This window comes from Nomascus leucogenys, chromosome 12 (genome assembly GCF_006542625.1).
Source record: "Nomascus leucogenys isolate Asia chromosome 12, Asia_NLE_v1, whole genome shotgun sequence".
Lineage (NCBI taxonomy): Eukaryota > Metazoa > Chordata > Mammalia > Primates > Hylobatidae > Nomascus > Nomascus leucogenys.
Genome location: NC_044392.1, coordinates 42,120,583 through 42,192,671, shown reverse-complemented (window position 1 = coordinate 42,192,671; position 72,089 = coordinate 42,120,583). Strand labels below are relative to the sequence as shown.

Sequence of the window (72,089 nt, the reverse complement as noted above, 5' to 3'; positions counted from 1 at the left end):
CATGAAGTGAGCACACATTGTTGGGAAAATGGTGCCAAAAACTTGCTTTTTGAATTGCCACAAACCTTCAATTTGTAAAAAGCACAATACCTGCAAAGTGAATCACAATAAAATAAGGAATGCCTATAATAAACAGAATGCTTTTCTAAAGGTAATAAACCCAAGATAACAATTTGATGAGCATACTATCTATATTTTATACTAGCACTTAACAACTAATTCTTATCAATATAAAAAATGAAAAGGAACTCCCAGTAAAATAAAACAGCTACCTGATACAATGGAAGCCAATTCATCTTAAATGCAAAGCTGAATGAGAAAATGTGTGTTTAATCAGCAATTTCTATGAATTTTGATCTTACTGATAAGAAGCCTTTCATGACTTGGTTGCTAGTCTACACCAACCTCATTTTGGATAATCTCTGATCCTTACTAAATATTTTCCCCTCCCACTCCTGAAGTTAATAAACTCATTTGAAACAAAAACTTGTAGTAGGAGTTTTGTATATTTGAGACACATAGTTATCTTCAAAGTCTGGTATGCTTCTCTGTCAATGGAAGTTGGCAACAGGTTTCTCTGCTTAGGACTTAACTGAGATGAAAAATCAGGAAGACCCTGAAGAATCAGCATTCTGTCTGGATAAGGGAAAAATCATATTCAGGGTAATCAAAGAGAATTTTTTAGGGGAAAAAAAGGCAATACTTTGGAATGCAAAAAAAAGAGTTTATTATATACAGTCAGTAAGCCATGGCTATGATCAAAAACACTTACTGATGACAGAAATAATAGACCACCCACTGAAAGCAAAATAAAACAAAAATGGATGTCCTGTAAGAAAGATAAATGGAAGGGCTCAGTCCTAAAAGGCTGGCCAGCATTTGAGAGATAGTGGTTTGAACATTTTGCGTGTAAAGAATTTAAAACATAAACTTCTCAGAGTCACTTTGTATTAATGGAAGAGCTGTCAACTTGAACCAAAGTCTCGCAGCTTTTAGCATGGTACTCCTTCTACTGATCATTCTGTTTTTCCATGCTGTGGCTACTTTACATCTTTCCAAAGAGGAAGACCATTTCCTCTCCCCAATGCTCATTGATATCCCCTCTAGTACCCCAGGGAAGGTAATCTCAACATTTACTAAACTACATGCTGGTACATAGTCATCACAGATGTCAGTTGAAATCAACCTGTCCTTTGACATACACATATTATTCCTTAAAATTGGTTCAAATCTACTAATCTATGTCTGATGGGAAGTAAAAAATCCTCTTATAATTTTCAAAAATTCACTAGAAGTTTTATTTGTGTGCTTGCTTCTAGTTCTGATTTCTTGATTTCACTTCACCTCCCTTCACCTTACTTCCTGCGGCTACTGTCTTTTTTTAATGCCACTCCAACACAGAAGAGGAACTCTGCCTATTTTCCTCATTTGCCACAAAGCAGCTGTCCAGCAGATACTTGTTTTTGTTTTGTTTTGTTTTGAGATGGAGTCTCGCTCTGTCTCCCAGGCTGGAGTGCAGTGGCACGATCTTAGCTCACTGCAAGCTCCACCTCCCGGGTTCACGCCATTCTCCTGCCTCAGCCTCCCGAGTAGCTGGGACTACAGGCACCACCATGCCCAGCTAATTTTTTGTATTTTTAGTAGAGACAGGGTTTCACTGTGTTAGCCAGGATGGTCTCCATCTTCTGACCTCGTGATCCGCCCGCCTCGGCCTCCCAAAGTGCTGGGATTACAGGCCTGAGCCACCGTGCCCGGCCAGATACTTGTTTTTAATAGCAGAATTTGTAGGAGGAAAGGATAAAGAAAGGTTACATTACAGCACCACACTGCAAGCTGTTTCTATATTAATATCTGATAATTCTTAAAATTCTTTAACCATCACCACTCATTACAATCTCTCATTGTACCACACTTCTCCATAGGTTGTCATCTATGTCATGTTACTCAACCTCTTCCTGCACCTCTTCGTCTCTTATTTTCTCTACTTCCAGAGGGCCACCAAAATCCAGGTTAATTTTTATGCAGAGAAACTTAAAATCTCTTTGCATATATATTACTCTATAAACAAGGACCTGGAGTGTGCAGGAGGGAGAGGAAGGGGGAGCTCAACATTATAACACAGTGGCCTAAATAGGCATTTTGTTATGGAAAAGATAATTTGCTCCAAAGAGGAGGGACAAGTGGTTGAAGAAAGAAATTCCTTTAAGTGGCATTGTTTTTGTAATATTATTATTTTTTAATATATCACATCATAAAATTCTGAGACAAGAGCCTAAGATAAAATCCTAAAACCGGGATTTTTTTCCATCAGGTAAAATAGGCAGACCAGAATTTGACTTCTGTTCTCTGTACAGGTACCTACAAAGGGTGGATTCAAATTTTGAATACATGAATACTTAGTTAGAATGAGAAAAGATGATTTTGTATAAGCGGTCTCTGCCAACGAGAGAGAAGTCTGATTAGCTTCTCATTACATCCGCCTCTGAGCCTAACCAGAACCTTAAGTCTGTAAGTTCATGTAAGGCTCAGCCAGATGCATACATTTAACTACAATAAAAATAAGTCATCTTCTCAACTGATCTAACCCAGGGCACCCAGGTGCCCTGTTGTACTTACAGAAAGCTATTCTGTATACAACTTTGACATTGATTAATTTTTAAAAAGTAAATTAAAAATTGGCTCAGTTGGAATAAAACTTAACATTAGTACGACCCCCCTCCCCATGTTGGCCTTGCTTTTAAAGGCCTTGTTTAGTGAACAATCTTCTTAATTAACTGATTTTCAACAAAGGTCCCAAAACAATGGAGAAAGGACAGTGCTTTCAATAAATGGTACAGGAAATACCGGAGATACATGAAAAATAATGAAGTTCAACATCATATACAAAATTAGAATAGATGGAAGACACAAGTGTAAGAGCTAAAACTATACAATTCTCAGTAAAAGATGAAGTAAATCTTCGTAACATTGGATTAGGCAATGATTTCATAGACATGCACTGAAAGTACAGGCAACGGAAAAGAAAACAGATAAATTGGAATTCATCAAGATTAAATACTTTTGTACATCAAAGGACACTAACAAGAGAGTGCAAAGACAACCTACAGAATATTTGCATATCATATATCTCAATATCTGATAAGAGATTAATATCCAGAATACATAAAGAACTCCTACAACTAACTTTTTTAAAAAGCAAAAAAAATTCCAGCAGTTAAAATGTGAGCAAATAACTCAAATATGTATTTCTCCAATGAAAAGATACAAATAGCCAGTACAAGCACATGACATGATGTGCAGCATCACCAGCCATCAGGGAAATACAAATCAAAATCACAATGAGATACCACTTCTTTGGCATTAGGATCATTATTATATTAATAGCAACAGAAACAATAGAAAATAGTAAGTGTTGGGGAGGAAGTGGAGAAATTAGAACCCTTGTGTGTAACTGATGGGAATGTAAAATGATACAGCAACTGTGAAAAACAGTCTGGTGGTTCTTCAAACAGTTAAAAATAGAATTACCATATAATTCAGCAATGCTACTCCTGGGTATATACACAAAAGAATTGAGAACAGAGAATCAAACAGACACTTGTACACCAATGTTCATAGCATACTCACAGAAGCCAAAAGGTAGAAACAACCCAAATGTCCATCAAAAGATGAACGAATAAATAAAATGTTCTACATACACACAATGGAATATTATTCTACCTTAAAAAGAAATGAAATTCTGGTACATGCTGCAACATGGATGAACTCTAAAAACATTATGCTACGTGAAGTAAGCCAGACACAAAAAGACAAATATCTTATGATTCATTTAAACGAAATGTTCAGAGTAGGCAAAGCCATAGAGACAGAAAGTAGGTTAGTGCTTGCCCGGGACTGGCAGTCAAGAAGAAATGGAGAGTTATTATTTAGTAGGTACACATTTTCTGTTTGAGATTATGAAAATGTTATGGAAATAGTGATGGTTACACACTATGAATGTACTTAACGTCACTGATGTACACTTAGAAATTGTTAAAATGATACATTTTATGTTATGTATATTTTATCACAATAAAAATTAAGTATCTGGGAAGTTTCTTTTTATTATTCCTGCCACTTTTCTGTAAATCCAAAATTATGTCAAAAGAAAAGGTCGTAAGAATAAAAGAAAGCCTACTAGTTTAGGATGATGTCATCGCAATAGGTGGTGCATATCTCCTTTGACAAGAGCATATAATTCTACAGGGCTAATCCCAAATCTCTCCATTAAAGGACTATCTCTACCAAACTTGCCCCTAAATGAATGCTGCTTCCACTTCAGGGTGATCTTTGTTTTCTGTTCGGTTGAGTATCCCTTTCTCTCCTGGGGCTTCTCTGCTACCTAGGAGTTCTACAGTGCCTCCAGCTGGTGCACATGGATTGAAACAAAAGAGTCTTAGGATGGCTTAACAATGCCCTCTCCATAGCCAATAGACAGACTGTAGGCTTCAGTTTTATATGGATATAGAAAGACCTTATTGTCTTGGTCCGAGTGCTGTAGAACAAGGGGCTTTAACCACAGGTGAGGTTGTTATGTAAGATTTCTCTAGAACCAGGAGAAATACTATAAAATTCATATTGATCATATGTTAACATCTGACTATCTCCACATAGGGCTTATTACATATAGGGCTTGCAAATATGGGTTATTTACATATGATATTGCAATGAAAGATCTTATATGGTGAATTCTTTTTCCTAACTTACTTTTTTGGTTCTGTCAACTCTATTCCAGGGACATAAAAAAGGTTAGTTTATTGAGTGTAATGAGCAAAGGTTGTGAAGCCCTATCTGTTCTTTTTTTCCTTTCATACCTAGTCCCTGGGCATTTTACCCTTATACTCAAAAAATTCTTCCTGTGGAGTTGGATGTGGCTAATGATAAATGCATTGATTATTTCTGTTGGTCTATGATTTGGTTTTCCTGAGTCTCTATCATTCCTCTTCGGGTAAGAAATAGAAAACTTGAATTAACAGGCGTAAATATTACTTTTTTTGTGTCATATCCTCCCCAATCCCTGGTTATCTGTTCATAAGAAAGGGGTCAAATCCCTGTTTGTTCAATGTACTTGAAGCTGTCATCTCAGATGCTGAGGCTCGATCTCATGGACTTACCCCCTTTTAAGGCAGAGGTGGTTGTGTAATCATTTTGCGCTCATCCACTTAATTTTGTTTAGTAGGAATAGAAGGAATACAACTTTCTTCCAGCCAATTGTGACTGGAAGTACACATTCATCTGTAATTTGCTAAACCAACGTGTTCCCTTTCAAATGAAGCATATTTAGGAGTTTTTTTCTCCTTTTCCTAAAATGAGATAATCATAGCTAGAGTTGTTTTTGAGAGAACAGAAAGTTATATTCATTGTCCCACTTTACAAATGAGAAAATTAACACAGGGAGATGAAATGACTGACTCAAGGTCACATAGTGAGTCAGTGGCAGGGCGGGAAATAAAATGCAAGTAATATAGAATGGGCATGCTATTATCCTTTCTGCTTTGAAAAATTTTTCCTCCCCTCACCCCCCTCATTTTTTATTGTACAGATTTAGGGTATACAAGAAGATATTTTGATATACATATAGATGGTGAAATGATTACTACATGTACACAACTAAACATACCCATCACCTTCCATAGTACCTCTTTCCCGCATGCATGCGCGCATGAATGCGTGTGTGTGTATGTGTGTGTAACAGCACCTAAAATCTACTCTTAGCAAATTTTAAATATAAAGTTTAATATTATTAACTATAGTCTTCCTGCTGTACATTAAATCTCTAGACTTATTTATTTTACATAACTGAACATTTGTACTCTTTGACTTACATCTCCTCATTTTCTCCCCCTCCCTTTCCCTAGTAACTAACCACTGCTCTATTCTCTGTTTCTTTGTATTTGACTTAAAAATATTCCATATGTGAGACTGCACAGTATTTTTCTTTCTGCATCTGGCTAATTTCACTTAGCATAATGTCCTCTAGCTTGATTCATGTTGTCACAAATGGCAGTATTTTTTTTAAGGCTGAGTAATATTCTATTTTGTGTGTGTGTGTGTGTCACAATATCTTTATTCATCCGTCGACAGACGCTTAGACTATTTTCATATCTTGGTTATTGTGAATTATGTTGTAATAAACATGAAAGTGCAGATATCTCTTTGAGGTATTGATTTCATTTCCCCTAATACCCAGAAAGGGACTGCTGCATTATATGGTAGTTCAATTTTTATTTTTTTGAGGAACCACCATACTTTTTTGCATACTGTATGTCCAAATTATAGTTACACAAATAGTGTACAAGAGTCTTCCTTTCTCCAAATCCTCACCTCCATATCTTTCATTTTTTGGTAGTAACCATCATAACAGATATGAAGTGACATCTCATTGTGGTTTTGATTCCCATTTCCTCAATGATTAATAATATCAAGCACCTCTTCATATACTTGCAGGCCATTTTTATGTCTTCTTTGGAGAAGTATCTATTCAGGTTCTTTGCCCATTTTAAAATTTGATTTTTTTTTTTGGCTAGTGAGTAGTGTGAGTTCCTTATATGTTTTGAATGTTAGCCCTTATCAGATATATGGTTCACAAATATTTTCCCCCAATCCATAGGCTGCCTTTTGATTTTTTTGATTGTTTCCTTTGCTGTGCATAAGCTTTTTTAGTTCGTTGTAGTCCCACCTGTTTATTTTTGCTTTTGTTGCCTGTGCTTTTACTGTGATATTCAAAAATATCATTGCCAAAGTCAGTATCAAGGATCTTTCTCCCTATGTTTTCTTCTAGGAGTCTTTTTTTTTTAATACTTTAACTTTTAGGGTACATGTGCACAACGTGCAGGTTTGTTACATATGTATACATGTGCCATGTTGGTGTGCTGCACCCATTAACTCGTCATTTAACATTAGGTATATCTCCTAATGCTATCCCTCCCACCTACCCCCACCCCACAACAGGCCCTAGTGTGTGATGTTCCCCTTCCTGTATGCATGTGTTCTCATTGTTCAATTCCCACCTATGAGTGAGAGTATGCGGTGTTTGGTTTTTTGTCCTTGCAATAGTTTGCTGAGAATGATGGTTTCCAGCTTCATCCATGTCCCTACAAAGGACATGAACTCATCATTTTTTATGGATGCATAGTATTCCATGGTGTATATGTGCCACATTTTCTTAATCCAGTCCATCATTGTTGGACATTTGGGTTGGTTCCAAGTCTTTGCTATTGTGAATAGTGCCACAATAAACATACGTGTGCATGTGTCTTTATAGCAGCATGATTTATAATCCTTTGGGTATATACCCAGTAATGGGATGGCTAGGTCACATGGTATTTCTAGTTCTAGATCCCTGAGGAATCGCCACACTGACTTCCACAGTGGTTGAACTAGTTTACAGTCCCACCAGCAGTGTAAAAGTGTTCCTATTTCTCCACATCCTCTCCAGCACCTGTTGTTTCCTGACTTTTTAATGATTGCCATTCTAACTGGTGTGAGATGGTATCTCATTGTGGTTTTGATTTGCATTTCTCTGATGGCCAGTGATGATGAGCATTTTTTCATGTGTCTTTTAGGAGTTTTATGGTGTCAGGTCTTACATTTAGGGCTCTAGTCCATTTTGTGTTGATTTTTGCATATGATGTAAGAAAAGGGCCCAGTTTCATTCTTCTGCATATGGAGATCCCATTTTCCTAAGACCATTTATAGCAAGATTCTGATGAATATTTTCCACATAAAGATGAAATCAGCTCTTCTTTCCTTATCTCCCGAAAGCAGATCATCATAAGTGGTATTTTCAGAACATTCTAATTATTTTTTATGTTACTAATTGTTTCTCTGGAAGAGTTTGTGCACTGGTCAGAGTTCCCATTTGAAGGAAAGCCAGAAATGGTAGCTGTTTTGGGAAACATACCATGTGGGAAAAGAGTAGCTCATTTCTGAGCAGATAGTACAGAAATATTAAAGCTTTTAAAACTACTAATATTTTATAAGTTTTAAATATCTAATGTCATAATTAATCTCATTCAACATTTATAAAACTTTATGAGGTAAATTTCTTTTTTTTCTTATAAAAATCCCATTTTACAAATGAAGAAACTGAGGCTCATGGAAGTATATCACTTCCTGAAGTTCACACAGTTAGAAGGTGCCTAGCCAAGACTCTTAGCTCTGCAGCATCATCTCTCCTTCTGGCAAATAGGCCTCAGACCTTTTCTTATTCGCATAAAGTAGGGGTGATGGTGTTCCCTTTGTGCAGGTTAACCAGCTGTCCTTTCTCTGGCCCTAGGAATTTCTGGTATTTGAAAAATCATTTCTCCTATTTTCTACCACCCCTCACTCTTCCCACCCCAACTCTCTCTCCCCATAAAGAACCTTTTAGTCTACCTCTACCACTGTTTTTCTAGGTTGGGGGATTCCACCTAACTGAACTCAGCAACTACTTGACTGTGCCATTCCTCCCAAGTAAACATGGAGAGCTGGGAGGACTCATGGGGACTGCAAAACTTCTAGAAAGGGAGAGACACCTACCACCTGGCTTCCTACACTCTTCTTTGAAGGACAAAGTCTTTGTTCCAGCTGATAGGATTCAAGTTTATATATAAATGAATAGAATTGCTTTTTCCTCCTTGAGCACTTGTTTCAGGTGTTATGACTGCACCACTTCCTGTAACTTCTCATTTCCTGTTTTCCTCTGAGAAAGCCTAACATGTTAGACAAGGAAACAGGCTCTATGTCTTCATGAGGGTACAGCCTCTCTAATACTTACTGTGTTTCTAGATCTTGGGAAAAAGTGAATATGAAGGACTACTATCTTCTCAGAAAACTGACATAATTCCCTACATTAAGGTCACTGTGGGCTTCGAAATGGAAGAGATAGATAAGGGGCTCCGTTTCTTGACCTTGGTCCTTTAATATGGAACCTACTAAAGACATCCAAGTGCATACCAGTTGAGCAAGTCTGTTAGTGGAGATCAGAAGCGCCAGCTCATGACTAACCCACCTGGAGAGTTTACCACAGCAAGGCGGTTTTGACTATTATACCACTTTACATCGTTTTTATTCTTATTCATACATTTGTTTCATATATGTCCATAATAGGTCACTGGTTAAGGCTATAGATCATAAAGAATATTCATGTTGAAATATAAGTTAATGAACAGGGGCACATGTTCTCAGAACCTCCTGGGGACTGTGTTATGGGCAAAAAAAAATTATATTTTAAAGAAAAAAGTTAATGAGGAACACAAAAATGATCACTTACAAAATCCTCGTGATGATTAAAATTAAAATTAAAAATAACAATTATAAAAATTTTAAATTTTCAAAAAGTAAAGTTATAAAACTATATATTAGATACTATGTATTCACCTTGTCATATTTGTCATAATTGTTTCCTACCTCTTTTTTTACAAGTAGTAATATTTATAGATGTAGTCAGAAGTTCACCTCCATCCTTTCCCCTTCCTTACTTCCTCTTTTCTCAGAGGTAACTACTATATTGAGTGTATATAGATTATTCCTTTGCATGTTTATACCTTAGTACATATGTCTATATCTATAAATATTCGATCCTATTTTAAGTTTATGTATGTATTCTATTTCTAAAATTTTTCCATATTGATTGTCAAAAATATCTTAATCTAAAAAATATTTTATAGTACATCAAGATGTTAACACTTAACTAAACCCTTGTAAATTAGGCACTTGAAAACTCAGCATGAATATTATTAAATAAAATTTTGTAGGCTCTAAATGCCAGAAACAAAAATCAAAATCCTCAAAGAAATTTTTGTACATTTCTGAGATAATACAAAGTAGTTAAATTTCAATCTTCATTTTAATGCATATACTTTTATCCCCAAACGTCACATGTACCTTATTTGAGTCCCTGATTTCCTAGCTTATGGCCCAATTCTAGAAGAAAAGCACCACCTTAACTCCCAACAACCAGGAACTCCTGTATTGAGAACTGGGCAACTTCATCATCAAGAGCTCAAGAGCTAGATCTCTATTCTGTCATGAGCCAAGATGTCTCCATCTCACAACTATGTTGAACTCCACAACCATCTAAATCAGTTAATGTCCTTAGTCTACTGATGATACCCAAGCCGCTAAACACATGTTGGAAATTGATTCCTCCAGTGGGTCCACAAGTATGCTTATCTTATAGTCCTAACATAGACTGCCATGATTTCCTTACACACATAATGTAATGAAATATCCTTCAGGAGAACATAGGGCCTTTCTTTGAAGGGGAAGGGCAGTGGAGTAGGAAATAGAACAATTAAAAGAGAAAGGAAAGATCCAATAATGAAAACAATAGATCAAAAAGTAAACAAATTAGTTTTTTAACCATATCCTGGTTCAGTTAATATTTACCACCTGTAACTTTGTGTTTTGTTGCTAGGACAAAGGCCTTTCCTGAAACAACACAATATAAGAAGCCAAACAGTGAGCGTCTCTCCACTGTGATAACTGCTGCTATCCCCCTCAGTACTCCTGAAAACCCATGGAGAATGTGATGGAGAGGCATCTTCTGGGTATCCTGCTCCTCACTACTCTCTCGAGAGGTGTGACAATGAGGTAGGAACTGAGCTAATGAGCTAATTGGGAAGTTTCCTCCATGTCCAAAGAGAACTAGAGTATAAGACCTATTGCTGGTTTTGTTGCTGCTGCTGCTACAGTTTCAGGAAGGTATGAATGAAGTTTGGCATATGAGTAACCTATTGTTCCAAAACAATCTGCCACAAAATTTAACAGCTTGAAACAACAAATATTTATTAACTCTGGTTTTCTGTAGGTCAAGAAATATAGAGTAGCAGAGCTAATGATTCTGAGTGAAGATCTTTCATGAAGTTGAAGTAAATAAACTAGAGCTGTAGTCTCATCTGAATGCTCGACTGGAGAAGAATCTGCTTCCAAGCTCACTTATGTGGTTGCTGTCAGGATTCAGCTCTTTACACCATGTTGGATTGAAGGCCTAATTTTATCACTTACTATTGGCCATAAGTCTCCCTTAGTTCCTGGCCGCATGGGTCTTTCCATAGAGCAGCCTGCAACATGGCAGCTGGCTTCTGCAATGGTGAGTGATTTGACATAGGGAGAGAAAGTGTCCAGCACAGAAGTCTCAGCCTTTTCATAGTCTAATCTTACAAATCACATACTTCACTCCTGCTGTATTCTATTCATTAGAAGTGAATCAGTCCAGCATCAGGCCAGTGCCCCTCTGGGATGAAGCTTTCAGAGAAGCAGCAGGCAGCAATCTTTGCTGTTCTGCAGAGTCTACTGGTGACACCCCAGCAAACAGGGTCTGGAGTGGACCTCCAGCAAATTGCAGCAGACAGACCTACAGAAGAGGGGCCTGATGATTAGAAGAAAAACTAACAAACAAAGCAACAGCATCAACATCAACATCAAGGACCCCCACACAAAAACCCCATCCAAAAATCATCACCCTCAAAGATCAAAGGTAGATAAATCCATGAAGATGAGGAAAAAACAAGGCAAAAACACTGAAAATTCCCAAAACCAGAATGCCTCTACTCCTCCAAATGATCACAAATCCTCTCCAGGAAAGGCACAAAACTGGACGGAGAATGAGATTGACGAATTGACAGAAGTAGGCTTCAGAAGGTGGGTAATAACAAACTCCTCTGAGCTAAAGGAGCATGTTCTAACCCAATGCAAGAAAGCCAAGAACCTTGATAAAAGATTACAGGAACTGTTATCTAGAATAACCAGTTTAGAGAGGAAAATAAATGACCTGATTGAGCTGAAAAACACAGCACGAGATCTTTGTAAAGCATACACAAGTATCAGTAGCTGAATTGATCAAGTAGAAAAAAGGATATCAGAGACTGAAGATCAACTTACTGAAATAAGGTGTGAAGCCAAGATTACAGAAAAAAAGAATGAAAAGGAATGAACAAGCCTCCAAAAAATATGGAACTATGTGAAAAGACCAAACCTATAATTGATTGGTATACCTGAAAGTAACGGGGATAATGTAACTGAGTCAGAAAACACACTTCAGGATATTATCCAGGAGAACTTCCCCAATCTAGCAAGATGGGCCAACATTCAAATTCAGGAAATACAGAGAACACTACCAAGATACTCCTCAAGAAGAGCAACCCCAAGACACATAATTGTCAGATTCTCCAAGGTTGAAACAAAGGAAAAAATATTAAGGGCAGCCAGAGAGAAAGGTAAGGTGACCTACAAAGGGAAGCCCATCAGACTAACAGCAGATCTCTCTACAGAAACCCTGCAAGCCAGAAGAGAGTGGGGACCAATATTCAACATTCTTAAAGAAAAGAATTTCCAACCCAGAATTTTATATCCAGCCAAAAGCTTCATAAATGAAGGAGAAATAAAATCCTTTCAAGACAAGCAAATGCTGAGGGATTTTGTCACCACCAGGCCTGCATTACAAGAGCTCCTGAAGGAAGCACTAAATATAGAAAGGAAAAACTGTACCAGCCACTGCAAAAACACCAAAATATAAGGACCAATGATACTGTGAAGAAACTACATCAACTGATGTTCAAGATAACCAGCTATCATGATGATGACAGGATCAAATTCACACATAACAATATTAACCTTAAATGTAAATGGGCTAAATACACCAATTAAAAGGCACAGATTGGCAAATTGGATAAAAAGTCAAGACCCATTGGTCAGGAGACTGATCTCACATTCAAAGACAAACATAGGCTCAAAATAAAGGGATGGAGGAATATTTACCAAGCAAATGGAAAGGAAAAAAAAAGCAGAGGTTGCAATGCTAGTTTCTGATAAAACAGACTTTAAACCAACAAAGATCAAAAGAGACAATGAAGGGCATTGCATAATGGTAAAGGGATCAATGCAACAAGAAGAGCTGACTATCCTAAATATATATGCACCCAATATAGGAGCACCCAGATTCACAAAGCAAGTTCTTAGAGACCTACAAAGAGATTTAGACTCTCACACAATAATAGTGGGAGACTTTAACACCCCACTGTCAACATTAGATCAAGGAGACAGAAAATTAACAAGGATATTCAGGACTTGAACTCAGCTCTGGACCAAGTGGACCTAATAGATATCTGCAGAACTCTCCACCCCAAATCAACAGAATACACATTCTTCTCAGCATCACATTGCACTTATTCTAAATTTGACCACAGAATTGGAAGTAACACACGCCTCAGCAAATACAAAAGAACAGAAATCATAACAAACAGTCTCTCAGACCACAGTGCAATCAAATTAGAACTCAGGATTAAAAAACGCTCTCACAATGGTGCAACTACATGGAAAATGAACTACCTGCTCCTGAGTGACTATTGGGTACATAATGAAATTAAGACACAAATAAAGAAGTTCTTTGAAATCAATGAGAACAAAGAGACAATGTGTTAGAATCTCTGGGACACAGCTAAAACAGTGGGAAATTTATAGCACTAAATGCCCACAACAAAAAGCTGGAAAGATCTAAAATCGACGCCCTAACATCACAGTGAAAAGAACTAGAGAAACAAGAGATAACAAATTCAAAAGCTAGCATAAGGCAAGAAATAACTAAGATCAGAGCAGAAGTGAAGGAGATAGAGACACGAAAAGCCCTTCAAAAAATCAATGAATCCAGTAGCTGGTTCTTTGAAAAAATGAACAAAATAGATAGACTACTAGCTAGACTAAAAATGAAGAGAGAAGAATCAAATAGACAAAATAAAAATGATAAATGGGATATCACCACTGATTCCACAGACAAAATACCATCAGAGAATACTATAAACACCTCTAAGCAAATAAACTGGAAAACCTAGAAGAAATGCATAAATTCCTGGACACATACACCCTCCCAAGACTAAACCAGGAAGAAGTCGAATCCCTGAATAGACCAATAACAAGTTCTGAAATTGAGGTAGTAATTAATAGTCTACCAACCAAAAAATGCCCAGGACCAGATGGATTCACAGCCAAATCCTACCAAAGGTACAAATAGGAGCTGGTACAATTTCTTCTGAAACTATTCCAAACCACAGAAGAAGAGGGATTCTTCCCTAACTCATTTTATGAGGCCAGTGTCATCCTGATACCAAAACCTGGCAGAGACACAACAACAAAAAAAGGAAATTTCAGGCCAATATCCCTGAAGAACATCGATGTGAAAATCTTCAATAAAATACTGGCAAACCAAATCCAACAGCACATCAAACAGTTTATCCACCACGAACAATTTGGCTTCATCCCTGGGATGCAAGCCTGGTTTAACATATGAATATCAATAAACGTAATCCATCACATAAATAGAACCAATGACAAAACCACATGATTATCTCAATAGATGCAGAAAAGGCCTTCGATAAAATTCAAAGTCCTTTATGCTAAAAACTCTCGATAAACTAGGTATTAATGGAGCATATCTTAAAATAATAAGAGCAATTTATGACAAACCCATAGCCAAAATCATATTGAATGGGCAAAAGCTGGAAGCATTCCCTTTGAAAATTGGTACAAGTCAAGGATGCCCTCTCTCACCACTCCTATTCAACATACTATTGGAAATTCTAGCCAGGGAAGTCAGGCAAGAGAAAGAAAGCAAGCATATTCAAATAGGAAGACAGAAAGTCAAACTGTCTGTGTTTGCAGATGACATGATTGTATATTTAGAAAGTCCCATCATCTCAGTCTAAAAGCTCCATAAGCTGATAAGCTACTTCAGGAAAGTCTCAGGATACAAAATCAATGTGCAAAAATCACAAGCATTCCTATACACCAACAATGGACAAGCAGAGAGCCAAATCATGAGTGAACTCCCATTCATAATTGCTACAAAAAGAATAAAATATCTAGGAATACAACTTACAAGGGACACAAAGGACCTCTTCAAGGAGAAGTAGAAACCACTGCTAAAGGAAATAAGAGAAGCCACTAACAAATGGAAAAGCATTCCTTGCTCATGGATAGGAAGAATCAATATCATGAGAATGGCCATACTGCCCAAAGTAATTTATATATTATATGCTATTCCCGTCAATCTACCAGTGGACTTTCTTCACAGAATTAGAAAAAACTACTTTAAATTTCATATGGAACCAAAAAAGAGCTTGTATAGCCAAGACAATCCTAAGCAAAAAGAACAAAGCTGGAGGCATCACGCTACCTGTCTCTAAACCATACTACAAGGCTACAGTAACCAAAACAGCATAGTGCTGGTACCAAAACAGACACATGGACCCAGGGAACAGAACAGAGACCTCAGAAATAACACTACACATTTACAACCATCTGATCTTCAACAAACCTAAAAAATAAAAGCAGTAAGGAAGGGATTCTGTATTTAATAAATGGTGCTGGGAAAATTGGCTAGCCATATGCAGAAAATTGAAACTGCACCCCTTCCTTACACTTATACAAAAATTAACTCAAGATGGATTAAAGACTTAAATGTAAAACCCGAAACCATGAAAATCTTAGAAGAAAACCTAGGCAATACCATTCAGGACATAGGCATGGGCAGAGACTTCATGACTAAAACACCAAGAGCAATTGCAACAAAAGCCAGAATTGACAAGTGGTACCTAATCAAACTAAAGAGCTTCTGCATAGCAAAAGGAACTATCACCAGAGTGAACAGACAACCTACAGAAGGGCGGAAAATTTTTACAAGCTACCCATCTGACAAAGGTCTAATATCCAGAATCTACAAAGAACTTAAACAAATTTACAAGAAAAAAACCAACAACCCCATCAAAAAGTGGGCAAAGGATAAGAACAGACACTTCTCAAAAGAAGGCATTAATGTGGTCAACAAACATACGAAAAAAAGCTCATCGCCACTTATCATCAGAGAAATGCAAATCAAAACCACAATGAGATACCATCTCTTGCCAGTTAGAATGGCAATTATTAAAAAGTCAGGAAACAAGAGATGCTGGGGAGGCTGTGGAGAAATAGGAACACTTTTATACCGTTGGTGGGAGTGTAAATTAGTTTAACCACTGTGGAAGACAGTGTAGTGATTCCTCAAGGATCTAGAACCAGAAATACCATTTGACCCAGCAATCCCATTACTGGGTATATACCCAAAGGATTATAAATCATTCTCCTATAAAGACACAAGCACACGTATGTTTATTGTGGCACTGTTCACAATAGCAAAGACTTGGGACCATCCCAGATGCCCATCAATGATAGACTGGATAAAGAAAATGTGGCACATATACACCATGGAATACTATGCAAGCATAAAAAAGAGTGAGTTAATGTCCTTTGCAGGGACATGGATGAAGCTGGAAGCCATCATTCTCAGCAAACTAACACAGGAACAGAAGGCCAAACACTGCATATTCTCACTCATAAGTGGGAGTTGGACAATGAGAACACATGGACACAGAGAGGGGAACATCACACACTGGGGCCTATTGGGGTGTGGGGTGCAAGGGGACGGAGAGCATTAGGACAAATATCTAATGCATACAGGGCTTCAAACCTAAATGATGGGTTGATAGGTGCAGCCAAGCACCATGGCACATGTATACCTATGTAACAAACCTGCATGCTCTGCACATGTATTCCAGAACTTAAAGTAAAATTAAAAAAAAAAAGAATTGAGTCAGACCACACCCAAGGGGAAGAAAATTATTTTCTGACTTATTTTTAGAACCACCACGGATGCTGATGAATAAGGATATGCCTCACATAAGGAACTCTTAGGGCTGGAGAAGGGAGAACTGGCTTTGCTTGTATGGAAATGTTATTACCTCTCAACTGAGAAAGAAGAAGAGGTATGCGGTATTGGCTGGAAAAGAGAACTTGTTACAGCGGTTGGGGCATTATCTTTGTGATCTTTCTCAAGTGCTCAGTCTGGATAACATGAGAGAAAATATGAAATCTAAAAAGTAGGTTGCAGTTTAAATCAGATAACCAGTTTCTACCAAACTGAATTGAATAATCTTTGTGAAATTGCTGAACTTTGATCCTCAGAGTCTTCATCTATACAGTGGGAATGAAAACAACATCCATTTAGCAAAGAGTTGTCATGAAGATTGGGTGAGATCAATTAAAGGCAATATGTACTTTGTGATGTGTACATGTTATAAAATTATTTTTTATTAGCCATAAAAAGCCTTAATGATTCAGTACCATTTTTTTCCCATTACTGCCACTAAGGACAACCTCATCTCCTCAAGTTTGAGACATCATTTCTTCATAGCATTACTATCAGTAATGAGTTTTTCAAAATCTCACTCTCTGGCTAAGCATGCTATTTTGCTCTAGGTTTGTATACTGACAAGATTACAAATCACAAGCAGGTAGATAATTAGATCACAGGGTACAAATGCATGGTTTACCTTTCCATCTTCCTAGTTCCTGTTGTACTGACTTAAGTTCTCCCTCTCTTTCTCTCTATCTTTATTAAAGTGTGTCATCTCTTCCTAGCTTCCTCTCCTTAAGTGCTATGTTAACTATTTTTCATCCAGGGTGAGCATTCTAAAAAAGGCCTGTATCTAAGGAAATAGAAATTCATGCTGTTTTTCCATTTCCTGCAATGAAGCAAAACTAACTCAGTTCAAGACTCCATGGTGCTTCTAGGTTCTGTCTCCCTTAATTCAGTTAGTCATTTTTCTCTAGTTTATTTTCTAGACCGTAGTATTTGTTCAATTTGCTTTCCTAAGCAAGAAAAAAAGGTTGATTTTATAATGATCAAGCCCTACTCTTCTCTTATGGATCTTAAGAGGAAATAAGTCAATGATAAGTAATTCCATGATCCTAGTGTTGCAGCTGCAGGTAAACAAACAGTGGAAAACTGGTCCTGCCTCAATTGTCATACAAGAGCAAACAGGGATTGGAGAAGAAGGCCAGAATACTATAATGGTCTGGGCCATGTGGTTTTCACACTATTCTATTCCTTAGACTTGGCACTGACTACAAGTGTTGGTTCATCATTGCCAAGCCAGGAATCAAGATGAGCCATTAAAAGTCTATCTAACTTCAGCCACAACTGTGCCATAGGAGAATCTCAGAATCTGATCAGTGGTGGGAGAATGGAATACTATCCATTATACTCAATGAGTTAGCTGTGTTTCATTTTCTGTGACTGGTGTTTGCTATTTTATCCGGATAAAATCTTCAAGGAAGATGGAGCTGGGAGTTGATACAGAACATCTTTAACTTACCCTTCTAACAGGACAAGTGGACCAAAACACGGCTTTTTAACACTGGTATTTTGCTTACACGGTCATTGACATAATGCACTCACAGGCACTTTGCAAACTCTAGCATGCTAACTTCACTCTGTTAGGAGACAGCCTAGGGTCCACAGTGAGAGCAAATCCGAGTTCACTAAATTTTTTTACATTATCTTTTCTCCACAGAAATGTGAGGGAAGGCATTTATTTTCCCTCAAGAATCAGCTACAGTCTATGTGTCCCTGATCCCCAAGGTGAAGAAGCCCCTGAAGAACTTCACGCTTTGCCTGAAAACCTTCACAGACTTCACCTGCCCTTATAGCCTCTTCTACAGCACTTGGTCCCAGGACAATGAGCTGCTTCTCCTTGTCAACAAAATGGGAATGTATCTGCTGCACACTGGAAATGCTGTGGCCCCACCCCCTACCCTCGATCTCCTTATGCTTCAACCCATGTCAATGTGAGCTGGGAGTCTGCCTCTGGAATTGCTGCACTCTGGGCAAATGGGAAGCTGGTGGGGAGGAAGGGTGTGTGGAAGGGGTACTCTGTGGAGGAAGAGGCTAAGATCATCCTGGGACAAGAGCAGGATTCCTTTGGGGGACATTTTGATGAAAATCAATCCTTTGTTGGGGAGATATGAGATGTGTTTTTGTGGGATCATGTGCTCCTTCCAAAGGAGATGTGTGACTCCTGTTACAGTGGCAGCCTCCTGAATCGGCATACCCTGACTTATGAAGATAATGGCTATGTGGTAACTAAGCCCAAGGTGTGGGCTTAAGTCTCATTCTCTTCGGTCATGATTTGTGTTTTGTGATAATCACATACTCTTTGAAATTAATGCATTGATTTTGTTTTCTTTTTCTGGCTCTGTTATGATAGTGTAAACTATATTTTAAAAAGACAAGGGATAAGTAGGATTTCAATATACATTGTTTATTGTTGCAAAAATTATTCTGGGTGAATTGCACCATAATTTTCTGCAGTGCCAAACTACAGGAACTCAGGGGAACGCACTACTTTTAGTACTGGTCACCAATCTTACAGAGCCCTATACCACTGTGGGAGGTCCTAAGGGGCTTCTGTGAACTCACATTCAGCAATCTATAAAACTGATGTGACTACTGGGAGAGGCTTTCAGAAGTGGGCTAATATAGTGAGCAGGAACCCCAAAGAGGGAGTCTCAAAAGGGGTTTTCACAGGAGAAGGGTTGTGAGAGTATTTCCTTGGTACTCACTGCAGAAAGGACTCAGAGGTGTCCACAGAGAACACCTAGATAAAGGCAAAGATAAGCTGCCCTGGAGGTTTCTTATTATACCCACTCAGCTTGCTCTCCTGCAGGTAGTGCTCTGAAGGAGCAAATCTTTTACTGTTTCAGGCAATGTTTCACAAACATGAAGGTTTCCTTTCTTGGGCCTTCCACCTTTAGGGATTCCCAGATCCTTTATTTTACAGGCACTTTCAGTGCATTTTCAAAGGGGACACTTGGACAGTTTTGGTAGGTGACAGATACAGATTGATGTTTTCTCACCAGCCCTTTATGGACCGGAAGGCATATGGCAAGTTCTGTCTTTCTTTCTCCAGGCCAAATAATTCTAAAATCTTAATCCTTTCTCATAAATCAAAATAACTTTCTCCTTTAGAAGGCAGTAAACTCCCAGACTCTTGTTTAGAACTGTATTTAAACTTAGAATTTAAACGAGGTACCCAACTATACACAGAAAATAAATTCATCCATGTAGAAATGAAAAGGGTAAAGGCAAGGCATGGATTGCCTTGTAGCATGGATTTGCATGAAAAGGGTAAAGGCAAGGCATGGACTTCCGTGTAGAAATGAAAAGGGTGAAGGCAAGGCATGGATCAGATTATGTTCTACACAGAGAAGAATGAAAATCATGGGCTAATTTCCAGATCTAAGTCAGCAAGCATTAGTTGGAAGGTGATAAAAATAAACTCAATTACAAAAATCCTCAGATATCAGATATCCCTATACTTGTGAATTCAGTATAGCATGTGTTACTCCCACAGAAAGCATATATAGGCGCAGTGAAATTCAGAGGCTGGATGTGACCATGTTGCTTACTAACACTGAACATACTGGTAACAGAGTCTCACCGAGGAAATAGTTCTAATGTGAGCCTCAACAAAATTGGAAAATAATTTCATGGGTCTCCAAGGCAGATGAGAATGTTTAAAGCTTATAATATTTTTTCCAGAATGTCAAGATCTGCTACTCTTGTCAATGCTTAAAGTAGAAAGTGATGATAAGTGGGAAGGTGGTTTTGACTGTATTTTGAAGACATCCTGTACACCAACCATGTCCTCTTTAAAGTTTTAGAGCTCAATATCTATATGACATTTAGATTGACCTGTCAACCTAGTACTTCAAATAGGTGTCATGTAACCCACTTTTCTGCTTTCAACAAACTGATAACAATCAGCTACTCCTTGCTTATGATTCCCTACAGCTTTGCACCTGTGAGCAGCAACTGACCACTCCCCTGGTGGTAACCTGTGAGGTTGGTAGAAGGTATAGGAGAATGATGGTAAAAACAAAGTCAAGTCATGGAGACCCTTGGTTCCTTAATGTCACATTACCACCAAATTTTGCAACTCTCTTTGGTTAGAGGATGAATGATAGGATTCAATTTTCTCGAGCTTAAAAAAATACCCAGACTATGATTGACTATATGTCAAACTGACAAAGATTCTAGGCAAAAGGTTTTTTGCCAATAGCACGGCGAAGGGCATTCTTGACCTCCTTGTTCCTCAAAGTGTACACAACAGGATTAAGTAGAGGAGTAAAGATGGTGTATGTCACTGAAATTAGCTGGTCCTGATCCCTGGTGTTCTCTGACTTGGGCTTGAGGTAGGCAATGGAGGCACAGCCATAGTGGATGATAACCACAGTGAGGTGGGAGGCACAAGTTGCAAAAGCCTTTTTCTGGCCCTCAGGAGAGGTGACCTTGAGGATGGTAGAGATGATGAGGATGTAGGAGATGAAGACCAAACCCAGGGGCACCACAATAACCAGAGAACTAACAACAAAATTAATTAGGTCATGTAGAGTGGTATCAACACAGGAAAGTTTCATAACTGGGCGGATATCACAGAAATAATGGGCCACCTCTTTATCACAAAAAGGCAGCCTGAACACAGATGAAATCTGAACTATGGCCACAAGCAGCCCAACACTGCAGGCCCCACATACCAGCTGGCCACACACTTTCTTGTTCATGATGATCATGTACCTCAAAGGGTTACAGATGGCCACATAGCGATCATACCCCATTGCTGTGAGCAGAAAGCAGTTGTTGATGGCCAAGGTAAGAAAAAAAAACATCTGGGTGGCACAGCCAGCCAAAGAGATAGGTTGGCTTAGACTTAAGAGACTGGAGAGCATCCGTGGTACAATGACTAATGTGTAGACAGTCTCTGAAGTGGAAAGCATACTAAGAAAGAAGTACATGGGGGTGTGAAGGTGACGATCAATGCTGATAATTGTCACAATTATGACATTGCCAGCCAGGGTTAAAAGATACAAGGTAAGAAATACCACAAAGAGGGTGAGCTTGTGTTCATGAAAGCTGGAGAAACCCTGGAAAACAAACTCCCTTACCACTGTGTGGTTCTCTCTCTTCATTGGATAAATAAACAGATTGAAAATACAGAGACTTAGGTCAATTAGTCAGAAGACATCAGTGCCCAATGCTTTGAGCAGGTGAATCCTCTAAGACGATAATAAGGATTCTGTTCATAGATGGATGCCAAGTTATTGGGGACAACTGTTCACCTATAGATATAGATAGAAAAACACAATAAGAAAACAATTTGATGCATGGCAATGTGTGTGTGTGTGTGTGTGTGTGTGTGTGTGTGTGTGTGTATGTATACATGACTAAATAGGGATGAAAAAATGGAAGAAAATGGAAGAAAATACACCTGGGATAAGTTTGAAAAAGATTTCTTGGTGACCTAGCACATAAGTGTTAGAGAAAAACTAGGCTAAAGAAATAGGAAATGCATAGTTAAATTTGAAAGGAATTTTCTTTTCGATTACAGTTTCAGATTTTGGTTACCTAAAACAAATTTTTCAACCTCTACCACTTTGTTTAAACCACAATTTCAATTGTCTCTTTAAAGATCTTTCTGGGTTGCCAAACAAGACAATGCTCTCTGCTCCAATATAATGTAAGTGTTTACTTTCTCCCTGTTGCTCTTGTCTGCATGTTTCACGAACTCTTTTCACAAGTCATCAAACAGCTTCAAACCTGTCCCCCCAGATTTTTTAAAACAAGAGATGTTCCTTTCTTTTTTCAATGCTTGACTTGATTCTCCTCCTCCTCAGAAAGTCTTCTCAGGACTAAATACAACCTGTCAATCCAATTCCCCGTAGTGTTGGTAAGTGTTTCCCAGTAGCTTGGTTCCGGGGACTGTGTTTATTTCTATGCATTTTCTAGCTTGTACTTAGAGGAGAATTTTCACAGGTACTCTGCCTCACTAGTAGAGTAAACTGTCTTTTACAATTTCTTCAGAATTTTAAACTTTAGGGAAACCAGTTTACACATTTTCCCTCTGTCCTCTATCTGAGGAGTTATTGGGCATCAAAAATCTCTCATTTTCAAAAAGAGTATAACAATAATAAATAGTTCCTATGGCACTTTTTAGTTTATAGAGTTTTTACATGTATTATGTAGCATCATCTCAATCCTGGGTTTTAGGTAATTATTATCCCTCTCTTGGTAAGACACCCAGGGTTAGATGATTGCACAAATTAACTCGATCTTTTAATTCTAAGACTAGTGTGATTTGCCCTATACCACAAGTGCCTAAGAAGCAACATAATCACAAAATAAATGAGAAAGAAGATACTTTTTGTTGCTTTTATCAAAAAGAATTAATGCATTTCCCATTGCTCTGAGAATGAGATTACATTAGGAAAAAAATGAAAAACTGGAGAATATTAGAATGCTTTCTCTAGATAAATAAATATTATTACATTAGTGACAATCCATGTCCATTCTTCTTGGCTTGATATTTTCACTTCCAATTATTTATTTTAAGGAAATAATCAGAGATACATATTAGGATGTATATCTAAAGACATTCTTATATTATTTATTGGTGAAGTCTAGAAACAATGTAAATAAATAAAGGAATAATTGAATTAATTATAAAATACCCATCTGATGGGAATTATGCAGCCATTAAGAATCTACAAAGTGCTGACATAAAAAAATGCACTATATAAGTAGATTGATTGACTGATTGAGAAATAAATTATAGACCACAAGTTTGTAAAAATAAAAAGAACCAGAAAAGAGAGGAAAGAACAAGGAAGGAAAAACATTCGATGACACACATGCCATTAAAAAAGTAAATATAACAAAATGCTAAAAATATGTTTTTCGAGTAGTGCATGGAGAATCTATCATCTATCTATCTATCTATCTATCTAATATCTTCTCTATTACAAATACTATTATAAATATTTTTAATACATATGCACTAATATATTATGAATCTAATATTTAATACAATATTTAAACATTAAATATTAATGCAAAAATTAATAATAAACCATATTGTAAGAAAGTATTAATGCTGACTATTAATTACTACAGTGGGATGCAAGTACTTGAGTGAAGGCGAATTTTGGAGTTTTCTTACTAAAGATTTTGAAGAACCAAAAAATATTAAATAGTTTCAAAATACTAGAAAAATATGAAGCAAAATATGTGTTAATTTTCCTTGAAGATGTAGGAATGGGCCAGTTCTTAACCATTCCTATGTAACTGATATTCATGGTGTATTACTGAGCAAGATAAACCTCAAATGTCTATGTAACTAGAAAGTCAGTCCTACCTACACTAAGGAGAATGAAAAAAATAAATAGGTGACAGAAAAGAAAAGATTGCACTAAGCTTGTGCATTCCTGCAATTGCAACCCCTTTCTCATCATCCCCTTAGGTAAACAATGACTCACCAAGATAGCAAAGGTCCTCATGAGTGATAACGCTAGATTAGTAGGATCATGATAGCCGAAACAAAATGCCAACTTCCTTCTGTGGAATCCTTGTCACTGAGCAAAACAGCATTTTGCAACACTTTCTGTTCCCTTGTATTTTGGATTGTTAGCTAAAAATATCTCTCTACCCCCAAAAAATTTTTTTAAATGTTCTTCTAGAGAAATCATTTTCTGCCTAGACCTGACAATGAATTCTGGGCCAGAGGTTAAAATTATTCATTTCATTGTTCAAGTCTTTCCAATTGGAAGCAAGCTAGAAAAGCCCAGGTGCTTCATAGTTTTCAGTCCTTTAAATATAACTGAATCATAGGACCTTAGCGTTAGGTGGTAATTTTAAAAGCACAGCATTTCTCATGAACAGTCCCTCAAATTCTGCTTCAATGCTTCCAATGATTGGAAATTCATTACCTTGTAAATAAGCATTTCCTCTTTTTTTTTTTTTTTTTTAAAGATACAAACTCTTCTTGAAAAATAAAACCAGGCTTTTTAAATTACAAAAGTGCTCATAGGGGAAAAACCGTGGGTACAGAAGGATATAAATGGAAAACTTCATTTTCTCCTCTACATTTTCTTGGCCAGAGGTAAAGATGATTCATGGGTTTTTGTTGTTAGTATTGCTGTTTATTTCTGTCCAGAAATATTTCGTGTACAATCATGCATATTTTCACATCATTTCAATTTTACACAAATGGAATTAGGCAGTACATACCAATTCACAACTAGGTTTTCACATATATTATATCCTGATTACTTTCCATAATAGTATTGTGATCTATCTCACTCTTTCTATTTCCAATGGTGCATATTATTTCATTATATAGATTAATATAGCTATACTATCATCAATTCTATTTTGATTGACTTTAATTCTTAGAAAATATTAATTCCTATCAACTTGATATTTATCTCCTTGCAACTTACCACCTCCCACATCATTCCACTTTCTATTTTCTCTTCAATATGATTGTATTTCAAATATTTGAAGATCATTATGTCTCTGCTAAATTTCATGTCCTTCAATCCATTATCACAGCAAGACAAGCATGAAGAAACATAGTTTTAATGGACATGAGATTCAATATAACCAATCAAATACTGAAAACCATACAGGGAAAATAGTAAGATTTTGAAAAATGCACATGGTATTTCATTTTCATTTACTTCTGCCAAAAGCACTCGCTGCTTCTGACCTTGGCAATAGGAAGGAGAAGGAAGCACTTTCCAGATAGAGATCTTTAAAAGGCATGAAAGGACTGAGTCTACTCACAGAAAGCAGGTGAAAAAACCTTGTGTTCAAGAGGCATTTACAAGGGAAAGCGAAAACACACAAAATAAGAAAAATCCAGTTCTCTCTAATATTAAAGAGAGACTCAAATTGTTTCTATGTTTCTGAGGCTCAGGGCATTGGCTCATTTGGCCTGAGAAGTGGCCCAGGGAAAAAAATACAGTCTCTTAAACTGCAGATTTCAAGAGCGGTGTATATTTATTTTCCCCAAGGAGAAGAGAATCCCTCTGCCCCAAGTCTCCTGAGATCATCCTTTTGAGAATTCCTCCATGCTACTAAGAGGTAAGGAAGGTAGAACCTGAAGGCTGGTCTCAAGGGTTTCATTAGAAATGTGGGTCGCTGATGAAGGAGATGTTTTCATTTGCCTACTGACTGTTGGGGATTGTTGGAGTGTAGAAACTAATACTGCATTGAGTTTTAATAAAGTAAACCACGTGAATACTGGGTAAGTGTACAAAGGCAGGACCTTAAATTTCAGTTTCTCAGTATTGGAGAGCAGCTAGCTTCCTGAAACTTATTTATATAAATAATATCAGGGTAATCAAAAGGTTATAGAGGCTGGGACATCTGTCGTCCCACTTCAGCCTACAGCAAATTTCCTTGAGTCTCACTGACATACATCTCAGCCCTACTTTTCCATTTAGGGATATCCATCACCCACACCACACTGGGAAAGGGGAGAAGACCCTGTCAGAGCCCTTCCTTGTACTCCCTTTGGTTCATTCTCTGATCCTGCTGGAGGGGGAATGAAACAGCCATGAACTTCCAGTAAGTTTTATTTCTGTCTCAGCACATCCTTCTCCATTCATATAGTCTCTGCACCCATGGGAGATGTTTGAGTAACATTTCAGCCACTCTGTAAAAGGGGACAAGGCCACAAGGGCCTTCAACCCAAACTAAGAATTTTTAAATTCTGAATTGGCCCTGTTTTCTCTCTGATTACAAACATAATGCTTGTTCATTATAGAAAAAACAGAAAAGGAAAAATAATGTAACGTAAATCACTTGCGATTTCCAATTTAGAAATCAACATCATTAACATTTTGATGAATAGGTTTCTAATCTTTTATGCATTCATATGTGTGCACCTGTGTATACACACACGTATTTATGTTTATGGTAAAAATAGGATGATTATTACTTTTGTAGCCTTTCTTCTTTTTAATAATGTGAAATCATGCTATACAAACTTCCTTATATCCAGTTTATTTTTTCTCTTAGCAATGCATTTTGAAACTTTCCCATATCAATAAACATTTTCCTACATTATAATTTTTAAACAGTTGCCTTGCCTTTTATTACAGGAATGCTGTTTATAATAATATGGTTTGTTTGAATCAAGATTCAAGTGAGCACTGCTTATTGCATTTGATTGTAACTCGTTAAAGTTTTTTTGAGTCTAGACTAGGGTTTCTCAACAGTGGCGCTATTGACACTTTGAACCTGCTAATTTTTGTCGTGTGTGTACGTGTGTGGGTGTGGGGTGAGTTAGGAGGGGAGATGGTCTTCTGTGTTGCAAGATGTTTAGCAGGATCACTGGCCTCTACCCACCCAGAGGACAGATGCCAGTAGCATCCTTCTCTCTTTTCCCACTGTATTGGAGAAAATAAAAAATGTCTCTAAACATTACCAAATATTGCCTGGAGGGCAAGGGTATTTCAACATCTCATTGCCCCCATATTTTAAAAAGTCGCATTTACATATTAAAAAGCCAGGTCAAAATCTTACTTTCCAGATGGCATTTACTCATAGTATCATTAAATTTGTTATAACTTCTGTACTTTTTATAAATTGGAAATTAGTTTTAAAGGCTTAATTAGATTCAGGTTCAACTTATTAAATTATATTAGATATATTAAACTGGATATACTATAACCTGTAACATAGTATATTAAACTATGGACTATATTAAACTATATGTAAAAACACACATAAAATCTGGCATATATATCAGTTTAATATATATATAAATTATAAATTTGATAATCAAGTAAAGTTGTCTGATTTAACAAAAATACAGGACATCCAGCTAAATTTTAATTTTAAATAAATAGCGTAATTTTTAGGAGAAATATATTACAAATATTGCATGGAATATACAAAATAAACAAATTATTTATTGTTTTTTGAAATTCAAATTTAGTGCAGCATTCTGCATTTTATCTGGGAACTCTAATCAGGAGACACATACTGTTTTGTTGTCTTACTCTAAGCAAAGCTGATTTCAAAATACTACGTTGTACCTCATAAATACAAACAATTATTATTTGTCAATTAAAAAATAAAATTTAGTCCAGGCAGGGTGGCTCATGCCTGTAATCCCAGCACTTTGGGAGGCCAAGGCAGCCGGATCACTTGAGATCGGGAGTGCAAGACCAGCCTGGCCAAACCAACATGGTGAAACACAATCGATACCAAAAATACAAAAAATAGCAGGACGTGGTGGTGTGCCCCTGTAATTCCAGCTACTCAGGAGGCTGAGGCAGGAGAATTGCTTGAACCCGGGAGGCAGAGGTTGCAGTGACCTGAGATCATGCCACTGCACTCCAGCATGGGCGACAGAGTGAGACCCTGCCACCAAAATAAATAAATAAATAAAATTTAAATGCATGCACAAAAGCTAATTGATCAATATTTCAGGTGGCAACAGCTTGCTCCTCCATTCAAATGGATCCCATCAACCTTTATCATTTAATTTATTGATAACTTTTGTCTAAATCATTTTTTTTCTTTTTGAGACGCAGTCTCTCTCTGTCGTCCAGGCTGGAGTGCAGTGGCGCAGTCTCGGCTCACTGCAAGCTCCGCTTCCCGGGTTCATGCCATTCTCCTGCCTCAGCCTCCCAAGTATCTGGGACTACAGGCGCCCGCCACCACTCCCGGCTAATTTTTTGTATTTTTAGTAGAGACGGGGTTTCACCATGTTAACCAGGATGGTCTCGAAATCCTGACCTCGTGATCCCCCCGCCTTGGCCTCCCAAAGTGCTGGGATTACAGGCGTGAGCCATCGTGCCCGGCCTAAATCATTTTTTAAAATTATGAGTTGCAAAACAGTGCTTTCTTAATCCTGCCATTTCTTTTACATTTAGTCAATGGAATTATTTTATATAGAAGAAGTTTCTTTCACCAGTTAGCTTGGGGTGCAAGCTAAAAATGAGTAAAATTGGAATTTAAACCTCCATCTTCTAATTCTGATCTAGTGTGTATTCTATTACATCCAGTGAAAGAAACTATTCTGACTACAAATAGTCATAATCCAGCAAGCCTATGTCCTATAATTAGCAGATATATGAGATGTCAGGAATATATTATAGGGGAAGGAGGCAGTACCTGCAAAATGAAGCAAGTTTATAAGTGATTTCCTAAGTAAAAAAGATTAATTCTCTAGAAATAAAGGGTAAACGATGGTGCCCAAAAGAGAAAAGAATGATGCACAATTGAAAAATCTAGGGCATTTTTTCATTTCCCTCCATGCTGGCCACAAATTCTGAATAACACATTTTATAATAACCCATGCTTCCAACTACATAGCCATGGATGTGCCGTGTAAAACCAAATTGCTTGTGGCTTCTGAGAGGACAAGAGTTTTGGTTCACAAACACACTGTAAAAGGCAGGGCAAAGAAGACTCTCTTTTCTTTAGCCATGTGACTAAGGTGGCACAAAGAATTTCAGCTTCGTTTTTACTCATTGACTTTATTATACTGTATTTCTAGTTAATTAAATTTACAGTCAAATATTCTGTGGTTAGAATTGTAGAAGGAGTATTAGAAGTCCATCTCTTCCCCATACTTTACATATTCTCGAGAGGACGGGCAGGCCATCAGTCATAAAAGAAAATATTCTGTGACACTAATTACCATAGAAATTAACTGAAGAGTATGTCCTGGATGCTGGTTTTCCTAAGTACAGATGCAAAGACAAGATTGGTGGTTTCCACAAAGGATGAATAATTGGAGATAAAGGGTTGTCCAGCATTCTCTAGTGCTCTTTTAGAAATACATATATATAAATATGTATGTGTAGATAAACATATATATAGATGTCTATATATGCAGTTATATATATTATTTCATATATTATATATAAATCTATAATATATATGTATATAGGCATATTTATATATGTATGTATATTTATATATAAATATATAATTATATATTATATATGTGTGTTACATATGTGTATGTGTGCAAATAGATAGATAAAGACTTGCCTCTGAGGAAGGAAAGGATGATTTATTAGGTTGTAACATCTTGATATAATAATCAATGAGTTAATTGCTCATTTGCCTCTCTAATAAATACATATTAAAAATCTAAGCATGCTCTCTGCTGTGCTAAGTATCAGATAAAGAGCAATGAACTAAACTAATATAGTCACTGACTTCAATGAGGATGTGATAAGGAGCTAGACCAGGAAAGATGCAATTTTCATATATTGTGATACATGCTATGATAAGGTAAGAATGGAGTAATATGGGAACAATAAGTAATCTTCTGGCATGCATTTTAATATATGAACTGCTTACATTCACCAGAAAGTGAAAACCATATGGAAATGACTGGTACATTTACTGTTAAAAATGAATACATTCACATTCTGAGTTATTTTGTAAGTTTGAGTAATGTCTCAGAGACTGTTCAGCTCCAGTGAGTTTACCATTGAGATCTAGGGCTTGCATGGTAGAGACACAGACCCTGGATCATGGGGGCTACACCAAGATTTTTCTAATTACCAAATTCATTGGACTGTTCTTGGTTCTTTCCCTACTTCATAACTGAAACATTTAACACTATAAATCACTCTCCCTCTTGAAATGCTCTTCTGCCTTGGTTTTGTGACACTACTATCTCCTGGTGTTTCTATTAGAGTTTACTAGATGTGGTCATTTAGCATGGAGTGTGCATCTGTCAGTCTGCGCTGCAGAGGAGATGGTGAATGTCATTTACTCTGGTAATTCAGTTAACCTGGGTTGTCAACAGAGCTGTACTGCACTCTTATCATTTCAGTATGTGATTAACCTAAATATTTTAACTATCAACTCACTCTATCTCATCATTATAATTTAATTCTCTCTGTGTTACTACCTGGTATATTTTGTTCAATAATTTGTTCACTTTTTAATTGACTTTCTCCCCATGATGGACTATAATAATCCTTGAGGGCACCTGTTCTCTTATCCTTTCCTCAGTCCTGTATCTTCAACTAAAGCAGCAACAGAAACAACAACAGGAGCCTCATAATTTAGTACTGAATTTTCCACTAATTAATTGCTTAGATATATAATTCTCACAAAACATTCTGAGGGGTTCGGGCTTCTCAATCCCTAAAATGAAGAAATTTAAATTGATTATGTCTATGGTCCTTTCCTTTTTAACATTTTTCCTATACTTCAAGACTTATGATAAAAACTGATTAGGAAACTGGAAATAACATGTCTTCCCCAAGTCACTTCTAACAAATATCCCACGGTTATTGTCAGTCCTGCCATCTTTCCACTATTCTGCTTCCAACTCCTTTCTTTCTTTGACTTCCACTTTCAAATCTATCACCACCTCCTGCTGCTCTTTCTTTTCTGCCAGCTCAGAGTCAGAGGCACAGAAGGCAAGGTTACTACAGATCTTGAACTGTCAATGTGGCAGGCCAGATAGGAGAATGAAGGACTCATCAACTAGCCAGTAGCAGTCACTGCTCTTTAGAAGCCACCTTAGGACCAAATTGTTCAAGTAATTGAACTGTTATCTTCCTGAACTCCTACAATTCTAATTGCCAGAAAACATCTAGATGTTGGGCCTGCAGAGGACCTTAGCACACTTGTAGTACAGTCTTTCCATTTCATACACACAACTGTGTTGAAAGAAGTCTCAACTTGTGAGGTGTAAACATGAAATCATCAATTTTTGAAATTACTACTACTGCTGTGGACCCATTCTTCATGGATAGGAGGCTCCCTTGATGACTTCTTAGACTAATTCCATAATCTTTTAATCACTTTTTGCTACTAAAACAGTCTCATTGGAGTTATTAGACACAATCAAATCTAATTGATTTTGATTTTATAAAATTAATCAATTTAATTTTATCTTCTATTCAAAATTATTTTCAGTCTCCAGCATCCTCCCCCGTCTACCACCGAGCATGGGGTAAGTTTATGGCTCCAGTGGCTTGTTATGTGTTGGGAGGTAAAGGGTGATGGCCACACTACTCACATCCCTCCCTCTTCCCGATATCAACCCCTTCCTTGAGAGTAAGAAGAAGAAAGCAACTCTCCATGCTGTATTAGCTGCCTGCTCCTTGTTTTGTTTTAACTGCTATTGCTGTGTGAACACTACCTCATAAGTGGAGGTCAGATTGTGATAGTGTAAACTTTTTGCTAGTTGTCACCATTTCTCTAGCATTATTAATTGTTCTTTCTCATTTGCAGTGATTCAAATATAGGTGCTCTCATGGCAATACCTTTGTAGGTTCTCCAGAAGAACCTATGTCCTATGCATCTGCACAGCAAAAAGAATGACCTATTCACTTATGGTTCAATCAATTCTACTTTCCTCTGCTATCATTGCAGGCCGCCCACTCCAGAGCCTCTTGTTATTAGAGTTCCCCTCACCCAGAGTGTCCCCTTTGAGGGAGAGGGACAATATGGCTTAAGTTCTTGTCACTTTCCTTTATGCCCACCTAACTCAGGGGTACTTAAGTAGGTGCCACACAATGGAGGCTAACTCCTGGCACCCTCTCTCTCAGGTCCATTACTTCTAACCTTCCTTTTCCTGCAAACCCTAGCAGTGTCAGATTATCCATCAGTATCTTGCCTCATAAAGTTTAAGTCAAAAAATGACTACAAACTCTCAGCTTATTGGAGGGAATAATTAAGTTATCCCAAATGTTGTGGCCAAAGTGCTGGAGCACCTTGTTGCATGCCTTTCTTCCTCATGTTTAAGATCCCTACCATTCAGACCTCTAAGCTTCAAATCCTGGCTTTGCCATTCACTAGTTGTATAATCTAAACCTCTCTACCTCATTAAAAACAAGGATGCTGATAGTACCTATTTCATAGCATTCCTGCGAGTATTAAGTAGGATAAAGCACAATGCATGAATACAGTCAGTGTTCAAAAAATATTAACAGTTACCTGTGCTTATTTTTTATTAGAACACATCCTAGTTTCTCCATTATTCTTCCTGCTTATGGAAATCAAGTTTTCAATAAAGTCATTGTGGTTTGGAGGAACTCCCTTTTTCTGCATTTTTGTATTCTATACAGTATTCCATATATTGCTATGCACATGGCAACTGCTTAACAAATCAAGAAATACATTGCAGTTTCTCTGATATAATGCATTTTTCTGAAATGCAAATTAGCCTATATGCTATTGGCAAGCCAAGGAATAATGTCAATATAACATTGAAGTTGGTTGAAACAAGATTTTTTCTAGCAAGTTAATATTTTGAACTACCAAGGAACAGCTAACACAAATCTTACTAGCACAGTGGAACATGGCAAGGAATAGAATATTCTGCACAGTAACTATTCACTTCAAGGTTTTCTCTTGGCTTAGTTTTACCACAAGTGTATCTTGAGCATGTTTATTCTCTGGTTTTCCCCTGCTTTTGTGTATTTTCTCTTTGTCGTCTTCTTCCACCAACTTTTGAAAATGATCAAGCCCTAGATTTACTGTTAATTTTATTTATTACAAATTTAACATATCTTTTTAACTGCATAGTTCATTTGGTAGAAATACTAATGTTTATGTTAGTGCTCTGATTATAGGTTTTGCATGATCTGTAACAGTCTTTTTTTCTCTCAAAGACTTGTTAGTCTTAGTTATTTTGCAGAATGCAAAACAATTTAAAAAATAAATATGTGTTACATGTTATGGCAGAAACACCTGTGTTATGTTCAAGAAAGATTTAAATTGAATGAGCGAAAGCCACTTCTCCCTTCTTGATTATGCAAGGGCTTAACTTCTTCAATTATTTAACTTGTGCTTCCCTTATTCCCTCTCTGCTTACTGAATTACTCCTGTTAGCTAACAAATACAACCCAGCATCTTATATAAAACAAGAATCCTCCCTTAACCCCACATCTTCCTATACCACCATCCCACAGCAAAACTTCTCAGAACATTGTCCGCACATGTTGCCTATACTTCCTCAATTCCTATTCACTTTTTTAGCCCACTTCAGTTTGGTTTTTACACATATTATTCCACTGAAATTGCCATTGTTAAAGTCCCCAAAACTTCCATATTGCTAGATTCAGAGGATAATTGTATTCTCCATTTTACTTCACCTCTCAACAAGATTCAATGTAATTAACCATTTCCTCTAGAATTACACTCTCTTCTTGGCTTTACTGACATAATTCCCTGAGAGTTTTCTTACCTTACCAGTTGTTTTCTCTAGGCTCTGTTCTGGGTCTTCTGATACTCATCAAGATATTGAAATTTCCTAGAGTTCTGCTCTGAGACTTTCTCTGTTGCTTAATTTCTTTTTCTCTCTCTTCAGCTGACCTCATCTTACTCAGTGGCTTTAAACTATGCCAGTGATTCTCTACTTTCTCTACTTTATATCTCTAATATAGACATTTCTACTGGTCTCCCAACATTTTTTTGTAACTGCCTATTTAGCACAAACTCTTAGATACAATAAAGATGCTTCAAACTAAAACACTTCCCAACCGGAACACTTGGTTGATTTCTCCCCCAATTCTAGTACTTCCCTTAAATCTAGTACCTCCTGTCTTCACCATGTAATTACTGTCTACCCAGTTATTACAGCCAGAAATTTAAGAATCATATTTTTTACTTTCTGTGCCCTCCAATCTGTCAGTAAGCCCCATTAATATCACCCCAATATATACCTCAAACCCATCAACCTTTCTTTATCTATACTACCACTTCTCTAGACCATCTATCATCATATTTTGACTCTTAACCATTTCCCGATGTCTGCTCAAAAAACCTACAGATTACATGACAACATACCTATCTATATATAGATAGATTGTTAGACATTGAAAGAATGTGTGTGTATACACATATACTATACATATACATGTCCATGGTTTGAGTGTTTATCCCCTCCAAACTTTGTGCTGAAACTTAATTTCCAATATGGCAGTATTGAGAAGGAGGACCTGTAAGAGGTCATTGGTTCATAAAGATTCTGCCCTCATGAATGGATTAACCTAATTATGAATTAATAGATTAATTGAATAATGGGTTTTCATGGGAGTGAGACTGGTGGCTCTAAAAGAAGAGGAAGAGAGACTAGAGCTTACATGCTCAGGCCCCCCCCTTGCCATGTGATGCCCTGTGCCACCTCAGGACTCTGCAGAGAGTCCCCACTAATAAAGAATGTCCTCACCAGATAGACCCCTTGACCTTGAACTTCACAGCCTCCAGAACTTCAAGAAATAAATTTATTTTCTTTATAAATTTCAGTCTCAGGTATTCAGTTATAACCACAGAAAATAGACTAAGACATACATGAAGAGCCATCAAACTGTATTAAGCAGGGGAATATATATACATATCTTCATACACACTGTGTGTGTGTGTGTGTATATGTGTGTGTGTGTGCATTCTTTTGCTTCACACAGTACGGTGGCTCTTTCTTAGCTTTCAAATAAAATCCCAACCTTTTTCATGCTCTGCCAGGCCCTCATGATCTGTCCCCTATGTATCTCCAATCTCGTTTTATGCCATTGGCCTTCTACTCGCTATGCTTCAGCCCTAATGTCCTTCCCTTAATTTCTACAATTCTCCAAAGTCTTTCTTTTTATGGGGACTTTCAACTTCCCACTGCTTGAAAATTCTTGTTCCAGCCTTTGTCTTGTTTCATCCTTTTTCTTGTTTCATCCTATCTCATACTTTAAGCCTCTACTTAAAAGTCATTTTCATCAAATGGCCTTTCTTAACCCTATTTAAAACAGATTGCCCTTGCCCTTGTACGTCTATGGAGCAACACTATTTACTTTTTACAAACGTTAGTCACAAGCTGTCACTGTTCTGTTTACTTACTTATTTTCTGTTTTCTCCAATAGGAAGTCTACTCCCCAAGGGAAAAAATCTTGTCTGCTTATTATCTCTCTTGTATCACCAGCAAATGACAGAGTGCTTGGAATATAAATACCTGTTGAACAAAAAAATGAAAATATATGATGAAGAATGTTCCTATGCTGAAACTAAATTTTTGTGTTAGGTTTAGTGACAGAAAGATCAAGTAACAGGTCTGTATCTATATTTAAGCCATTTCTTTATTTGTCCATAATAATTCAAGCTCAGAGATTGCCTGTTTGGAAAAGTATGCTATAAAAACACTATTAATAAACTTCAAGACATAGTTTGCTAATTCTAAAAAATTAGAAAATATAATTAGCCAAAATTCTACCAGCAAACTATGCTCAAATGCTAACTTTAATGAGATAGCCCTTGATAATTCTGAAGTTATCTTTTTTCTCTTAAAGATAAATTGGCATCATGAGATTATTGAAATATATGATTGATTGGTATAAATTCAATTTTGGAATTGAGAATATAAAAAATTATTTATTTTACATTCTCTACTATAGACTTCTAATTAACTGTTACCCCTTGGGTCATGCAGAGAAGATTTTCTTCATATATCTTTCTGCCACGTGACTGTGCTATTACCTATGATAAAGAGGGTTGTTCTGTGTTTGGCAGCCTATTCTAGGGTGGGCCTTGTTTCAGTTCCTTCTTTTGTCCACCTGTCTCTATTTGAACAACATAAAACCCTCATTCATAGGTGCAGCATGACTTAATTTGTCAGTCACTAGATGCAGTTGTAAATTGCAAACAAAAAAATGGAAATGTAGATGTTGAAATAAAGATGCAATTTTTGGTTATGAAATGGTCATCTGAATGATCCATATTTATATTCATTTATTTATCATCAATGAAACATGTACAAATTTTCTAATTAAAAAACTTACAAATTCCTAATTATAATAAACACTTTTCTATGGGAATAGCCACCAAAATGTCCCAAATTTTATGTCACTGCATCTATTTCTAATATTCAGTCTAATATTCTAATCACAGACACTCAATATTCATTTGTTTTCTTGAACCTCTATGATAATCTGCAAGTGTTTCCTGTTTTGGAAGAGACAAAGGAAAAACTGTGATGAATATCACTGGAAACTGCGCATCAGGGCCCCTGTTCTATGTTTCTCTGGCCCTTTTTTCTTCATCAGAATTTAGCAGTGGTTTTCAATCCTATCAGATCACATTTGATAGCATGCATTTATTCCTGTGTTTGTAAGGCGTAAACCTGTAACCATACTACAAACAGTGAGAATATTGCTGTGAAATTGCATACTCTATGCACCCCCAACAATCAATAATAGAAAATAAATGGTGATCAATGATGCTAGAGAAAAGTATAAATTATATTTCTAGTTTGTCTATAAAAATGATATTACAATATCTCTGTCTGAGGAAGAGGAGATCAAATAGCATGTAACAACAATATTTTGAAAAAGAAGAGGATAGTGGAATATCTGTTTACTTTTTGATGAATTTTGCAATGTTTATGTCATTTGTCAGCTGGTATATTTTTAACCTTTTGTGATTAATTTTCTTGTCCTAAGTAGTAATTCTAATATCTAATATTGTATTCAAAAATTTCTACTGGATTTTTTAAGGAGGCCCCCTTAAACTATTTAAGTTTCAAGGGCCTCAAACTGGATCTACCTCTGCTACCTACACACACATATATTTTTTAAATCAGTAAAATTCCCAGTTTTAATATAAAGAAGAAATAAAGCGAAATAACATTATAATAAGAAAATATGTCCTTCATGAATATGAGTGCTACAAAAAACAGACTGATATGAGAATAAGGTATTGGTGACACAAATATCATGAACAGTGTAGCTACAGGTGATCTGATTTTCTGAAACAGTGAAAAATTCAAGGATGTTTTTCCAGTAAAAGCCAAGAATAATCTTTCCTCAATATACATGGTAGTTTCTTTTCTGTAAAATACAGTATATATATGAGAAGTGCAAAAGACGCTTTTGTGTTTATTTTTCACAGTCGTGTTTAAGGCTCAGATAATTATAAAATATCTGGCTGCACATTGAAAAGATGTGCAGAATCAGGCCAATTATTTCGTATGCAAGGCTGCCTTCAGTATTGCGGGACATTTGTTTGCCTGCTAATGCTACAAATGTCTCCTGTATACTCATCATTGAAACAAGCAACCCTCAATACACATACATACATTCTCATGCATAAACTTACATTTCGTAAAGGCCTTTTGTAGGTGGTAACACAGAGTATGATGAGAAAGGTTCAGAATGCCTCCTGCCCCTCCCACTTTTCCCATCCTCACTCATACCCTCTTTCACCCACTAGAAACACATAGGTCACAGAACTGTTTAGCCAGAGTCCTGAAAAATTAGGTCTTCAAAAGTTGCCTATTAAAATGCAAATGTCCTGGTCTGGGCTAAGATCTCTCATCCTTATCTGTTAACAGCATAAAAGGATTCCTTTAAGAGATTTCTGTTTCCATTTTGAAACTGTCTAATTCTGTAAGGAAGCATAAAATAAACCTGGCCTACGCTACATTTGACTTGAGGGCTGACTCTGCACAATGGAGATTTCTCTGTCTAGTACTACACCTGAAAATGATCTTCAAACTTCCTAACTCCACTTCTGCAGGCATGCGTGTGTTGGAGGTGTGGGTGTGGTTATGTGTGTGATGATGTCTGTCTCATTGACATGACTACTGCTGTGTGATCCTGGCTGCATCCTTTGAGAACAAGGTTTCGCCTTCCGGACCCACCAGTGGCCTTCCAGGTTCTTCATCCTAAGGACAGAACAGGAGGATGGGAAAGGAGGCTCTCTCTCTGCTGCTCTCAAGTCTAACCAAAGACTTCTTGCAAAATAATTACAATATTCATGAAAACTAATATATGCTCTGTGCTAACCACCTCACCACATTAACTCATTTTATGCTGGCAACCACCCTTAAGGTAGGTACTATTACTATCTCCATTTTACTGGTGAGAAGGCTGAGGCAAGGAGAGTTTGAGTGGTCACAGCCGAGACTCAAACTTGAGAGCTTGTTCCTAGCCTGAACTCTTAATTAATCTTGCACTTAATTTCTTTAAATTATCTATGGCTAAATTTTCATTTTTATTCTTTTAATTTTTAAAAATTTAGTGTAATATTCTGGTATTTTTTTTAACTGTGTATGGTGGCACATCCCCATAATCCCAGCTTCTTGGGAGGCTGAGGTGGGAGGATCACTTGAGCCTGGCAGTCCGAGACTAGCTTGGGCAGCATAGTAAAACCCAGTCTCAAAATACATTTTTTTTAAAGAAGGAAAACTTTTTTATACTACAACTTTCCTTAAGGATCTTCCTCAGTGGGCTTATAATATTGTTCTCCCCATTATGAAGAAAATGTCAGCTTACTTAACGTGTATCTGTTGGAAGACATGAAGGTAAGTTTGAAGCCCTTTGGGCTTCTTGGCTGGACTATACTATTTATAAGACAGAGGTCATGATCAATTTGTTTGAGTGCACCTTATGGTTCAGATTGTACCCTTAACTACAAGACACCACAAAGATGCTTCATCGGCAAAGTGTGAGTGGCTGATTACATATCTTGAAGACAGGTAGCTTGATATCTAGATACCCACACCTATGCACTATAAAAGAGTGTAGATTATGTTCAGTGATATGCCTTGGATGTTTTGTCCCCTCCAAATCTCATGTTGAAATGTGGTCCCCAATGTTGGAGGTGGGGCCTAGTTGGAAGTGTTTGGGTCATGGAAGCAGATCTCTTATGAATGGCTTGGTGCCTTCCCCATGGTAATGAGTTCACATGAGAGCTGGTTGTTTAAAGGAAAGTAGAACCTCCCTTTTCACTCTCTTCTTTAGTAGTCCTGGGAGTTTCCATTTATTTCCTTTGGATTTATTACTTTTAGACCCATTCAGGTCAAGACAAGAAGTAAAAAATATTAAAGCCACTGACTTTCTTGTGAAAATCTAACAGGCAGTCAGCATCTGCTATTGATGTTCTTTCTTGAGCAGAAACTTGTGTTTAGGGTAGCAAAAGAAAGTAAATGCAGCTGATATCCTCCTGGCCCTAATAACACAGAGGAAACAGGAAAGAATCCTTCTCTCCTTTCTTCTTTTTAGGCATTTCTATGAAATATACATAGCTAACATGCCAACAGCATCAACATTGTGTGGCTGTGAGTTGAGATGTCATGGCCTGAATCAAGAAAGGGAACTTGTAGAACAGAAAGTTGGTTTAGATCAGTGATTTCCTATTTGTGGGTTATGGAACCTGGGAATCCAAAGAATTTCTGCATGAGGACTATGAATCCATGTACACTTAATCACAAAGTGTAGACTCAATGAATAGATATCTTTATCTATCTATCTGTCTATCTATCTATCAATCAATCATCTATCTGGTCATGAGCATGGGCTCTTAAGACATATTGCCAGGTTCAAATTCTAATTCCTTTACATAGCAACTGTGTGCCCTGGGACAAGTTACTTAACCTCTTCATGCTTTGATTTCCTTATTCTTAACTACATAGAGTTGGTAGTGGGAGGAAAATAGATAAGACATGTTGCATAGTTAGCCTTGTATTTGATCCTCAGGGAGAGATAAACATTTATTAGGTACATAAATATCATGAGCAGACAGGCATTTTGCACTTTCATCATTTCATATTCAATTTTATACGGACCTCACCTCGTTTTAGAGAACTTTGAGAGTGAGAAAGAAGCCAGCAGATTGATTTCGATTTTCTGCTTCCCAATTTTGGAGAAGGACACAAAGGCTAACACACTGTATAGGCTGAGCCTTGATCCTCCCTCTGCCAGGCATGTCCTGAAACACAAAACTTCCTGCCAAAAGCCTCTCACGCTGGATCCAGTTGCAGGGGCACCTCACAGTTCTCAGGCCCTGTAGCTCATGTACAGCCATTTGTTTCATTTTTCCACTGCTGCAAAATGAAATATAGATTAAGGCTCCCAACATCAAATAATAGGTCCAAGTTTGGGCATAGCGATACTCTTTATGTATTGAGCATGCCTGCACCCAGAATCAGAAGCAAGAACTGAAATTTAGACACACCCTATTGATTTCAGTGAACACATGTTCCTGATGTGGACAGGCTGGGTATGAGAAATTAGTAGCAGCACACTCCACCCAGATAATGGATATGAAACTTGAAGGACATTTTTTTATATATAAGATAAAAAACCTGTGGAATTCAACTGTGTATCAGTCTGTTCTTCCAGGGAGGAATAGAGCTCTTGTTTAATCTTAGTGTTAATGTGTTCCTTCTGCATTCTTGTTCTGTTCTTTTGGGTACCTGTAGTTATATGCTATGGAAATTAGGGTATGGCTTTTTCTTTCCGATGCTGTTAATGGTTTGCTTTTTTGGGGTGGGGGCTGGGCTGGGAAGATGGGTAGTTTGGTTTGCTTTTTAGGCTTTAATGAGCTGCTTTTATTGGACTGCTACATTTTTGCTGTTACTGCTACCAAAGCACTTCCTTTATTTCAATACCGGACACTTAAGCAAAAGCTTTAGAATGATAAAGCCAAAGTTTCAGAAAGCTTTAGAAATGAAAGTGGCCTCTCTAACTCCAAAGCTTATACTCTCTGAACTAGGAATAGTACCTCTCGATGAGCCCTGCTCCATCTCCCATCTAAGTAGGAGCTATTTAGACAACGACTTCAGAGGAAGCCTTTAAATAGACTATTTGAGTCATGGTAAAATGACTGTCTCTGAGGGACAATTTGATTATAGGTTCACTGTCCTAGGAAAAGGGAACCCAAATTTCCCCTGGCAAAGTCTCAACAAAGTGGTAAAGTAGAATCTTTCCCCCTCTCTTCCAGGGCTTAGGGCTTCAAATATTGCCCTCTGACAGCATCTTAAAAACTACATCTTCCCTATTTCCTCCTCCTTGTTTTCTCCAATCCTATCCAACAACTTTCTGCATTCTGTTCTTTCCTTACTATGCTCTCTTCTTCGTGACCATGGAGAGGATTGAGATGGTGTAGATATATTAAACTAGCATAAGATGCTGTTTATCAAATTAAACATACTATGTAGGTTGACAATAACTTTAATCCAGTCAAAATTCATATTTCTCCTATAAGTCTTTAATAAGTAATGGTAATAAAGAAGGCAAAAAATGTATTTATTGACCATCTTTTACATGCCAGATGCTGTGCAATGCATTTTACTTCTTTTTCATCTTATTAAATCTCATAATATAACCATGACCTGGATACCATTATTGTCCCTATTTTACAGGTAACCTTCAATCACAGAAAGATTAGGAACATTTGAATTCAGAGCTTTAAACACAAACAACTTGTACTTTTCAAAATAACTTGCTGTTCCCTTTAAGGTCTGTCACTAAAACATAGCATGTCCTGGGTTCAGTACCTAATCTTTCTTATCTGAAACTTAAATTCCTATTTATTAACCTTTTTAGCCCTATATTTTCTAATTCCATAGAAAGCTAAAGGTTTTGATTAGATCTTCATGTGGAATGACTGGTTTCATTCAATAGACTTAATTCAGCAGTCTGTGGGGAAGAGCGAGGTATGATAGAATAGTTCCTCAAGTGCTTCAGATGCGAAGTGGGTTTAAGTATATTGTCCCTGTCTTCTTCAGAGTTTTGGTACAGATAAAATAGAACACTCATGTAAAAGCAATCTTTGCAAATGACAAGCCACTATAGACATTAATAGAGTTTTCATTTCCAGTATTATCATTAATATCAGATCCTGGAAGAAGGTTGGCCTTGACCTAGAGACAAAAAACAGAAGAATTAGTAAAGGAATCCTGGGGAAAGCCCCTGCTGTGTATTTAAAGGAGAAAGGGTGATCGTGTTGGGAAATCATAATGTTAAAAGTAAACAAAAGCTAGGAAGTAAAATAAAATAAATTATATGGCCTAGATCCCTGTAAGTAATGGTTTAACGTCTGCCATCCTGGATTCTGAGCCAGATTAGGGCACAGTAGAGAAAAAGGAGTCTCTGAAAATGTTTCCAATTTGGCTGGTCAGACAGCGGATCATCAGTGAATCAGATGAAAATTTGTGGATTTGTGGACTAACTGATCAGCAGGAAATTAAACAAGAAAAGTGTTGGTAGCTCTGGTGAATCCCAAAAGAATTCAGCCATTGCTAGCCATGCTCCTGAATATGTATAAACAGTACTTCATACGACTAAGAGTTTGACTTAGGGGTTAGATTTTATGTGTTTGAACCCCAAATTAGTTATTTAATAGTTGGCACCCCAAGACAAGTTACTTAACCTCGCTAAGATTCAGTTTTCCTATTTATAAAATGTAGATAGTGATGATGTGTACTTTATAGGATTATTGTGAAAAATAAATGAAATATCAGATTTATTTAGGATAACACCTGGCATATGTTTGGTATTCAGTAATTAGTTGCTGCTGTTTTATTCTGCCCTCCCTTGCATCCCACTTTTCTAAGTTGTAAACTAAATAGCTGTACACTGACAGATTAAGAAAGGCTTGTGATTGTGCTAGACCTATGCTTCTCTCTCACCAGATTCCAGGTGTATATGTGGAAGTGGGATAGGGAGTGGAGTAAGTGGGTAAATATTAAATTGCCCAGTTTGGCACCATCCTGAATATTATCTCTAAAGAAAGAAGCAAAACCAGGCACAGCTGATGGGTTAACCAGATATGATACAGAAAATATTTCCTTCTGCTTTTTGGTTTTAAGCCTGTATTTGAAGCCTTAGATCTCTCCAGCACAGTCAGTACCAGGAGCCCATGAAGAAGATGGCTCCTGCCATGGAATCCCCTACTCTACTGTGTGTAGCCTTACTGTTCTTTGGTAAGTAGAGATTCGATTACCCCTCCCAGGGAGGCCCAAATGAATTTGGGGAGCAGCTGGGATAGGAACGTTTACTGTTTGGGTGATGACTTTTTCTAGGATATGTGCAAATTATTGGGCATTTCCTAGGGACTCTGTAGTGGTGCCAAGCTAGAAAGCAGAGGCAAGTGGGCTGAGCAACACCTAAGGAAAAAGCCAGACTGAAAGTTTGGTTCCTTGCATTTGCTCTGGCATCTTCCAGAGTGCAAATTTCCTACCAAGGAAATGAGGGTAGAGGAGAGAAAGAAGCTCTTTCTTCCCCTGATTCTGATTCCTGAAAAAGATGGTTGGTCCTTAAAATTCCACGGATGCAGATCTTATCCCCACACCCAGATTCTAGTCCTCTGGTGATAAAGAAGACTGCTGGACACTAACGTATCCTCTCTGGACTTTTGCAGCTCCAGATGTCGTGTTAACAGGTGAGTCCTCTGTTCTTGTTCCCTTGGTGTTTCAACATGTCTGGGCATTGCTTTCCTCTCACTATTTTCTTCGTCCCATCATTTCTGCTTTCTAATGAGTATGAATCTCTTCCTTGGCCAGCCTACTTTCCCTCTCCACCTTGCCTTGTCTTTCTTTTTTTCCCTGATTCATTGCATTCTCTCAAGTCATTCTCTCCTCTGTTTTAGTCAATAACCATGTCTGTTGCACATATACATGTCTCATTCTGTCTCCTAGACACTTTGGTATGATCTCACTCAATAATTACATTATTATTATTGCCATTTTATAATTGAGGATGCTGAAACTCAGTGATTTTCTGGTGGTTACATGGCTAAGGAACTGGATTTCAACATAAGTTCCTTGGATCTAAGTCCAGTTCTCTTCTGACTATATCACCCTTTTGTTATCACCATGTATCTACTTCTTTGGTCTCTGTTCAAATTTGTACTACATCCCCTTGTTCCAGGAAGCCATTCAAGACTGACTTTCTTAGTGCCTCTCACTACTTTCTGGAACTGACATATGTTTTCCACTCTATATATACTTACAATTAAATAGTCATAAATATTCAGAGCTTGGAGAAACCTTATATTTCATCCAGTCCAATAACTTTATCCATCCATAATTCACTCATTCATTCACATAATAAATGTTTAATGTAGCAATGGTTGAACATGGCAGATAGTGTTTCTACCTGAAAAGAGATTGCAGTCCTCATTTACAGATACTGAATCGAAATGAACAGAAGTAGAGTGAGTCAGCTCAAATCACATAGTGAATTGGTTTCTTTGTTTTTAAATCTCCTGCATATGTGTCCTGTCTTTCTCCCTGTGTTGGGCACTCCCTGGGGCACTAATACTATTTTCTCCTTCCCTTAGAAATCAAAACAGGGTCTTATCACCAACAGAATAAGGACAGGTTGACCAGATTGTCAGAATATTGCTTCATTTGTACTTTTAAGCCTAGACAGTTTTCAATGACTTTTTTTCTCTCTACATCTCTTTTCATATTTTTATCTTCTTGAAGTCCCTCAGAAACCTATGGTCTCCTTGAACCCTCCATGGAATAGAATATTTAAAGGAGAGAATGTGACTCTTACATGTAATGGGAACAATTTCTTTGAAGTCAGTTCCACGAAATGGTTCCACAATGGCAGCCTTTCAGAAGAGACAAATTCAAGTTTGAATATTGTGAATGCCAGTTTTGAGGACAGTGGAGAATACAAATGTCAGCACCAACAAGTTAAAGAGAGTGAACCTGTGTACCTGGAAGTCTTCAGTGGTAAGTTCCAGGGATATGGAAATACAGATCTCTCATGTGAGGGATGGCTCATCTGAAGATGGGAAAAAACAGGTTATTCCAAGGGTTAGGACACCAGAGTGGGATTCAAGGCCTCTCATTTTTAAGACTCCTGCATCGGCTGGGGCACCGTGGCTCACGCCTGTAATCCCAGCACTTTGGGAGGCCGAGGCAGGTGGATCACGAGGTCAGGAGATCAACACCATCCGGCTAACATGGTGAAACTCCATCTCTACTTAAAAAATATATACATAAAAAATTAGCCGGGTGTGGTGGTGGGCACCTATAGTCCCAGGTACTCGGGAGGCTGAGGCAGGAGAATGGTGTGAACCCAGGAGGTGCAGGTTGCAGTGACCTGAGATCACGCCACTGCACTCCAGCCTGGGCTACAGAGCAAGACTCTGTCTCAATAAATAAATAAATAAATAAATAAATAAGTAAGACCCCTGCATCTCTTTTCTTCTACCCCCTTCCCTTTTGATTACTCGCATGCCTTCTTTCAATATTCTAGTCATCTCTCAATATTATTCCTCCACCCTATTTTCCTCTATCTTTTCTGCCTAGATTCAGGTATATATTATGTGGTCAAACAACATGACATATATGTGAACATTTCAAAGAGCTGTGTATCTGGAATAGGATCAAAAGGTTTGACTTAAAGTTTTGCTCTGCATAATCCATATGCCATGACCTGAATATTAGGTTGTACTCTTCGTTATGAAACATATCTGGGTACATTTCCTTATGTCCTCTATTGTTACTTAAGAACACATATTTCATGCTTGTTTCATTTTTATCACTCCTACTGCCAACAATTAGCATAGCAAGCTTAGGCACATGTGGTTTAATCAGCAAATGTTGAATAAACAAACTAATGATTTTGAATAGTGACCAATAGGTCTCTTTTGTACTCTATATTTTTCTCTTGAGTGAAAAAAAATGTTTCAACCTCCATATGTAAATTCCAAACACAAACTAAAGCAATGTAGAATAGCTTCTTTATTTCCTTGAGTAGGTTCTAGAGAAGTCCTCAAGGATTGGTCCTAAATTAATTATGCTTATTATGCTAGAGATATTTCCTTTCAAAATTCTCCTTTAATTAATGCTTTTTAATTTTTACAAAAGCATTAATCATAGAATGTGATTCTTGTCTTTAACTGACTCAGTGACAAATATTTGTTGAGTACCTACCACCCCCTAAGTACTGCTACCAACTCCTAAATATTGTGTTGGGCATTCAGAATAGAATGTAGAACTAGACAGGGTCCCTTACTTCTTGGAGCATAGAGCTATATGGGAAGAGGACATTAAATAAAGAATTACATAGGTAATTAATTTAAATTATACATGTTTTGAAGAATTTTTTTTGACAACTATAATTAACACTAGAACTGGGAAGTTTCTATAAGGTAAGAGAGGATAAAATAGACATTTTCCTAAGCTAAAATTCCCAAGAAAGACTGTTTATTTTCCCTAATTAACTAGAACTAGCAACAGAAGATCTGAAAGGAATTCTGGCTTTCAAGTGTTCCACGTATGGACTCAGCAGGGAGGTCTGAGAGGCTTTGTGGCCCCAGACTGAGTTTTCAGGAGGGGAAAGGATTTATCAATACAGAAGACAGGCTCTAAGCATTATTTTGTGCCCTTTAAAAATCCACTTTATGAGCCAAAAAGTGGGTTAATGATAATTCATAGTTTCTGACACATGCTCTATGCATGGCTCTCTTTTATCTATTCATTCTCTCTCTCTTCATTTATTGTTAAATAAATAACGTAATGAATGTTCTTCAGACTGGCTGCTCCTTCAGGCCTCTGCTGAGGTGGTGATGGAGGGTCAGCCCCTCTTCCTCAGGTGTCATGGTTGGAGGAACTGGGATGTGTACAAGGTGATCTATTACAAGGATGGTGACGCTCTCAAGTACTGGTATGAGAACCACAACATCTCCATTACAAATGCCACAGTTGAAGACAGTGGAACCTACTACTGTACAGGCAAAGTGTGGCAGCTGGACTATGAGTCTGAGCCCCTCAACATTACTGTAATAAAAGGTGAGTTGGTAAAGGAAAGGAAAAGCATCCATAGCAGGGGAAGGAAGAGAGGACATCTGAGCCTGAGCAGTTGCAGCTTGTAGAAGGGGGGCACCTGTGATACACTGGAAAACCTACTAGACTTGCAATGAGGAGACCTGGGTGATAGTATATATCTCAATCTCTGTTTCAAAGTCTTGACTTGTTAAATGGTGATAGTAATACCTGCTCACACTATGAAATTTTTATGAAGATTAATGTGGTAATATTTGTGAAATGACTTTGTAAACTGTTATGCACTACCCAAGCATAACAGATTGTGATTACTATTTTGATCTCAAAGTCATCTGTTGCTCCTGGGGAGAACACTTACATTTATCAAATTGAGAAAAAGTTTCAAAGTTGAATGAAAAAAGGATGTAAAGAGCTTGAGGAGCCCATTCCAGCTTAGGAGGGCTGGGAAAGGACACCAGCAAGTCAGTAAGCTGTGTGCCTGTGTATTGAGGGAGGAGGGAATGGACTTGATACAGAGAGGGTAGGCAGGTGGACTGCCTCTATGGCCTGTAAGAAAAACTGCTCTCTCCAAACTCTGTATAAGAGAGGGAGCCTGTGAAGTATTCACTTTTGAGGGAGAAAATTAGACTTTTCCTTCACACACTTTGTACATAATAATGTCTAAAAAAGCATGAGGTCAAAATACATAATTAAGTCCTAGCAGTTCTCTGTTAACTAATTTGAGACCAAAGTGCTATGTACTTGTCTCTAGGCTTCCAGTATCTTCATCTGTAAAACAGAATATTTGGTCTAGACTCCATTAGAGTCATTTGATAACTTAAAAAAATATTGATGCTCATGTCTCATTTCTTGAGATTCTGATTTAATTGGTTTGGAGTGCAGCCTGGGTATATGTATTTTTCACAGGTCTTTCACATAATGGTAATGGGTAGCCAATATTGAGAATCACTTGTCTAGGTGATCTTTAAATGATTTCTGGATGTAATATTCTGAGGCTCTATAATTTGAGAATAATCACAAAAATCAGTACAGTTTATAAACAGACTAACAGAACCACAAAATAATAGAATTGGAAGGCAATTTAACTAGTGCAATTTCTTCATTTTGCCTAACAGGCATGTAAGAAATAATAATTGATTAATTGAGTAATAGGCATTGATGACCCCTGTCCTCACTTTGTCTCCTTTCCACCCCTTAATTATACGTGAATTCTGGTCTTGTCATTTCCAAGAAGGGGTTTATCTTTCCTACGATCTTCTCCGCTGGGCACGGCACACTGGCTACTGGAGTTATGAGGAAATGCTTAGGACTCCCTATGGCTCCAGGGAGCACCAACAGAGCAACACAACCTAGTGTTAATCTGAGTGTTTTCTCTATGCTTCTGGATGCCACATCATGCTAAAAATGAAGGACAAAGCTTTGTATTTCTCTTAGGGAGGATGAACTTCTGAACCTCATTCTTCAGTTCCCAATATGAATTATGTTTCTCATTGCATCCGTGTTCCACTACAGCTCGGCATGGGAAGTACTGGCTACAATTTTTTATCCCATTGTTGGTGGCGATTCTGTTTGCTGTGGACACAGGATTATTTATCTCGACTCAGCAGCAGGTCACATTTCTCTTGAAGATTAAGAGAACCAGGAAAGGCTTCAAACTTCTGAACCCACATCCTAAGCCAAACCCCAAAAGCAACTGATATAATTACTCAAGAAATATTTGCAACATTAATTTTTTTCCGGCATCAGCAATTGCTACTCAATTGTCAAACACAGCTTGTAATATACATAGAAGTGTCTGTGCTCAAGGATTTATAGAAATGCTTCATTAAACTGAGTGAAACTGGTTAAGTGGCATGTAATAGTAAGTGCTCAATTAACATTGGTTGAATAAATGAGAGAATGAATAGATTCATTTATTAGCATTTGTAAAAGAGACGTTCAATTTCAATAAAATAAATATAAAACCATGTAACAGAATGCTTCTGAGTATTCAAGGCTTGCCAGTTTGTTTGTTTGTTTTCTACTAAAGGCAAGGACCATGAAGTTCTAGATTGGAAATGTCCTCCCTTGACTATTGTAAGTGTGATCTAGGAATGAAAAGACATAGGAGGATGCCAGTGAGGTGGATCATTTTTATGCTTCTTCTTCAGCTTACTATATATGAACTTTCAGATCTTGGCAGAATCAGGGACAGTCTCAAGACATAGGACTCTCAGGATGAAGTACAGTCCAGGATTCCTCTGTGATTGTTTTGCCCCTCCCAAATTTATATCTTGAACTTATATCTTTATACAGCACCTGAACCAAGCATTTTGGAGAAATTCCAGCAAATAGTAATAACCAAAGCCCTCAGCTCTGAAAACAGTCCAGGACTGAATTAGATCTTGGGCAAAAGAACTAGACAGTTTTGGTTTATTTTCCCTTTCATTTTATGTCTTCATCATATTCATTGGAGGCTCATTCTTCTGTCATGGAGTAAATGGGATTAAGTTTTGACCTATGATTTATTTTTTAATTTTTTGTAGAGATGGGATCTTGCTATTTTGCCCAGGCTGGTCTCAAACTCTGGGCCTCAAGTGATCCTCCCACCTCAGCCTCACAAAGTGTGGGATTACAGGTGTGAGCCACTACACCTGGCCAAGTTTCTGCCTATAATAAACCCATCCATGAGAAAGAGACTAAACCATACAGAAAAAGACATCAATTCAAATCCTGACTCTTCTACTTTCTAGATTTGCGATCTGGGAAAATCTTCTTATACCTCCATGGGCTTTAGTATTTCATTTGTGGAAAAAAAAAAGATAATAGTCATCCTGTCTACCTCTTAGAGTTCTTCTGAGAATCAAATAAGAGGCTGTATTTGAAAGTTCTTTGTAAATTGCAAACATTTATACAAATCTAGGAACTTTTAGCACCTACATGAGACCCAGTCTTTGCCACCACTACCCCCTATCCCCATGACCCTGCCCACAAAAATATTTATACTCAGGGCTTAGAGAAAGCACTAAGGAAGACGGGCAACATATTGCTGGTGCTGGCTGTGGATTCATGGAAATCAGTGAAAGATCAGGATGCCTGTAGCTTACCCGTGCCTTAGAACAATTAATAGTATGAGGAAGTGTGGCTGGGGAGAAAACTTTTAAATATCCATGAGACCCACAAGTCCCATTTTTTCCAAGGAATGTTTTTGGGCCACAAAGAACAGGGAAATTACTGAAACATTTTTTTCCTCTTTTTTTTTAACTCTGGATAGGGATCTGGTATTACCTTTCTTCACACTCTCCTCTACTTAAAAAAAAATCATTTAAAAGAGGCAAGAAAAGGCCAGATTCCCAGTGAACACCCTTGTCACTTAGCTTCATGTAGTGAATAAGTCTGTCCAATGGAGAGAAGATTTCTCTTGCAGCAACAGGCCAGGCAAAGTTTCCCTAGGAGACTCCCTGGTGTTGCTTCAGGATGCTTCCTCTGCCACCTCCCCAAGGTCTATCTTATGTTTCAGCCTTGGGACCAGGCTTTCCACCACATTAACCACACCTTTCTCCCCAGTGCTCTTCACAGCACATCAGCATTTCAGGCATCAGGCTAAACAGCAATTTACCCCCTTATTTCAGGCAAGAGATTGAGGCCAGTGATTCAGAGTTCAAAACTGAGAGATTTGATATGGATAGAAAATCCGGGCTTGATCAGCTTGAGATAAATTTTCTGAGAGATTTTCTAGGTTCTTGAGTATCACATTTCACTTTTATCTCCCCTTTACCCTCACTGCAAGATTGAGGGTACTATGGATAGAACACAGATCTGGATATTCAAGCTGCTAACTAGCTGTGATTGGGCCAAGTTACTTGCCAGCCTCTGAGATACTATTTTTTCTTTGTTAAAACTGGGAGTCTGGTGGAGGTGGTCTCTAAGGTCCCTTGGAGCCCAGATATTTTGTTATTTATTACTTTAAGTTCATATGTAGTAATTATCCAGGCACTAAGGCTCAGAATGCATTCTCCAAGAAGCTCCACTGTAAAATTTTCCTTCATCCTCCCAACGTTGGTCTCTTCTTTCACTGTGCTCTTCTGTGTACAGTATCTAAATTCCACATTTGTGCCAGACCTGTCTGGGTTTCTACTCATTTATTTCTACCCATTTTCTTCTCAATAGTCATACATTTCTTGGTCCAGAGGGAATGTGGAACATAGGGTCAGGGCTTGAGTATTTTGTGGACCCCTAAAATATGGCATTTATAAAGGTGGCTTTACACATGAAACACTTTTTACTATGCCAGAGATGGAGTATATGTATTATAAAGATGATTGGAATAGAAATAGTTCACTCTAGATTCACCCTTGTCATCCCCTCTATCACCTCCTGTCTCTTACCAAATTGGTCAAGGCCAGTTCATAGAGCAAAATTTGCTCTCCCATGAATTGCTGTTTCAAATTGGCAGACAAAAAGTCATTATGAATTCCCAATAGTTAGGGGCCGATTCCTGAAAAGCAAGTCAGTAACTCCCCACTGGTGGCCAATGGAAGACATACTCCTGTGACCACCTTCAGAGTGGAGACTCAGACAAATGGTACACCTTGTCAGTATGTTGATGAGTTGAGTACTTGAAGAAAGACTCTGATCTTTCCCTCTTCTCATTAAATGGGAAATGGTGACAACCTGGAGATGGAAGTTTTATGCTGAGGATGGCAGAGGCACCTGCCAGCCTAGGACTCTAGATAATCTCAGAGAGTCGGGCTGTCTTCCTGCCACGGCTGATCTGCCCAGCTCTGGACAGCTACTTACCAAGTCCATGTCTCTATCTGGAACTCCATCAGTCGCTACAACATTCCCACCACAAACCTTTTACTCTATCAATGTGCTCACCACAACAATTCACTTCTATATTTCACTTATGACAATGACACTCTTCCCCTCCTTGAAAATTAAATGACATAAGTCCACTTTCAGTGTTTCCTGTTATTTCCAATTTTCAAATATCATTGGTAATGGTCAGCAATCTCTCTGCAAGGTAGTAGCATCAGGCTGTGATGAAATGGAAACTGCTCACAGATAATTTTTTGAAAAGAAAAGAATGACTTCCTATGGATTCTGAGAAAAGTTCAGATTTTAATTTTTTAATCAGTTTCCAAGAAGATAATACTGCACTGCTGCCAACCAAATTGAATCACAGTAAATATAGTTGAATAAATAGAATAAAATTATTTTAAATTAAAATATAAGAGCCACTGATCTGCATTTAGTAGAATATGTCAGGGCTGAAAGTTTGACTTCTCCACTTATGTTAATGGCTATTTTAGAAATGAGATCCTAAAATGTTGCAGGTTGAGGTCCCCAGAAAACACACACTGAGACAGAGATTTGAGCACAGCAAGTTTATTAGCTCTCAGCATGTACACTTGTGAAGAAGTGAAGAAAGCAATATTGGGCAAAAACAAAAAAGTTGAAACGTGATGTAGTCAACCTCCCTCTGGAGCTAGGAGAGCCTTTCCTACTTATCTTAAGGTGAAGCAATACCCTAAATAGACAAACCACTGGAGGTAGTATATCCCTGGGAAGGGAGCATGACCTTGGAAGAACCAGCTGTTTAACAAGGACAATTCTTGAAGAGGAACTCAACTGAGAGCCATTAGCCCAAGGTACTCTCAGCAGCTGGAGGAATGCTTGTGTGGGTCCTGAAGGAGTGCAAACCAGGTGATGTGCTGCAGCATTCACCAAATACAACAAGAAGACAGTGTGACATTGGCCAGCAGATCTTTACCCGATCGCTTCTAATTAGATTAAGCAGAACTTTTAAGCAAAATTTAATTGTCTCTTGACCAACCTCACAGAAATGAACTATATCATTTCTAGAAATCTGGACACTAAAACAAAGATATCTTTTATCCCCAGTCAGACTTCACATGACAATTTTCGGCAAAGAAAGGCATGTTAACTTGACTTAAATAATTTATTTCCAATGAATTGTCCCATTTTCAGCATCCAGCAGACTTTACCACACTATCAGAAGTGATATCTTGCCTCTACAGGTTCACCCCATTGGATTGGATGGATTCTGGATACTGTGGAACTGTATTTAAAACTCAGGGTATGCTTGTTCCTCAGTATAGAAGGCCAGAGTGCAGTGGAAAGATGAGAGAGAGAATATCCTTCCTTGCACCAGAACACATATTTTCACCTTCTGTGATGCTCAGGCATAAAATGCTGTTTAAACTCAGGTTTAAAGTTGGAAGTATAGAAGAAGAAACTTCTGAAAATTCACCCCTGCAGGCTTAGGAGCTCACTGGAAAATTTTTAAGTCATGCATCAGATTTCTCTTCATTAATAATTCTTTTCAGAAGTTGTAGTTAAAGTGCTTATGTTTATAACACTATTTCAGAGAGTTTTGTCAACCTGGCAAAAGGAACTATACTTTTACTGATCCTTTCAACCTCCATCCTTTTTACTCTTGTGTTGAATGTATGAAAAGTGTTAACCTTTTCAGCATGTTCTTCTTTTCAATCTGAGTTTTCTGATCCGGGCATCTCAGGAATATGGACAGTTAATGTCTGTGTTCTCTGTAGCTGATGCTTCTTTGCTCTTTCCTACATCTGCACTCTTTACTCCTAGGTCAGTTAGAGCAGTACCATCAACTTGGAAGGTCTGCCTTTAGCCTTTTTTTTTCTTTTACAAGAAAGCCTGCAACATCCACAGAAATGCATATGTGTGTGTGTATCTTCTAACTTATTTGCTTAAAATGTGGCACAAATTATTCTGACACCCTTAACAGTCAACTAGAAAATCTTTCTGAGGTGGTTTCCAAACATTTTGCTCATTAGCTTTTTAGAACCCTGCTGGACTTCATGTTTTTTTGTTTTTTTTTTTTTTTTTTGAGACCCAGTCTAGCTCTGCCGCCCAGGCTGGAGTGCAGTGGCGCAATCTCGGCTCACTGCAACCTCTGCCTCCCAGGTTCACGCGATTCTCCTGCCTCAGCCTCCTGAGTAGCTAGGATTAAATGCGTGCGCCACCATGCCTAGCTAATTTTTGCATTTTTAGTAGAGATGGAGTTTCACCACATTGGTCAAGCTTATCTTGAACTCTTGACCTCGTGATCTGCCCACCTCGGCCTCCCAAAGTGCTGGGATTACAGATGTGAGCCACTGCACCTGGCCAGACTTTCTGTTTTAATTGAGTTGTATAACTCAAAATATTCTCAGGGTATGTGTAGCTGTGTGCATGTGTATGTGAGTGCATAATCCAGGCATGCATTTTTTTTCCTACATTCATAAGTGTATGCTAAGCTATTTTCTAACCGTTCTGGAGCAGGGCGTAGAAGATCACAACAATCTCAAACAGAAACCTCCAGTTTTAGCACTCAGTTCAATTTAGTCTAGTCTTCTTGATCTCATACATAAGGGCATTATTGAAAGAGCATTAAAAATTCATACATATTTATAAACTCAAAGGAAAAGCCTTCACAACCTCTCTTCATTAAGGAGGCAGGGGCTTTTGCCCCACAGCTCTGTGCAGAGCATCTTTGACCTCCTTGTTCCTCAGGCTGTACACAACAGGGTTCAGTAGGGGAGTGATGACAGTGTAGTGTAGGTCACTGAGATGAGTCTGTCCTGTCCCAGGGAACTCTGGGACTTAGGCTGCAGGTAGATGATGGAGGCACAGCCATAGTGCATGATGACCTCTGTGAGGTGGGAGGTGCAAATGGCAAAGGCCTTCTTCTGACCTTCAGCTGAGGCAATCTTAAGAATGGTGGAGATGATGAGGACATAGGAGATAAAAACCAGGCCCATAGAACAAGGACACAGACATTGACAACAAAGTTGATTATCTCATTGACAGTGGTGTCTGTGCCGGCCAGCTTCAGCAGGGGTCTCACATCACAGAAGAAGTGGGAGATGACAAAGGCATCACAGAATGACAGGCCAAAAACAGACGTTACTTGGACAATGGCCATGCCAAGGCCAATCCCCAGTGACCCAGAGGCCAGTTGGATACAGGCCCTCTTACCCATGAAGACTGAATACCTTAGGGGGTTGCAGATGGCCACATAGCAGTCGTATCCCATGACTGTGAGCAGGAAGCAGTTGTTGATGCCAAAGGTGAGATAGAAGAAGAGCTTAGTGGCACAGCTTTGGGTGGCAATGGGCTGGCGAGGATTCAAGAGACCAGAAAGCATATGGGGAATGATGGCCACAGTGTAGCAGGTCTCAGAGATGGATAGCATGTTTAGGAAGAAGTACATGGGGGTGTAGAGATGATGGTCCAGGCAAATAATGGTCACGATAATTACATTGCCAGAGAGAGTCAGCAGGTACAAAGTTAGAAAGACAACAAAGAAGACAAGTTTGTGCTGCCACCTGAAGCTGGAGAAACCTTCAAAGAGGAACTCAGTCACAAAAGTGGAATTTGGCTTTGGCGTCAAGGTGGGTCTAGGTTTGAAAGAGCTGGGCAAAGGAAAGAAACATATGATGAGTTAATCATGAAACAGCGTAGGCTGGACCAAGGCTTTCAGTAAAAACATGTCCATCCTCTGAGCAATGCCCTAGGCCTGTTGTCTACTTGCTCAGAATAATCACCTGTCCCCACCCTCTTCTTTGGAAGCATAGAATGCTACCCTGGGACCCTGGGATTGAGAGCAGAGATAGTGATCAGAAGGTGCTAACAAACTGAAAGAGATCTGTAGAAACAACTCCCTGGTTCTTTTTATTATTATTATTATTATACACCCAGAGGTATATGATCCAGAGGTGGGCTTGCTGGATCATATGGAGGTCAGAGGAGTATCCATACTGTTTTCCACAGTGGCTACATCATTTTACATTCCCACCCACAGTGCACAAGGGTTCCAATTTCTCAACATCCTCTCCAACACTTGTTATCTTTTGATTATAGATTAAAAAAAATAAATATTAGCCACCCTAACTGGTATGAGGTGATATCACATTGTGGTTATGATTTGCATTTCCCTGATTAGTGACACTGAACATATTTTCATATACCTGAATAAAAATCAAAATCTAGAAGAGATATTTGCATTCCCATGTTCATTACAGCACCATTCACAATAGCCAAATTGTGGAAACAACCCAGGGGTCCACTGGTAGATGAATGAATAAAGAAAATGTGCTATTTACATAGAATGTAATGTTATTAAGCCTTAAAAAAAAAAAAGAAATCCTGCCCTTTGCAACAACAGGGATGAGCCTGGAGGACATTTTGCTAAATGGTATAAGCCAGTCACAGGAGGACAAATATTGCATGATTCCACTTATATGAGGTATTTAAAATAGTCAAAGTCATAGAAGCAGGAAATAGAATCGTGATTACTGGGGAACAAGAAAGGGGAAGTGGGGAGTTGTTGTTCAATTCATGTAAAGTTTCAATTAAGCAAGATAATTAGTTCTAGAGAGCTGCTGTACAGCATAATTCTTATAGTAAACAATATTGTAATATGCACTTAAAATTTTTTAAGATGGTATATCTCATATTAAGTGCCTTACCACAAAACAAAAAGCAAAGGGACCCAAGGAAGTGTTTAAAGGTGATAGATATGTTTGTTACCTTAATTATGATGATGGTATATGGCCAAACTCATTAAATTGTACACATTAAATATATGTAGTGTATTATATCTCCATTGTACTTCAATAAAGCTGTTTAAAGAAAGAAAGAAACAACTACCTGGCCATTGAAGGAATGGGCCTAGGTCAAGGAAGAAGCAGGTGATACATCAAATGTGCCCAGCTCTAGAGTTCCTACTCAATACACTCCTGAATTACTTCCCAAGGATCCAGTGAGGAATAGTGAAGAATAGAAGATGTGAGACTGATTGATATCCTTTTCACACTGTCAGCAGTTTCCAAGGCCAAATGCCCTGTGAGAGTCCTGAGAATGCTTCTCCTCCCCAGAGGAGTGATCTTCACCCCAAGGTCCTGGTCTTCACTTATCTAAGCCCTGCATCTAAAATCCTCAGTGACCATCAAAGAGTAGAAAAGGGAACACTTCTACTGATGACTTTTTCTAGAAACCTTGCAATAAATATCACCTAGGATCATAAAAAATGGTTTGATATGGCATTGCAATATTTAGATTGTCTCCTCGAATTCTAATCAAAGGTAGAAAAGACGGCAAAATGAATCTGTGGGTGACTCTTTAAGTAGGGAATAGGTTTTTCTAGTATGAGAGCAAAGATAATATTCATTTAATCAGAGAACAATGAATCATCCTATTTTTTTACTTCAATTATGCATAATCCAAGTTATGTTGGGGATACAAATAAGCTGATCCACCTTCCTTTTGTCTTACCTCAAGTAGACCCAACATGAGAGGTTGTACTGGCGCAGATTAACCTTGCTCTTTATACCCGCATCTACTCCTGATAATACTCACCATGTTTAACCATTATCTCCATTTAGAAAGCTAAGGACTGTCCTAATTACCACCCTTCCCTTTTCCACACAAAGACAGTGCCTCCTGAAATTCTCTCTTCCTGTCTCCTCCACTTCATACTTTCTACCAATGCCCAACTACTGACTGCCATGACCATCCTCTATGATCACCACAAGGCCTCCTAACTAACCTGTCTCCTTTGGTTGATCTTAGTCTAAGTCTTCCTGCTGGATGTTGCCATTACACTTTCTTCAAAAACCTGTTCATGGAGCTCTCCTTCATAAATTCCTCAATAGGTCCTCTGGAATCTTAACCATAATATTTAACTCATTTGTAAGTTGAATTTGTTAATATTTCATAGAGTTGCCATGAAAATTAAATGGCTTATTTGTTTGAAGAGTTTGACCTAGCATTTGACAAATAGGAAACCCTCAATAAATACTAGTGTTATTAGAAGTTACAGTTATTTCTTTTTCATTTTCCCCAAATTAGCAAGTTTAAATTTCTAAGAGGATCAGGGGCAGGGGTGGAGGGGCTTCAATCTAATATTTCTGGATTTGTAAACAAGTATGTGATTATCTTAACCTTAACTTTGTAAGTATTATAATTTCCCTTCCAGTTGCTCAAATGGAATTTTTTATGCTCTTTCAAAATCTTTCTTGAAATGCATTGACCAAATCCATGCACTGCTGCATGTATTATACTAACACAGGTGTGGATTAAGTTGAATATAATTTTCAGTTTTGCCTCTAATCCTCTAATCCCTTTCCTGAAGATGCTCAGTATTTTACTTCTCCCTCTGGTCATAGTAGATTATCCAACTAATATATCTAGAAACAATCTGCAGTGACATCTAGATCCCTTGCCTGGGTTATAATTGAATTGATAGCGTGGAGCCCATCGTTATAAAAATCACAGTTTCCTTTACACTTGCATACGTTAAAATTAATTCACATTATTTTCATAATGTATTTGTATTTTATTAACCAGAAGATCTTATTCAGTTCTGTGGCCTCGAATATTTGCCTCCCTCTCTTCCAGATAGTTATTTAAACTGCTAACACTCCCCCAAAAATGCTATCCCAGCTCCATCTAAGAGAATAATCAGTAAAGGGATGCAGAGTGGAATGTGGAAATTTAAAATGTAGGCAAGGATAGGATTACTCATCTAAAGTCTAGGAAACGTAGGTGAGGAGGAAAAACGAGAGATAAAAAAGTAGAGAGGGTACAGATAGACAGAAACCTCAAAATTCAGGTAATGTCTTTGACTTTGGGGTTTGTATTGCCTTTCCTTGCTTTCAAATAAATTTAAAAAACTGAGAAACACGCCTGTTCCTGGCCCAATCCTAGATGAGTGTACTGTTTACAATTTTTCCCTGGAGAAGAAAACTTACTTATCCTCTTGTTTCCTGAATTTTTAAAAATCTCCTGTGCATTTTCATTCTATGCTTGTACCCAAACATCACATGTACCCTGTAAATATGTACAACTATTATGTAGAATTTTTTAAAACGAAATAAGCCAGGCACAGAAATAAAAGTATCATATGTTCTCACTTATATGTGAGAGCTTAAAAAGTTGATCACATGGTGGTAGAGAGGAGAATGGTGGTTACTAGAGGCTGGAAATGGTGAGGTTGTGGATGAAGAGAGGTTGGTTAAAAGGTACAAACATAGTTACAAGGAATCCATTCTGGCGCTCAATAGTACGGGAGGTAACTAGAATTTATTTTATATTTCAAAATTTCTAAAAGAGAAGATTTGAAGTGCTCCCAACACAAAGAAATAATAAATGTTTGAGGTGATGGATATTCTAATTACTTGGATTTTATCATTACACATTGTATTAATATATCAAAAAATCACATGCACCACATAAATATGCAGAATTATATATTAATAAAGCAACCTTTGAAATCTAAAACAAAAAGTCTCCTTTGCATTTCAATTTGCTTAAACTAAAATCGTGCTTCATTTTTACTGAGCAAAACAACTTCTTCAAGAGTTCAATGTGTTGGGAAGTCACAAAGTATAAGTACTATGCTAGTGCTAGGAAAATAAAGATGACCCAATTGGTCTTTTCTCTCATGGAGCTTAGATTCTTGGACAGCCTTTGGTACAGGCTCCAATTACAGCCTTCCAAGTACTTTATGGCCCTCTTCTCTAGTCTATTAGTCTACGATTCCAACTTCTTAGAAATCACATTCTTTCTTATTAGAGCCCATGTTCCCCCTTCTTCCATAGACTATCACTGGCTATGCAATAACAGTATACACTATCATAAACATTCCCCATCCCAGCCGTTAAGGAAGTGAAACTCACCACTTAGCCTATTTCTTGAGTCTTCTAGAGAGTTGTGCTTATACCTGAATTATATTCACCAATCTGGAAATTTGACTGCATGCAATCATAGATTATGGATTTTTTTTATTACTGATAGTTATACAATGTTTCCCAGATTTTTGTCAATGCCTTTTCTAAGATTATTTAAAACACATCAGTTATTTAACTAACGATCACTTTATGGAACTATGCTATTTTACTGAAGAGTCTATGAATTTCCTTAACAGAGGGTCACTAATGTCATACTGAGCAAAGCTATAGTTTTTCCCCTTTGCTGGATAATCTTTAGATAGCACCAAGAATGTGATAACTAAAGGAACTATTTAGAGTGGAAGGAAATAATGCCTATCTCAGTCTTCCTGTGTCCGACACCAGAAGTGAAGTCACACTAAGTTCCCCTAGATTCTCACAAGCCCATCCACTGGAAGGATTTCATCTTTGGGTCACAAAGCATTAACTTTGGCTTAGGTGTTTTTTAATAAGGTACAAATTGTCTGTCCCCAGTGTTGGATGTCTCTGTCTCCAAAACAACACTTACTACTCCCAAGTGATAATGGCAGAAGACACAATCCAGACAGCAGAGCATCTGGAGGCCTCATTACTAAGGCAGCTCATTTTCTAATGCTGAGAATAACACTTTGGAGAACAGAGTTGGCTTGGCTATTAGGGACAATCTCTGGGATGAAAAGGCTTATTTCCCTTATTAGTGTGGGTAATAGTCCTGCTGAAATCCATGTCAGATTTTCTGTCCATTTCTTTGGTGCCAAGGGAGGGAAGCTTAAGGCCTTATGGAGTAACCCTTCATACATGAGATAATAGAAGCAACAATTATCAAGCAGGGTTTATGCATGGAGTCCTCATGCAGAGGGCTGACCTTCAGATACTCTGACACTTGGAGCAGTTTAAAGTATCTGGAAAGAATCATCAACACTGTTCCTGAATTCTATTGTCTGAGCTTTCATACTTTTTTTTTTTTTTGACCTTTTAAGGAACTGCCAGACTGTTTCCTAAAGTGGCTGAGGATTTTGCCTTCCCACCAGCAATGTTATGGGTGTTCTAATTTCTCGACATACTTGCTAACATTTATTTTCCGGTGTTTCTTTTTTTTTTTTTTAATTATAGCCAACCCAGTGGGTGTGAAGTGGTATCTCACTGTGGTTTTGATTTATTTCCCTAATGACTAATGATGTTGAGCTTCTGTTTATGTTCTTATTGGCCATTTGTATATCTGCTTTGGACAAATGTCTGTTCAGATTATTTGCCCATTTTTAAATGCAGTTGTCTTTTTATTCTTTTATGAGTTGTTTAAATATATTATGGATACTAGATCCTGATCAGAGATAAGATTTACAAATATTTCATTTACAAATGTTTTCTCCCATTCTGTGAGTTGTCTTCTCACTTTTAAACTGATCTTTCTTGTCTCTGCACTTCTTGCCACACACCCTGTATTTATTTTGGAGCCCTCAGCTCAGTTTGCCCCAAGGCCTCAGCCTTGCCAGGGAACCTTCTGCATATTAAATCCATTTCATTATCCATAGCCCAGATAGATGGGAATAAGTGTCTGTAGTTGAAAGATATGTAAACGTTGGCACTCAATTGTCACAGATTTTTTTTTAAATTTTATTTGTATTATACTTTAAGTTTTAGGGTACATGTGCACAATGTGCAGGTTTGTTACACATGTATACATGCGCCATGTTGGTGTGCTGCATCCATTAACTCATCATTTAGCATTAGGTATATCTCCTAATGCTACCCCTCCCCCCTCCCCTCACCCCACAACGGTCCCTGGTGTGTGATGTTCCCCTTCCTGTGTCCATCTGTTCTCATTGTTCAGTTCCCACCTATGAGTGAGAACATGCGGTGTTTGGTTTTTTGTCATTGCGATAGTTTGCTGAGAATGGTGGCTTCCAGTTTCATCCATGTCCCTACAATGGACATGAACGCATCGTTTGTTATGGCTGCATAGTATTCCATGGTGTATATGTGCCACATTTTCTTAATCCAGTCTATCGTTGTTGGACATTTAGGTTGGTTCCAAGTCTTTGCTTTGTGAATAGTGCTGCAATAAACATATGTGTGCATGTGTCTTTATAGCCACATGATTTATAATCCTTTGGGTATGTACCCAGTAATGGGATGGCTGGGTCAAATGGTATTTCTAGTTCTAGATCCCTGAGGAATTGCCACACTGACTTCCACAATGGTTGAACTAGGTTACAGTCCCACCAACAGTGTAAAAGTGTTCCTATTTCTCCACATCCTCTCCAGCACCTGTTGTTTCCTGACTTTTTAATGATCGCCATTCTAACTGGCGTGAGATAGTATCTCATTGTGGTTTTGATTTGAATTTCTCTGATGGCCAGTGACAAATTTACAAGAAAAAAACAAACAACCCCATCAAAAAGTGGGCAAAGGATATGAACAGACACTTCTCAAAAGAAGACATTTATGCAGCCGAAAAACACATGAAAAAATTGTCACAGATTTTTAACTAATTATTTCTTTGCATTGGTCTTAGATTGCTAATTGTCAGCTCCTTAGATATAGAGACTCTTTGTCACCCATCTTTTGTTTTCTCAATGAACCTAGAGCTGCTACTTCTAAAAAAAATACCTATTACATGCTCTATTATATGCTAGATACTAAACTATGCAATGCACACATATTAACTCATTTAGTTAATCCTAACAATGAACCTACAAGATAGCACAATTGTACTGTTTTTTTTTTTTTTTGGAGAAAACAGACACAGAGATGTTACATAATTTCCTGTAAGACACTGAGCTGATAAATGGGAAACTAGGACTTAAACAAAGGAAATCCAGCCTCATAAGCTGGGCTATATTGGTAATATTGAGCTTAATTTGAATTTTTGTTCAGTAGTGGTACTGCTAATGGTAGCAACCTAAAAAGACATCTTGGTAATGGTGAAAAAAGCATTAGCTTAGTGATTTGGTTTACCCAGGTTTTAGTTCCATAGTTGTGACTAACTTGTCGAGTATTTAGACTGACACGTATCTGGGCCTTGGTGTGTTCATCTATGAGTGATGATATATTAATGTGGTAGTGGTGATGCTGCTGCTGATGATTTTGCCTCCTACTCTGCATCCATCACCTTGTTTTATGTTACCTCACAATAACATGATAAAGTGGACATATACATCCACACTATTATCCCTATTTTACAAATGAAGTAACTGAAAACAAGTGAGGGAACTGGAATAAGTGACTCCTTACCAGGATTCCTTTCACCCTGCTACTATTCATACACAAAATTGAAGGATAGAGTTAGTTTTCCTACACCTCTAGAATGATGCTATAGTGACCATACTATATGGATATAGCTACTAAGTCAGTGAATAATTGAGGAACCAAGATTCTAGAAAGAAAGAATATGCAGAAATGTTAGCTTGACCCTCACTTCTTTGCAGTTTCCTTGAGGAACTGTTATTTGTTGTTTGTAGTCTTTGGTCAAAAGAACTAATAAACTGAGCAGAGTATCTGGAAATTTCCATATGCTTAAGGGTTATACTCTCTGTGAAAGGGTAAAGTGGAAATAAATGAACCCTTCACAAAGACTAAAACTTCAAATTAATTTAATTTCCAGTTAGATTAATATGATCTTGCCCTAGTCTAATTACCTGTCAAGAAGCAAAATAAAATATTCTCTAGAGGAAGATAATATAATCTAGAGTACCAATTTGTCTTTACAATTTTTTCATATAGTACTGGAGTAGAAAAACTACAGCCCATCAGGCCACTACATGTTTTTGCATAGCCTGCAAGGAGTATGCTAGTTTTTACAATTTTAAATAATTGAAAACAAATTTAAAAAATACTTTGTGACGTGAAAACTATGTAAAATTCAAATATCAGTAAGCACACAAAGAAAACCTGAAATTTTTTGAACCACAACCCCACTCATTCACTTATGTATAATCTATGGCTTCTTTTGTGCTACTATAGCAGAATTTAATAGTTGGAAGAGGGATTTATGTATGATCCACAAACCCTAAATTATTTATTACTTGGCCCTTTTCAGGAAAGTGTGAGGATTTCTGATAGAGAGTGACCAAGATGTAATAAAAATGCACCAGACATACCAGGATAAAAAACCAAAGATCTAAGACTCAACAAATTAAAAAAAAAAAAAAACTCAATACAAACCAACCCATAAAATAATCATATTAAAGTTACAAGATACAAATTTAAGATAAATATGACTGTGGCAGACACATTCTAAGGCGACCCATAATGAGTCACACCCATGTATTCCCTTCATTTGAGTGTGAGCAGAACTGTGACTTGCCTCTGTTCAATAGAATATGCCAAAGACGATGATATGTCTCACTCCCATGCTTATATAACATTGTATAAGAATTTATCATAACAGAATGGAGCAAGAATACTAACTTGCTGACTTTAAAGAATTAAGTGGCCATGTTTTAAGAGAATTTGTAACAGGGTAGTGTAGCAAGGAATATATGCAACACCTAGGAACTAACCGTTTCAGCTGAAAGCCAGAGAGAAAACACAACCTCAGTCCTACAACCACAAGTGACTTAATTCTGCAAACAACCACATGAGTTTGGAAGTGGATGCCAAACTCCAAGAAGGAATACAGCTCTGCTGATGCTGATTGCAGGTGTGTGAGATCCTGAGCAGAGAACCCAGCTAAGTCATGCTTAGAACACCTGTCCAACAGAAATTTTGTGGCATTTTAAGCTACTAAACATGTTAATTTGTTATGCAGCAATAAAAACTACTATAATGATTATTATGCTGAAAAAATAATATATGATAAATTTTCAAATCACAGCAGAGAATGAGAAATATTATTTAAAAATAAAGTGAAAACACTAGAAGTATAAAATGTAATAAGAGAAACTAAGAACTTAATAGATGTTTTAACACCACATTAGAAATAACTGGAGATAAAATCAGTGAATTGGAAGATGTGTCAGTAAAAAATATCTAGATTGAAGCACAGAGAAAAACAAAGTAGTGCAATATATATAAAAGAGCATAAGAAGCATATAGAACCCCAGGAAAAGGTCTAGCATATGTGTAATTAGACTACAGATTAATAGGAGAGATAGAATGTATCAGAAGCAATATATGAAGAAATAGTGGCCATGAATTTTTCAAACTTGAGGAAAACATTAAGACACAAATTCAAGAATCATCCTGAGTTGCCTACCAACAGGATAAATACATATTCACCGATACATAAAATTCATGTAGGCATATCAAATAAAACAACAGTAAAAAGAAAGATAGAAAGAAAAAGGCTTAAAAGGAGTTAGAGTAAAAAGACACATTATTTTCAAGGACTAACAGTAAGGCTAATAATTGACCCCTTAACGGCAGGAAAACAGAAATTAATGGAATGACATTTTCAACATACCGAAAGAAAACAACTGCCTCTATCATCAGGGAAAGTATCATTTCAAAAGGGAGACAAAAACAATAACAGTTTTAGATATGCAAAAAAAAAAGAGAGAATTTGTCACCAGCAAACCTGAATTAAAAGAAACATGAAAAGGAGTTAGGTAGAAGGGAAATTCATCCTAGATGGAAACAGAAATTTAAAAAAACAAAAATGAATTTTAAAAACTCAGAAAAGATAAAAACATGAGCAAGTAAATTAATAATTTATATTGTACACACTAACAACCATAATGTCTTGTGTACTTAAAAATATTTATAAATTAAAATACATAACAATAAAAACATTAAAATGAAGATAAATTAAAATTTTATACAGTCTTTACATTTTCCTTGAACTGTAACCTCTGAAATAATCATTAAGATAATGTATACATAACAAATTGACAAAAGAGAAATGAAAAATAAAAACAATCCAAAATAAAGCAAAAAGATGAGAAGGGAGGTATACAAAAAATGGGAAAAAAAGAAAAAAAATTCTAACAATATATTTAAACTCAAATATATCAGTAATTTCATTAAATGTAATGAATGTAAAAGAAATAATAATCCAATTACTAAACAGAGAGTTTCAGATTGAATAGGAAAAAAATTGTTTACAAGAGACACATTAATTATCAACATACAGAAAAGGTTAAAAGAAGAATGGAAGTTAGTTTTTTGAAAAAGATTAATAAAATAGATAGACCACTAACTAAACTAATAAAGAAGAGAGAAGAGTCAAATAGACACAATTAAAAAAAAGATAAAGGGAATATCACCATTGATCCCACAGGAATACAAACAACCATCAGAGTATACTATAGACACCTTTATGCACATACACTGGTAAATCTAGAAGAAATGGATAAATTCCCAGACACATACACTATCCCAAGCTTGAAACAGGAAAAAAGTTGAATCCCTGAAGAAACCAATAACAAGTTCTGAAATTGAGGCAGTAGTAAATAGCCCACCAACCAAAAAAAGTCCAGGACCAGGCGATTTACAGCTGAATTCTACCAGAGGTACAAAGAGAAGTTGGTACCACTTTCTCTGCAACTATTCCAAACAATTGAAAAGGAGGGACTCCCCCTGAACTCATTTTATGAGGCCAGGGTCATCCTGATACCAAAACCTGGCAGAAATACTACAAAAAAATAAAACTTCAGGCCAATATCCCTGATGAACATTGAGGCAAAAATCCTTAATCAAATACTGGAAAATTGAATCAGCAGCACATCAAAAAGCTTATTCACCATAAGGTTGGCCTCATCTCTAGGATGCCAGGCTTGTTCAGCATATGCAAATCAATAAATGTAATTTGTTTATATGAAACAGGACTAAGGACAAAAACCACACAATTATCTCAATAGCTGCAGAAAAGGGCTTCAATAAAATTCAACATCCCTTCATGTTAAAAACTCTCAATAAACTAGGTATTGATGGAACATACCTCAAAATAATCAGACACATTTATGAAAAACCCACAGCCAATATCATACTGAAGGGGCACAAGCTGGAAGCATTCCCCTTGAAAGCCAGCACAAGATGAGGATGCCCTCTTTCATCACTCCTATTTAACATAGTATTGGAAGTTCTGGCCAGGATGAAGTGGAGGATCTCTTCAAGGAGAACTACAAACCACTGTTCAATGAAATCAGAGAGGACACAAACAAATGGCAAAACATTCCATGCTCATGGATAGGAAGAATCAATATTATAAAAATGGCCACACTGCCCAAGGTGATTTATAGATTCAGTCCTATTCCCATTAAATTACCATTGCAATTCTTCACAAAATTAAAAAAAAACTACTTTAAAATCCATATGAAACAAAAAAAGAGTGCGTATAGCCAAGACAATCCTAAGCAAGAAGAACAAACCTGGAGGCATCACACTACCTGACTTCAAATCATACCACAAGGCTACAGTAACCAAAACAGCTTGGTATTGTTACAAAAACAGACACATGGACCAATGGAACAGAATAGAGAACTCAGAAATTAGACCACACATCTACAACCATCTGATCTTCCACAAACCTGACAAAAACAAACAATGGTGAAAGGATTCCCTGTTTAATAAATGGGTCTGGGAGAACTGGCTAGCCATATGCAGAAAACTGAAACTGGACTCCTTCCTTACACCTTGTACAAAAATTAACTCAATATGGCTTAAAGACTTACATGTAAATCCCAAAATTATAAAAACCCTAGAAGAAAAGCTAAGCAATACCATTCAGGACATAGGCATGGGCAATAATTTCATGATGAAAACATCAAAAGCAATTGCAATAAAAGCAAAAATTGACAAATGGGATCTGATTAAACTAAAGAGCTTCTGCACAACAAAAGAAACTATCATCAGAGTGAACAGACAACCTACAGAATGGGGGGAAAGTTTTTGCAATCTATCCACTGACAAAGTTCTAATATTCAGAATCTACAAGGAACTTCAACAAATTTACAAGAAAGAAACCAAACAACCCCATTAAAAAGTGGGCAAAGGACATGAACAGACACTTCTCAAAAGAAGACATTTATGAGGCCAATAAACATATGAAAAAAAGCTCAACATCACTGATCATTAGAGAAATGCAAATCAAAACCACAATGAGATGCCATCTCACATCAGTCAGAATGGCAATTATTAAAAAGTTAAAACAGGCTGGACACGGTGGCTCACACCTGTAATCCCAGCACTTTGGGAGGCTGAGGCAGGTGGATCACCTGAGGTCAGGAGTTTGAGACCAGCCTGGCCAACATGGCGAAACCCTCTCTCTACTAAAACTACAAAAAATTTAGCCAGGTGTGGTGGTGGGTGCCTGTAATCCCAGCCACTTGGGAGGCTGAGGCAGGAGAATCACTTGAACCCAGGAAGTGGAGGTTGCAGTGAGCCAAGACCATGCCATTGCACTCCAGCCTGGGCAACAAGAACGAAAATCCATCCCCCGCAATCTCCCCCGCAAAAAGTCAAGAAACAACAATAGATGCTGGCAAGGGTGTGGAGAAATAAGAATGCTTTTACACTGCTGGTGGGAATGTAAATTAGTTCAAATATTGTGGGAGACAGTGTGGCAATTCTTCAAAGACCTAGAACCAGAAATACTGTTTGACCCAGCAATCCCATTACTGAATATATACCCCAAAGAATATAAAGCATTCTATTATATAATCAGTCATGCACACATATGTTTATTGCAGCACTATTCACAATAGCAAACACATGAAATTAACCCAAATGTCCATCAGTGATAGACTGGATAAAGAAAATGTGGTACATATACACCATGGAATACTATACAGCCATAAAAAGGAATGAGATCATGTCTTTTGCAGGGACATGGATGGAGCTGAAAGCCACTCTCTTCAGCAAACTAATACAAGAACAGAAAACCAAACACTGCATGTTCTCACTTATAAGTGGCAGCTGAACAATGAGAACACATGGGCACAGGGAGGGGAAAAACACACACTGGGGCCTGTTGGGAGGTAGGGTGTCAGGGGAGGGAGAGCATCAGGAAGAATAGCTAACGCATGTTAGACTTAATACCTAGGTGATGGGTTGATAGTGCAGCAAATCACCATGGCACCTGTTTACCTATGTAACAGAACTGCACATCCTACACATGTATCCTGGAATTTAAATAAAATAAAATAAAATAAAATTTAAAAATACCAAAGAATGGAAAAATATATCATGTGAATACTAACGAAAAGCAGGCTGATGTTTTATGTTAAAATAAGGCAAAAAGATAAAAATGTATTTAGGCTTATTTTGTGGCCTGACATATGGTATTGCTTGGAGAATATTCAAAAAATACTTGAAAAGAGAATGTATTCTCTCTTTTTTTTAATGGAGTCTTTCATAAATATCAGATTTGGATGGTTCATAGTGTTTGTTCAAGTTTTCTATATCCTTACAGATTTTTTTTTTGTTCTACAAATTACTGAAATAGAATCACTGAAAGCTTTAATTGTTGACTTGTCTATTTCTCCTTCCTAATCTATATTTTTTTGCTTCAGGAATTTGAGGCTCTGTTCTCAGGTGTATATACACATATAATTGTATATTTTTCTAACATATTGACTTTTTTATCACATCAAAATATATTTCTTTGTCTTTTTTTTTCATAACACATAAATCTCTGCTAAAATTATTAAGCATTGTCACAATGGTAATTGCCCTTGGCTAGTACTTAACCACACTTTTGTTTTTCTTTCTTATTATTATTATACTTTAAGTTCTAGGGTACATGTGCACAACGTGCAGGTTTGTTGCATATGTACATATGTGCCACGTTGATGTGCTGCACATCACACATGTACTGCACACTCATCATGTACATTAGGTATATCTCCTAATGCTATCCCTCCCCCCTCCCCTCACCCCATGACAAGCCCCAGTGTGTGGTGTTCCCCACCCTGTGTCCAAGTGTTCTCATTCTTCAATTCCCACCTATAAGTGAGAACATGTGGTGTTTGGTTTTCTGTCCTTGTGATAGTTTGCTCAGAATGATGATTTCCAGCTTCATCCACGTCCTTACAAAGGACATGAACTCATCATTTTTTATGGCTGCATAGTATTCCATGGTGTATATGTGTCATATTTTCTTAATCCAGTCTATCATTGATGGACATTTGGGTTGGTTCCAAGTCTTTGCTATTGTGAATAGTGCCACAATAAACATACGTGTGCATGTGTCTTTATAGCAGCATGATTTATAATCCTTTGGGTATATACCCAGTAATGGGATGGCTGGGTCAAATGGTATTTCTAGTTCCAGATCCTTGAGGAATCCCCACACTGTCTTCCACAGTGGTTGAGCTAGTTTACAGTCCCACCAGCAGTGTAAAAGTGTTCCTATTTCTCCACATCCTCTCCAGCACCTGTTGTTTCCTGACTTTTTAATGATCGCCATTCTAACTGGTGTGAGACGGTATCCCATTGTGGCTTTGATTTTTTTTTTTTTCAAATGGAGTGTCTCTCTGTTGCCCAGGCTGGAGTGCAGTGGCGTGATCTCCCCTCACTTCAACCTCTACCTCCTAGGTTCAAGGGATTCTCCTGCCTCAGCTTCCCGAATAGCTGGGACTACAGGTGCCCACCACTACCCCCAGCTAATTTATATATTTTTAGCAGAGATTGGGTTTCACCATGTTGGCCAAGCTGGTCTCAAACTCCTGACCTCAAGTGATCTGCCCACCTCAGCCTCCCAAAGTGCTGGGATTATAGGCATCAGCCACTGCACCTGGCCTTATTTCTTTGTTTTGTAATATTCCCTGTCTGAAAAGTCTATTTTTGTTTGATGTTAATACAGTTGACTCTTGAACAATGAGAGGGGTAGGGGCATCAACCCCCGCACAGTCCAAGATTTGAGTATAACTTCTGACTCACCCAAAAGTTAACTGCTAATAGCCTAGTGTGGACCGGAAGCTTTACCCAATAACATAAACAGTTGATTAACACATATTTTGGATGTTATATGTATTACATACTATATTTTCACAATAGAGTAAGCTAGAAAAAGACAATATTAAGAAAATCATAAGGAAGAGAAAATATATTTATTATTTATTAAGTGGAAGTGGATCATCATTAAGGTCTTCACGTTTGTCTTCATGTTGATTAGGCTGAGGAAGAGAGGAGGGATTGGTCTTGCTGTCTCGGGGTGGCAGAGTCAAAAGAGGTGCATGAAGTAGAAGGAAAGGCAAGAGAGACAGGCATACACTGTAACTTAACCGAAATACATTGTAATTTCTCTCTGAATCTTCCACTTTATTTCTCTAAAAATGTTTTTATATGGTATCAATTCTTCTTCCACCTTTGCTTTAATTTCAAGGCTCCTACTATCCATGTTGAAAAAAAAAAGCAATCTTGAATCATCAGAACCCTTCTGCCAGATTGTCTAATGTCAATATGTTTTCTGGCACTAATTCCTCTACATCTTCTTCCGTGTCTTCTTCCTCACTGGCACTGGTTCAGAAACACTCATCTCCATTAAGTCATCTTCTTAATGGAAGACATTAATTCCATCAATTCCTCTGATATAATGTCTATTATTTCTTGAATTTCTCTGAGATCCATATCTTGAAACCCTTCACCCTCTGCCTTTTTAGTTTTTCCATATCCACAATCCCTTTCATGATTTTCTTGATTGGCTCTGTCATAAATCATGTGAAGTCATGCACATCATCTGGACACAATTTTCTCCCGCAGAAATTTATTGTTTCAGTCTTGATGGGCTTTCATGGCTTTTTCTATAACAATGATGGTATCTTCGATGGTATAAGCCTTCCAGACTTTCATGATGTACTCTGCATTGCGGTTCTCTCCCACAGCACTGAAAATCTTTTTCATAGAACACTGTATGTAGTGAGCCTTAAATGTTCTTATGATCCCCTGATCTAGAGGCTAGAGGCTGAATTAGAGATGCTGTGTTTGGGTGCAAGTTGACCACTTCTATGCCTTTTGTGTTGAACTCATGGCATTCTGGGTGGCGATGGAAATTGTCCAATATCAAAGAATTTCAAAAGGCAATTCCTTACTGGCAAGGTACTTACTGACTTCAGAGACAAAGCGTCAATGGAAGCAAGGCCAGAAAAAGGGTTCTCGACCAGACCTTCTTGTTATACAAGCCAATGACTGGCAGCTGGTATTTATTTTTTCCCCAAGTCTCAGAAGCTAGCAAGCTTTATAGATAAGG

The 72,089-nt window shown here is 37.5% G+C and overlaps 3 protein-coding genes across 4 annotated transcripts; 1 reads left to right on the top strand and 2 right to left on the bottom strand.

Moving 5' to 3' along the window:
* Nucleotides 1-20,925: 20,925 nt before the first annotated feature.
* LOC100580125 (olfactory receptor 10J1-like) lies at nucleotides 20,926-21,858 on the bottom strand. The gene has a single exon (XM_003258680.1). The coding sequence runs from the start codon at nucleotides 21,856-21,858 to the stop codon at nucleotides 20,926-20,928; it is 933 nt and encodes a 310-aa protein (XP_003258728.1).
* Nucleotides 21,859-31,633: 9,775 nt separating this feature from the next.
* On the top strand, nucleotides 31,634-49,220 carry FCER1A (Fc fragment of IgE receptor Ia). Of its 2 annotated transcripts, XM_003258681.3 has the most exons (6): nucleotides 31,634-31,670; nucleotides 43,296-43,409; nucleotides 43,847-43,867; nucleotides 44,916-45,170; nucleotides 46,980-47,237; nucleotides 48,744-49,220. In XM_003258681.3, exons 2-6 carry the CDS (start codon nucleotides 43,346-43,348, stop codon nucleotides 48,926-48,928), a joined length of 783 nt encoding a protein of 260 aa, XP_003258729.1. In that variant the 5' UTR covers nucleotides 31,634-31,670; nucleotides 43,296-43,345; the 3' UTR covers nucleotides 48,929-49,220. The 2 variants fall into 2 exon arrangements, with proteins under 2 accessions (XP_003258729.1, XP_012366511.1); XM_012511057.2 differs by lacking the exon at nucleotides 31,634-31,670 and having other exon boundaries at nucleotides 43,332-43,409; nucleotides 45,015-45,170; nucleotides 48,744-49,208.
* Nucleotides 49,221-54,695: 5,475 nt separating this feature from the next.
* Nucleotides 54,696-57,765, bottom strand: LOC100590708 (olfactory receptor 10J3). Its single transcript, XM_030823640.1, is given in 4 exon segments — nucleotides 54,696-54,806; nucleotides 54,809-55,011; nucleotides 55,014-55,663; nucleotides 57,659-57,765. Coding segments are annotated over 4 exon segments (1,071 nt in total).
* Nucleotides 57,766-72,089: the final 14,324 nt, after the last annotated feature.

What these genes read in the sequence shown, in the direction of transcription:
- LOC100580125 (XM_003258680.1), bottom strand. Translation starts at nt 21,858, where the DNA reads ATGAAGAGAGAGAACCACACAGTGGTAAGGGAGTTTGTTTTCCAGGGT.
- FCER1A (XM_003258681.3), top strand. Translation starts at nt 43,346, where the DNA reads ATGAAGAAGATGGCTCCTGCCATGGAATCCCCTACTCTACTGTGTGTA. An exon ending in TCCAGATGTCGTGTTAACAG is followed by an intron (nt 43,868 to 44,915) that starts GTGAGTCCTCTG and finishes ATCTTCTTGAAG; the next exon opens with TCCCTCAGAAACCTATGGTC. An exon ending in GTACCTGGAAGTCTTCAGTG is followed by an intron (nt 45,171 to 46,979) that starts GTAAGTTCCAGG and finishes AATGTTCTTCAG; the next exon opens with ACTGGCTGCTCCTTCAGGCC.